General features: G+C 40.2%; 2 protein-coding genes across 3 annotated transcripts in view; one reads left to right on the forward strand and one right to left on the reverse strand.

Annotated features, from left to right (window-relative positions):
• Positions 1-14,595: 14,595 nt before the first annotated feature.
• Positions 14,596-29,150, forward strand: Naa30 (N-alpha-acetyltransferase 30, NatC catalytic subunit). 2 transcript variants are annotated; one of them, XM_036200082.1, is made up of 5 exons: positions 14,596-14,646; positions 14,894-15,734; positions 20,508-20,631; positions 22,090-22,145; positions 28,348-29,150. In XM_036200082.1, exons 2-5 carry the CDS (start codon positions 14,895-14,897, stop codon positions 28,483-28,485), a joined length of 1,158 nt encoding a protein of 385 aa, XP_036055975.1. In that variant the 5' UTR covers positions 14,596-14,646; position 14,894; the 3' UTR covers positions 28,486-29,150. The 2 variants fall into 2 exon arrangements, with proteins under 2 accessions (XP_036055975.1, XP_036055974.1); XM_036200081.1 differs by lacking the exon at positions 14,596-14,646 and having other exon boundaries at positions 14,717-15,734.
• A 37,132-nt stretch (positions 29,151-66,282) lies between these two features.
• Positions 66,283-72,089, reverse strand: part of Ccdc198 (coiled-coil domain containing 198) — a 22,811-nt gene continuing 17,004 nt past the window's right edge. The window contains exon 7 of the mRNA XM_036199957.1: positions 66,283-66,674. Within this exon, the coding sequence (XP_036055850.1) occupies positions 66,439-66,674 (236 nt within the window). The 3' untranslated portion in view covers positions 66,283-66,438. The remainder of the gene's footprint in view (positions 66,675-72,089) is intronic.

Raw genomic sequence — 72,089 nt, forward strand, 5'->3', positions numbered from 1 at the left:
CCACATAACGGATATTTATGAAGTGAAAAAATCTAAGTTATAAACGTAAAAAAATCTTCCGGACCAGGTGTTGGTGGCACACGCCTGTCATCCCAGCACTTGGGAGGCAGAGGCAGGTGGATCTTTGTGAGTTCAAGGCCAGCCTGGTCTACAGAGTGAGATCCAGGAAAGGCGCAAAGCTGCACAGAGAAACCCTGTCTTGGCAAACCAAACCAACCAACCAACCAACCAAACAAACAAACAAACAAAAACCCTTCCATCCAGGTTTGGTGGCACATGTCAGTAATCTCAGCATTCAGAGACTGAGAGAGGAGGACAGGGAATTCCAGGCCAGCTTGAGCTACAGAGTGAGACCCTGTCCTTCCACTCCATAAAAACAGGTCTTTCTCCATAACCTTCATGGCCACCCACATATGTTCTGTAGACCCCAGAGCTTTCTTACTCACAGTTCATCTAAATAATTAGTTGTTCAGATGTTTGTAGAATAAATGTTTCTCTCTTTGAAACATAGTAGGACAAGGTTTGTGTTTCCTTTAGTGTACACACACACACACACACACACACACACACACACACACACACAAATTTGCTTTGTCTCGTCCTCTCAGAACTGGAGATTAAATGTCAGAACATGAAAAGATGAAGCTGCCAACTTTAAGTAACTGATCAAGACAAAATTGCCTTATCATCTAGTTAAACAGGCAGTCTTCCCTAGCAAAAATCACATATTTGTCTGCTCTCCTTGCCCAATGGAATTCAAGTTTGCTCAAGTGCCACATAGATATGATAGAAAAATTTTCAGATGTTGGAAAAGAATCTGTGTAGAAATGTGAACAAGCACGTAAATGATAAAACCCAAAACCTAGGTGGAATAATGCAATGCTAATAGTTTTTCTCTTCTTTTCTCAGTGCCGAGGATAGAGCCTAGGGCCTCATTCAGGCAAAGCAGTTGCTCTACCATTGAGTTACATTCCCAACTTAGTGTATGGCTAATAATAATATTCTTAACAACACATTTACTTCCCACTCAAACACTCTAAGAAGCCGTGAAAATGTGAGGAGTCTCCCTGAAAGAACAGAAGACTTCAGCAAGTGCCTTGTCTGTTCTCCGAAAGTAGCAAGGGACAGATCTGCAAACTGAACTGTGTGTCTTTTTCTTTCTTTCTAATTTCAGTTTTCTTTCTTCCCCAAACAGAGACTATTTTGTGAGTATGGAGGTGAGCTGACAGAATCGTCTTTCCCTGAAAGTCATGTTGTCCATGGTGGACATAAACCTTGTTCAAGCAACTTCCCCTGAAGTGCTGCTTAGTTCATGTGCCCTCTGGGAACACTCATCCCTTATTGAAACAGTGCTACTTGAGATCCTGTCAGCAGATGTTCTAGATGCTGAGGCTCCTTAGTGAAGGCTCTTACGGACAGAGCAAGGGTCTCTCAAACTGGAGGAATGAGTAGGTGTGTTTTTCTACATAGGTCACATAAACCACTCTTGCACACTCATTAAATTGCTACAGTTATGGGCTGGGGATATAGTTCAGATGGTAATGTGCTTGCCTAGCATGCATAAAGCCCTGGTTTCAATCCCCATTATGGCATAAATGGGGAATAGTGGCACACACCAGTAATGTTTGCAGGACAGAAGCAGGAGGGTCAAATACTCAAGGTTATTCTTAGCAACAATCCACATGCAAGTCCAGCCTGGGATAAATATAGACACCCCCCCTCTCCCTCCGCCCTTCCCTCCCTCTTGCTCTCTGTATATGTATATGTATATGTATATGTATATGTATATGTATATATATAATGTATGTTATATTATATATTATATATACACGCATATATATTGTGTGTGTGTGGGGGGGTGTATCTGCTGCTAATTTCCCATTCCTTCTCTCTAGGAACTTGAGAAAGGCCAAATGTATCTTGAAAAATGGCAGCTGGGTGTGGTGTCACATGCTTTTAATCACAGCACTTAGGAGGCAGAGACAGGCAGATCTCTGTGAGTTGGAGGCCAGCCTGGTTTACAGAGTGAGTTCCAGGACAGCCAGAGCTACATAGAGAAACCCTGTCTGGAAAAACCAAACCAACCCTCCCCACAAAAAAAAACAGGGGGTGAAGTGGGGAATAGCTCCAATGTGAATTTATTGTCTCATGGCCCATGCTAATTTCTCCTTCTTCTTCCAGCTGAATTCTTACCTGTATCCTATATTCTGATGGCTGGACCTTAATTTCCTTTAGGAATTTCCAAGGTTGTCTTGTAGAAGAGAAAATGCCTACCCAAAGCTTACCTTGAACCAGACACTGCTACAAGCATTTTCTGACTTAAGTTTCTAAGCTTTCTGTGATGGAATGATGGGTTTTCACCATAGAACTGCATTATTCCAGGGAGGAACATAAGGCACAGAGCAGAGGAAGAAACAGGCTCTACCCCCACAGTAAGTTAGGGTAGAATCTGAGGACCCAAACCCACAATTAGCTACGGTGCTACACTGCTCTTTAGTACCAGGTACTTGGTCATTGAATCTTACGACGTTCTTCTATCAGTATTATCAGAATGACGCCTGCATCTACTCCCCCATCTCCCCGTGCTACTGCCATAGAAACACAAATCTGTTTAGATAGGGTGCATGGAAGCTGGTACTGCAAGTCCACATCCACAAGGGGCTTTTCACGCTCAGGAGTCATCGCCCGGAACTTGCCATTTTCTCATGACCATCTTTTCCAGACCATCTTACTTAAGTGTCAGGAGACTCTCCGGAGGTGACTAAAAGATTGTACACTTTTTCCTCACCAAATCAATGGGATATTTTCTTTCTTTGGTTATTTATTAATTTATTTATTAAAAATTAGCCTTGGGCCGGAGAGATGGCTTCGGGGTTAAGAGCCTGTACTGTTCTTTCACGGGATCTGAGTTCAGTTCCCAGCACCCGCATGGCAGGACTCAACCACCTGTAACTCTAGTTCCAGGAGATAGGACTCTCTTCTGCTGTCTGTCTGCACCTGTACTCACGTGCACACACACCTCCCCCACCCCCATAATTAGAAAAACAAAATGAAGAAAAGAATGAAAGTCTTACTGGGTATGGTAGCACAGGTCTGTAATCCCTGGATTAAGAGATTGAGGCAGGAGAGAAGCCTAGGCAACATAGTGAAACCCATCACAGAACAAATCAGACTAGAACACACACACACACACACACACACACACACACCCCGAGTTCCATTTTTATATGTGTGTGATATTTTTTACCAAATCCTATAGAAAAAAATAATTGCTCTATATGCCTTATATATCATATCTATCTCCTTGCTTTTCTAAAAATTGAAGCCAACAAATACAGTAGTCAAATAAAAAATAGATTCAGGTTTTTTTTTTTTCAGGATTTATAAACAAGATCAGCACAATTCCAATCCAGAATTCGTTATATGGATATCAATGCTAAATTTCCTTGCAAATTTACCCTTCTATACATTTACAGCACGACAATACATATTGAGAAGACTGTAAGCATCTCCTATGGAAAAACTCACAGCCGATGGAAAATGTTGACTTACGTCTCATCTCACGCAAACATTTTACTGCTGCGCAGGACTGCCCTCTTGTGTTTTCTCTAGCTAAATCATCATCACTTTTTATTGATTTAATGTTCTAACTTTCCTATCTAAAAATAATTTACTCCTAAATAAATTAAATTTAAAACTAAATCGTGAAAAACTGACACAGATCAGTGAAATGAGGTTAACCTCCAACATCATTTATAAAATACGATGGCCTAATATTAAGGAGAGCCAGAATCAAGGAGAAATAGTTATATACCTTATTCCCCCCCAATAATGTCAAAGAATTTCAAGAGCCAGATACTAAGTCCCAATACTACCCAAGTGACAGAAGATGCAGCCAGTTAGCCTACTGGAGAGACTGCCTTAATATCTCCAGTCAGGTTCTCTCTTTGCTCTCTCAGTTACTATGGATATAAAACATTCACATTTTTATTAATTAAAAATTTTTCCTTGTGTATTCAGTGAGCCAAATTTTCTTTTCAATGTTGTCTAATTATTAAAGCAGGTAATCATACATTCCAGTAGAGATGTAAATTTGGTGCACATGCATGCATCCACACATGCATACACGCACATACACACATGGTCACTTGGGTTAAAACAGATGCGCCTTTTCTCTGGTTTGATTCTTGCCTACCCTTTAAGTCTCTGATACAATGTTGCTTTTCTTTGGAAGTCTCAATGGTCCCTGCTGCTCGCATCCTTCCTGGCACAGCTCTCACTAGTGTAATTTTTCTCTGGGTGCTGTTGAAGTCTCTGTGGTGCTGGGGACAGAATCCAGGTACTTGTGCATTCAAGGAGAGTAGTTTACCGCTAAGCTGAATGCTGCACACCCCGGCCTCCCACCCTTAACTCTCCTCTCCTCTTCTTCGTCCACATTTTGAGCTTTGTGAGGGCAGAGCTAAGTTTTCCCTTTTCTCTTGGGCACCCGATAGTGCTCTGCAGGGAAGCAACAGCTGTTCATTCAGTGTAATGGAGCGAGTGAATAAATGAGATATCCTGATCATATCTGACCTCTGCACAACTCCAGCAAAGCATTCCAATAAACAATCATGAAATAAATATTTTTTATAAATAAAATATTTATTTCAATATGAAATAAATATGAGAATCTTGTGATGATGGTGGTCCAGGGGATGCTAGGAATATTGCATCTGGTGTCAATTCCTCAAATTTGTCCTATGTGCCTGTGTATGTCTCTCTCACTACCCCACTCCTCTGTACTTTAAAATTGTTTTTTAAAATGTTTTATGGGGGGGGTCAATTTTGATATATTGACTGATCTCTAATACTTTAGAGACATCTCTAATAATCAATGAATAAAATAGGATTTATTAATGATTACAAATAATCTTTAAAGACACAAGAAAATATTCACTTATTTTAATTAATATTAGCTACTTACTAATTGATGTCCAATATATATTTAATTCTCTAATTAATGAGTGAAAAGTATGCTCAGTGTCTGAACTTTGGACTATTTTTTTTTAATGTACACAATTTTGTTGTTGTTGTTTGAAACAGGGTTTCTCTGTGTACTCCTGGCTGTCCTGGACTTGCTCCCTAGGTCAGGCTGGTTTGAACTCAGATATCTACCTGCCTCTGCCTCCTGAGTGCTGAGATTAAAAGTGTGTGCCATCACCACCCAGCTATATACACAATTATATTCACTGTGAATAAAGCCTGTTTCAGGTTCTCCTTTCCAAAAATATTTTTTAAGTATACAAACTGCATGATTTGAAATAAATTGATATAAAATATATTATGTATTTATTTAAATTAAGATATAGGAAGTAGATAGCTGTGGTGGTGCACTCAGGAGGCAAAGCAGGTGGGTCTCTATGAGTTTGAGGCCAGCCTGGTCTAATATAATTAAGACCTATAATATAATTGTCTTTGAGGGCTAGTCTGTATAAAATGCTTTTTTTTTCTTTAGAGTTTTTCATGTTTTTTCTGAATGAGCATGTATTATGTTTGTTAAAGGGCCAAGAATTGAAAATCTTTATACCAGCATGAATGTCATGACAATTAACCAATTTGCAAATGCATTTGTAAATGAGTTAGAGACTGGGCCAAAGGGATGTGTCAGGCTCTAGGCAGCAGCTCCCACAGCTGGCCAGGAAAAGCCCTTCACCTGCTCGGGTTACCTCGACAAATCTAGGAAGTTGCTTTTCTTTTGCTTAACAATAGGAGCCAGTGATAAGCAAAACCGCTCTCCTCCAAAGCTCCTTGAAGTGCAAGAAGTCAGTGAGGATCAAAGGACCCATTAGCCACTCCCGGAACTTCAAAGGTTTCTCCAGTGGGAACCCTGAGAAGCAGCTGCCCGTCTGCTTCGAGACTTCCATTACTGTGGAGAAACATAACATTACCTAGAAAGGTCACTGCACCAGTCTCTTTCCTCAGGACAGTTGCATTGGCGGTTTTGAACACGTACTAAAATTGAGGTGCAAATCAAAGTATATATTAGGAGTAGAGACCCATCCACTCCAATGAGCACTGTAGTATTTTTTTTTTAGATGATTTGTGTTTTAATGCAACATTCAAGTCTACAAAGTCTACTTAAGTTTTTCAGAGCCTTAGTCCCAGCCTTGAAAAATGTCCTTTTACTAAAACATTTCATGCAGGCTGTAGTGACCTGAAGCCAAAATAATGCAGTCAACCATATAAACTGTTGTTTTATTATAAACATTTCCTCCAAATGTTCATTTTAATGATAAAATCTTATCTGTAAGTTATGGTTTTAAGAAATGTTATCTTTTTTTAAAAGATTTATTTATTTATTTAGAAGAGTTCATCAGATCTCATTACAGATGGTTGTGAGCCACCCTATGGGTGCTGGGAATTGAACTCAGGACCCCCGAAAGAGCAGCCGGTGTTCTTAACCTCTGAGCCATCTCTCTAGCCCCAAGAAATGTTATCTTAAGCCCCAAGTATATCATCTATGTCATAAAAGAAAGTCCTATATAGTTAAACTTAGTTAAATATGTTTATACTAATAGAAAGCTACATTTTTTTCTTTCTTTTTTTTTTTTTTTTTTTTTTTTGTTTTTGGTTTTTGAAGACAGGTTCTTTCTATGTAGCCCTGACTGTCCTGGCACTTACTAGGTAGACTAGGCTGGCCTCCGACTCAGAGACCTACCTGCTTCTGCCTCCCAAGTGCTGGGATTAAAAGCCCACACCACTACCGCCCAGCTGAGAGCTACATTCTTAAAGGATGTAACACAACTCAATCTTGGACCCATAACCTTAGAATAAATGCATTGCACAAAGCATTCCTACCCTTAAGAAATCTTTCATAGGGGCTAGAAACATGGCTTTGTGAGAGAGCACTTGCTGTTCTCATAGAGGACATGTGGTGGCTTACACAGGTCTCTAAACTCCGGTTTCAGGAGTTTTGGCACCCTCTTACAGCCTCCAAAGGCACTCCATGCTCATGATGCACAGACACCCATAAAAATAGACCCATGTCTGATAAAAACTCTTTTCTAGAAGTCACAGACAGACAAGCAAAGGGATGTTCCAAAGAAGTGCGAGCATCGACATCTGAAGCATGGAGGCTGGTTGTTCACGGGGAAGTGTGAATGCCGTGTACACCCAGAAGGAGCGGACTAGAGGTTAGAATGATGCTTCCAGGCACAGGTTACCTTATCTTGAGCACAGCCGCGGGGGGCTAGAAATCACGAGGCACATTTGGGGAACTTCCAACAATTTGTCTCTAAATTTACTCATTCATTAAAAACAATCACCATTAATTGAATATTTTGAGTTGAATTTGTTACTAGAAGAAGAAAATAATGGAAAATGGACTAACATACCAAGAGGGGGAAAAAAGTCCTGAAGGGCATGGCAGGAAGAAATGCCACAGAGGAACAAGGAGCACTGAGGAGGCGAAAGGTCCAGCTTTGGGAACACAGCAGGTGACTATTGCCGAGGGCAGAGGAGAGACACCATCACAACAGTTGAAGGAGGAGCCTGCACTCAAGGGGGACAGGAGCTGTGGTGTGGATTCTTTTGTGATGAAAGGCCATGGGGACAGCACAGAGGAGGGAGACTTTGCAATGGAGCGTGTTTTTCAACTCCGAGGCTCCATTCCCAGCCGAGGCACATGGAACATCCAGGGGGCAACCATGACCGGGAAGGTCCAGAGCCCCTGAAAGAGGCTGCGTGAGTCTCTTGGGTGCCTTCCACCCTCTGGACTGGGGGCAATAGGTGAGGGTGAGTTCAGATACTGTTTGTTGGATAGGGTGGTGTGGGGGACCGGCCCCCACATTTATTTACCCCAGGGACTCTTGAGGAATGAGGGATCCTTATCCACCCGCCAGAGCTTTACTCCAAAGGTCTATTTATAACAATGCCAAGGGGGTGGAGCAAAAGACCTCCCACTTGCTAGTTAGTCAAGTGTAGATCCTTACAAACACCTGGTACCCAGGCCCGTGGTTCAATCATCCTCTTATGCAGTACTGCTGGGTAGTGCCACTAGGAAACCTAGTGGGCTCCAACAGAGTGGCAAGCACAGCTAAGAAATAGTCCACTTTCTTAGTGAAATGGCAGCAGTTGCCTGCGGCTGCATGATAAGCCAGCAGTGATTCAGCTGTGGTCGGAGGAGACTGGCCCCAGAGACTGGCGAACAGTCTCTGAAGTATCTATCAACAGCTAAGGGCACAGCTAACTTGGGGACCAATAATTTTCAACAGCTTTCAAATGAAAGGAAGGTAGTTCTCCCCAAGGCCGCTCACCAGCCCTACCTTCAGGTCTGTAGGCTGGTTATGAAATTAGAACAGGGTAGAAAGTAATGGGAAGAGTGCTGTTTGGCCATAACCCTGTCTGCTTCGGAGGCCTCTGGTCTGTGCCTGCAGCTGAGACTGCCAATTACTGCTCTCACAAGAAGGCAAAAGGTTAAAGGACAGACCACCACCCCAAGCCCTCAGTTCAAAGGAAGAATCGATGTTAATTAAAGCATTTTAAACTGGGAATCTGAGTGTACCAGGTTAGGGAGTAAAATTACGGTTTTACTAATATTCATCCTTCGGCTAAATTGTAACAGCCTTCAGATTTGAGATATGTCCGTTCTTTCCACTAGAATGAAAAAAGTTAAGGACACACACATCCAGCACTTTATGTATAATAGATAAGATTAGTAGGATTAAGAACCACATGACATGTAAAATAAAACTACACAAATACTTAAATTATTCAGCGTTTGTGCCTATGGCACATCGTGTCATCCTGCTGAGTTAAGGGAACTGAAAGCATCTTTTCATTATTAATGTCTTCATTCCCACGGTTGCCATGCAGGTCTGTACGCAGATCAGTTTCTCCTCTAAACCTAGACAAAAATAGAAAAATGTCTTGCTGATAGCGAGACTTGGAAAAGAACTTTTCTTCTTCGGGGGAAATTCCACGAAGTTGCTTTAAGACGTAGTTTTGAAATTGCATTGGTCTTTTTAACTGGTTTAATGAGAAGAGTGTTTTTCTTCTAAAAGTTAAGATGTGCCCTTTTGTTATTCATAAGAGAACAACAAACAGTTGTGTGTGTGTGTGTGTGTGTGTTTTAAGTGGCTATTGCATCATGGAATACTACAAAGCAACAAAAATACCAATTACCCAGGTAGAGGAGAGCTGTATCACTCCCCTGCTCTGAGGCCATTTCTTTTCCTGTGAAGTCTTTGCTCACGGAGGTAGCTTTCTTTGTAGAATTTCACAGCAGGCAGATATGCCTGCAGCATTGTAGTGGATTAGTTCTATTCCTGTGCTACAACAACATTATCGCCATGTCAAGTAAAAAGTAAAAAAGGAAAACTATTTCCTAAGTAGAAAAGTGACTTCCAAGAGATGTCATCTGACCCAGGAGGTCATTACTGAGATTTTAATACTGGATTACAAAGAGAACTCATTGGTGCTCAGATGTCAGAAACAGATTGTCAGATGGCCGATTGTAAAGGAAGCCAGAATTTACTTTGTTACTGTAATAATTCAAGACGGCTGAAGGACTGTGTCAAAAAAGCTTAAGACTCCTTTATGTGTCAGCTGGGAAATACAAAATAACAGCCCCCTGGCTTTAAGGAGGCCTTCACATTCTTAAAAAAATGAAATCAAAAGCAAAACAAAACAAAAAATGAAACCTCACCTTTTTGTAGCATTTTAGTGTGTGTGTGTGTGTGTGTGTGTGTGTGTGTGTGTGCGCGCGCGAGATGAGAGGAGAAGATATGCCTGTCACAGCTCCTGTTTGGAGGTCAGAGGGCAACTATGGGAGTTGTTTCTCTCCCCCCCTCTACGCAGGGCCCTGAGATCGAGTCAGGTCACCAGCTTGGTGGTGACCTCCTAGACCCTATGGACCTTCTCCCCGACCACGATTCTCATTTATTTATTTATTTTTGAAAATAACTTTTGAGAGACAATATCCAATCAGCTCTTCAGCGTGACCAAATTCATTGTCAACTAACAATACAGAAAAACCTTTACGACAAGTTGTCCCTCTTTATTACACTGGGGTCATGTGTGTTTTAAGAGACATCTGTATTCCAAAGAGAAAGGATAAGCCACATTATTCTGAGAGTTTCCCTTAAACATTTCTCCGAAGATTGTGTGACACCATTTGGGTACTGTTCCTTCATGATTTGAACAGATCATGTTCCTTTGGCCAAACTCCCAGATAATGCTTAAGACCTATGTATTTTGAAACATATGTATATATATATACACTGAACTTTTAAGATTTATGTGTATGGGTGTTTTGCTTGCATGTATGTATATATGTGTACCATGTGTATGCCTGGTACCTATGCAGGTCAGAAGAAGGCATCAGATTCCCTAGAATGAGTTATGGATTGTTGGGGGCCACCATGTGAGTGCTGGGAAACCAAATTAGTCCTCTGTAAGACCAACAAGTGCTCTTAACCACTGAGCCATCTCTTCAGGCCCCTATATATGTTTGTTTGTGTGATAGACTCTCACTGTGTAGCCCAGGCTGACTCAAGCTCATGATTCTCTTCCCCAGCCTTCAGAACACAGGCATTATGGGTGGTCAACACTATATCTGGGCCTGAAAAATGTATACCTTTTAACAATGTATTCATATATTTGGAAATATGATTGTTATGATGATTGTATTCTTTTTTCCAAGGCAGGATCTCACCATGTGGCCCAGGCTTAACTTGAACTTGCTATGTAGCAAAGGCTGGCTTTGAACCTGCAACATTCCTACCTCAGCCTCTCAAATGATAGGATTATATGTGTATGCCACTAGGCCCGGGTTTGGAAATTAATTTTATTTTTGTGTTTTTTGAAGAGGAGAGACAGGATTATGTCACACTCATGTATCTCACTTCCCTTTCCTATAAGGTATCAGGAGGGGATGTGCCTTTGTGTTTGAGACAGAGTCTCATGAGGTAGTCCTCTCCAGCCTGGAACTCCATGTATAGACTAAGTTGGCCTTGAACTTGTGGCAATTCCCCTGCTTCTATCTTTTGAGTGCAAAGGTTACCAGTGTGACTCACCAGCTTGGCTTTAGGAAACCTTTCCATGTAAAGGCCTATGGCAACTCAAATAGCCTGTCTTAGTGAGGGTTTCTATTGCTGCAATGAAACACTATGGCCAAAAGCAAGTTCAGGAGGAAAGGAATTATTCAGCTTACATGTCCACACTGTAGTCCATCATTGAAGGAAGTCAGGACAGGTACTCAAGCAAGGCAGGAATCCGGAGGCAGGTGCTGATGCAGAGGCCACGGAGGGGTACTGCTTACTGGCCTCCTCAGTCTGCTTTCCAATAGAACCCAGGACCACCAGCCTAGGGATGGTGCCATCCACAGTGGGCTGGGCCCTCCCACATCAGTCACTAATTAAGAAAATGCCTAACAGCCTCATTTTCTTTCTTTCTTTTTTTTTTTTTTTCAAGACATGGTTTCTCTCTGTAGCCCTCACTCTGTAGACCAGGCTGGCCTCAAACTCACAGAGATCTTCTTGCCTCTGCCTTCCTACTGTCTGGCTGTTGGAGCCCATTTTCAGGTTTCCTAGAGGCTTCTTTACCCAGCAGGTCTGCATAAGAGGATGATTGGGTCATGGGCCTGGGTACCAGGTGTTTGGAAGGGTCTACAATTGGTTATATCTATTAGGGGGAGGTCTTTGTGGCCCGCCCCTTGGCATTGTTGCCTTTTTGAATAAAGTTCTGGGCTGGTGGGTTTTTGACCTAGGCCCTCTCAAGGCTATCCTGTGTTTCTGTGTTTCCTCTCATCATCTAGGTATGGTATCTCTTTTTATCTAAATGTTTCCCACATCTCCCTGATCAAGAGTACCCTGGTCCTAAAAATGGGGGATGGTCCCCCACATCGGGCACAACTGACCCCTTCTCAACTTGACATACAAAATACATCATTATTAAGCCACACCTTTGCTTACTTATTCATCCCCAAGATCTCACATAAAAATATAAATAACTTTACAAGTCCCACAGTTTTTACAAATTCAAACACATTAAAATTTCAGTCCCTTAAAAAAATACCCAATCTATTTTAAAATCCAAATTTTCTGTAAAACTCAAAAAAAGAAAAAGATACTGTATAGGAATAATAATATAAATACATAATATATAATGATAGGAAAGGCCAACTGGTCGACCATAAATAAATAAATAAATGAATAAATAAATAATAAAAAGAAAGATATTTTGAAGTTTAAAGTCTCTCAACTGTGGGCTCCTGTAAAATAAAAAATAAGCTAAGTACTTTATTGCTTCAAGAGGGACGAAGTAGGGCACAATCACAGTCTGAACTGTGCAAAAACCAAATTCCCAACAGTGTAAACAACACAATGTCCAATGTCTGGGGCCCTCATTATCTGGGCTCCTCCAAAGGACTTGGATCATTTTCCCGGCTCTGTTCTCTGCAACACACACAGCTTGTCTTCTAGGGTCCAAATGGCTTCGTTCCATAGCTACTGTGTTCTTGGTGGTTATCTCCAAAATGCTGGGGTTTTCTTCTGTAGCTAGGCTGCATTTTCACCAATAGTTTCTCCCTAGGCTCTCCCGTGGTGCCAAGCTGCAGAGTCTCTGCAGGACCCTCCAATCCTGGGTCTTCAACTGCTACCGTGGCTATACCTTCACCAATGACTTCTCACAGTGCCGAGCCTCAGCTGCTCTCCATGACCCCTTCATACCTTCAAAACTATTCAGTTATCATTACAACCTTGGCCCCCACTGCTTCTGTGTGCTCTCAAGGAAACACTCCCCAGAAGGTTTTACCTCAATAATACTGGTCTCTTAATCACTGATAAATTCTCAGCTCTAAGTGACCAGAATGGCGTATTTTATACAAGCAAAGGTTTTCACTGTAGTCGTTCTGGTATCTTGTTAACCACAGCTGATTCTTCAGTCCCAGCTAACGAGAACCACAAATTCTTAATTCCAATGGTCTGGTAAACTTCCTTCTGAAACTTTGCAAGCCAGGCCTTCATCATCTACACTGCTCTCAGCATCCTTATCTCTCAAGCATCTACAGAAGAGTTCACTGAGCTCTCAAGACTCAAGGCCGTTTCTAGTCTAAGGTTTCAAAGTCCTCCCACAATCCTCCCCAAGACAACAAGCAAGGGGCTGTCACAGCAATGCCCTACCATCCCGACACAAACTTGCCTTAGGGTTTCTATTGCTGTGCTCAAACACCATGACTACGGCGGTTTGAAAGAAAATGCACCCCAAAAGGGAGTGGCACTAAATGGAAGATGTGGCCTTGTTGGAGAATATGTCACTGTGGAGGTAGGCTTTGAGGTCTCATGTATGCCAACATCTTCTGTCATGGAAGCCTACCCCTGAAAACATTAATCACGGGCACACCCGACTAGCTCTATAAACCAGTTTAAATAAATAAAAACTATTTTAATACATTTTATTTTTTAAAAACATACATGGATGTTTTGCCTGTATGTATGCTTGTCTGTGCACCATGTGCATTCCTGAAGTCCTTGAAGGCCGGAAGATCTTGTAGCATCCCTTGGACCTGTAATTACAGACTGTTGTGAACTGCCATATGGGTGCTGGGAATCTAACTCTAGCAGCAAGTGTTCCTACTAGCTAATTCATCTCTCCAGCCCCTACAAACAAAACAAATAACTTGATTAGTATGCATGCGAGTTATGTACATGACCTTTGTGCCTCTGAGCTCAGCTAAGCAGCAAACTACCAGCTGTGGACAGCAGACAGAGGTAAGCCACATGCTCAGATGCATGCTGAGGCTCTAGTCCTCTACACCTGCTTAGCATGCATGTCACAGGAGAGGATCCCGTGAACTCTTTCTCGGTGCTTCTCAACCTAACACAATTACAGTCACAAATTAGTAATGTGCTTCTTAGCCGCCACCATCTCTGTCACTTTTCCCCAGGTGTGCCCGTAGCAGCCCAGCACCTGTTAGTCATTTATGCCTCCAATTTTCGGGATGGAGGAATAGGGCAAAAGGGACTTTGGCAGTCCCAACGGGATAATGAAGTTCTTTCCTATTGCAAAATGCTAGCTTCACAGCTCAATGCTTTAAACTCCCTCTTTTTTCGCCGTCCAGTCGGGGACTTGCTGCCTTTGCAGCGGCTGCTCCCCTGCCCCACGCGCCAGCTCAGAGCAAAAGTTGTAATCGTGCAGCTGCGAAAAGGCTCTGGAAATGGGCTGTCCATAGCCTCGGTCCACAAGCCGCCGCAGCACTCCCAGAGGCGAGGACAGCCCAGGCCAGCCCTGCCTTGCCCTACCCTTCCCTGGAGGCTGCCTGGCGACTTCCGGGGCCAAGAACCCTAGGCTAGAGCCACACCCCCCGGCGCACGGCCTCCCGGAAGCCCTCCGGAGACACCTCGGGCCCCGCCCCTGCACAGGTCACCTCCCTCCACGCCCCTTTTTCTGGCCCGGCAGCCGGCAGGCAGGGAAGTGTCGTAAAGCCTGGCCCAGGAAACTTTACCCGGGGTAACAGGCGAGGCGCTTTACGGCGGCGGCGGCCGGGTGAGAGGCTCGGCGGCGGCGGCAGCGGCGGCGGCGGCGGCGGAGCGGCCGCAGCGGCAAAGGCGGCTGCGGCGGTGGCTGAGGGAGAGGAGCGGCGGCAGCGGCGGCGGGGAGCGGCGCGGGGTGAGCCGCGAGGAGGGGCGGGTGGGAGGCGGTGACACGGCCGGCGGCGGGGCTCGGGCGGCCGGGGACGGTGGCCGGCACGGCGGCGCGGCGGCGTGGGGGCGGCGCGGCGTTGGGGACACTCGGTGAGGGACGGTTTCTGCCTTTGTTCCCCCCCGCCTCGGCCGCCCCCGGCCCGCCGGTCCGCGCTGCCTGGCGCCGCTCGGCCGCCTCTCATGGCCTCCTCTCTCGGCTGTGTCGCTTCTAGGATGGCGGAGGTACCGCCTGGGCCTAGCAGCCTCCTCCCACCACCAGCGCCTGCGGCCCCAGCGGCGGCCGAGCCCCGCTGCCCGTTCCCGGCGGGGGCTGCACTCGCTTGCTGCAGCGAGGACGAGGAGGACGACGAGGAGCACGAAGGCGGCTGCGGGAGCCCAGCGGGCGGCGAGGCGGCGACCCCGGCCAAGGCGCGTTCTTGCCTTCGCTGCCCGCCGCTGCTGCCCCAGGAGCAGCAGCAGCAGCAGCAGCAGCAGCAGCAGCAGCAGCAGCAGCAGCAGCTCAACGGCTTGATCGGCCCAGAACTGCGACACCTCCGGGCCGCGGCGACCCTCAAGAGCCAGGTTCTGAGCGCAGCGGAGGCGGCCGCCCCCGACGGGGCCCCCCAAGTGACTGCCACAAAAGGAGCCGGAGAACACCGGGACGAGAGACCAACCCACTCGGTCCCCAACAATGCAAGAACTGCGCTCTCCGGCCGGCCAGAGGCGGCGGCGGCGGCGGCGGCGGCGAGCGACCCCGCGGCGGCGAGCGACCCCGCGGCGGCGAGCGACCCCGCGGCGGCTCGCAACGGACTGGTGGAGGGCAACGAGCCGGAGGAGGAGGAGGACGAGCCGGTGCGGCTGCTGTCTTCGTCTCTGACGGCCGGCTGCAGTATAAGGAGCTCCCTGGGCCGGGAGGCCGAGCCCGGGGAGGATCGGACGATACGATACGTCCGATATGAATCCGAGCTCCAAATGCCTGATATCATGAGACTGATCACCAAAGATCTGTCTGAACCCTACTCCATTTATACGTATAGATATTTTATCCACAACTGGCCACAGCTGTGTTTCTTGGTAAGTGGATGGCATGAGAACAGGGTTGAGCCCGGCCTTGATCTTGGCGGCTCAGGGCAGGGAGCGTGAGGGCCCAGTGTGTGGCAGTGGTTGTATCTTTGGTTTTCGTAGTAACCTTACCGATGTGACTGGCTAAAGTGCGCACGGGCACATTCCTAGTTGCTAAGTGGAACTGTGTGGAAGGTAAGAGCTCATGATCTGGGTTAACTTGCTACTCTTGTAACAGCAGCAAGCCTGCGCAGTGTTTCACCTGGGGTGGGGGGGGGGGGGGGAGGAGGTGTCTCACGTCCTGTTTACATTAGCTTCTAATCATGGTTAGTCTTCGTTATTACCCTCCCTCACCCTCAGAGCATTTTGTAGTGATTTAATTGGAACATGGTGCTGTTCACATACAGGCCTTTGTAATAACTCAGCTACAGCCATGGTCAGGGAAGGATATGTGCAGTAACCATGTTACGGTGAACATGGTTGTCAGTAAACTTGCTGTGGCCACTTGGAGAATGAAATCTCAGAGCCATGTTCACTGATTATGGACATTGTTCCCTTCGGTAGGACAATAGTTGTAGCCGGCCCGCTTTCAGGTGTGCCGTTGCAGAATGTGTCCCCAACACCTTTGGTGGCCGAAAGGCCCCTGAAACTTGGACAGACTGCCCTTTCCTGGGACGCAGGAAATTAAGTGTGAAACTACTTAAAAACTGGTACCATTGGTTTGTATCCGGTATAGTGGACAGAAGTTGGTTTTTTTTTTCCTACCTATATGTAAGCCAAACAGATTTGTCTGTAGGATAAGATGAATAACCATTTCAAGTTTACATTCCCAGCACCAGTAATCTCTCAACAGTAACATTGATCCACTTTCTATGTGAAATCCTTAACTGATATTGTTCGACTTGAGGTGTAAGCTGTGTGGTGTGAGCACGTTGCATACTTTGAAGAGAGTAAAGCTCCTCCTGTTATTGTGTTAACCCCGACTTAGTTGCACTCAGTATTCCTTGCAGTATGTTTTGACAAGACATCAAAAGTCTTGTGGTTGCTTCCACAGCTTGGTGGTAATCCAGAAATACTATTAGATATTGTAGATGTTGATACTTTCGCTAGCTTTCATGTTAATTATGCTTGAACTTTATTTTAGAACATTTGTTTAAACTTTAGGAACTATTTTGTGTTCCAGAAAACATGTTTTTTCTTTGCTTTTTTTTGTTTTTCTTAAGGATTCTTAGCATTGTATTATAAAGTTCTGCTGGACATGGTGGCTCATGCCTTTAATCCCACCAATTGGGAGGCAGAGGCAGGAGGATCTCTGAGTTCAAGGCCAGCCTGGTCTACACAGCAAGTTCCAGGACAGCCAGGACTGTGTAGAGAGACCATGTCTCAAAAAACAAAGATAAAAGTTCTAAGACATGTTAGTGGCAGTGAATATGGGACAGTACTTACAACACTATTATAAATGTCATTAAATGCAATTCCTTAGAATTGTGCATTGATTTAATTGTAAGTTAATCCTCACAGTGTATAATGGAGTCCCATTGGAAACTGAAATGGAGCTGGGACGTGGGTCAGTGGTAGTAGGCTTGAGTCGTGTTTTCTCAGGACCTCAGTTTTTCTGGCATTTTATACTGTGGTAAAACTTCAGTCTTTTATGTACACCCCTCTTAATTGACCAGTTAATTTGTACTTTAGCCTTTACTAGCCAAAGTTTAACGTTAAGTTATGAATATCTAGAAGTTGAAATGTATACAAGTGGCTGGCTTCTAAGGTTTCTCATGGAATATGAATCTGGAGATAGAGAACAATAAAACTAGTTACACAACAGAGGCAGTTTACAACTAGATCTTTTATATGCTTTTCAAATTGAATTTCCCGTAAGAACTAATTTTTATAAACAGTGTCTTTCAAGTTATGTCAGAAGGGACAACCCTAGAGATAATCTAGACCCACCTCCTTTTCTTTTTTTAAAGGGAATAAAAAACCATGGTGATGGATAATGTTTAAATCGTCAGCTGTTTAGGAGCAGAAAGGTCTTTACCTCTCTGGTCTCCTGGCCTCTCATGATGGCAAGTAAGATAAGGAACCATATCATCATGGCACATAATTTTCACCAAGGGACAATTGTCATTTTAAGACTCAGTCTTGGGATTAGAACTTCCAAAGTGCCCCTAAGTTCCAGGGAGAACATGTGGTAGACCAAATGGGATATGTAAGGTTGAATCTTAAAATTGCCTATATTTGGTTGACTTATAAATACAAGTTTTTAAAGATTCTGCCTAATATTTATAATACTTTGGAAAGTAGAAGCTAGTACAAATGAGTCACTGTCAATTACTATAAATTTTACCCCTTTATAATTCAAAGTATTTTCAGTAGTTCTTAAATTTATGACTAGCTGTGCAATGTAGTATTTCCATTTATTTGTTCTAAATTTAACTTTCTTGTGTCCTCCAGTGTTCTCTTCGTAATGTTCTGGAATTTGGGAATCTGTAGTTGGCACATACACATTTTTCATAGTTCTGTAGACTTGACAGGCTTTTAAAAAGCCTTGAGAAGTTAGAGATTTACCACTTCTTATACTTCAGAAACACATTGAATAATGTGCTTCAAAAGTGTGTGCAGCAGCTTTTGTTTGGAAAAAAATTAAACAAGTCATTTAGTGATTGTTATAAATGTTGATAAGCAATTTATTAGGATTGCGGTATTGATTTTTATAATGAGCAAGTCACATATCCATATATCAAATTTTTGCTTTTAGATGATGTGTACAACTTGATTTATGCTTCTCTATATTTTTTAATTAGTGAAACAATGTAGTGGTCTCAAAAATAAATTAACATAATATTTTGTTTGCTTTTTACTTACATGGACAGAAAACAAATATTTGTTTGAAATCCCAGTGCAATTTGAAAGTATTGTCTAGTTATATTTAGTGGCTTTAATTTTTCTTATTGAATGGCTTTATTAACTGTCCTATGGCCTTATGTAAGATTTACATGTATTTCCATTTCACATGAGCCTAGCTTACTAGGTCAGGGCAAATTTTTTTTCTAGCTGTTACAAGTATATGATTTGTTCTGTGATAATTATGTATATGTGTACACATGTACATATATATACACATATATTAAAACACATACATATGCATGTATGTATATTACTATACATATATGTATACTGACAGTCTGAATCAGAAAATGCTATTAGTTGGGCCAGGCATGTAGCTCAGTGATACAATACGTGCATGTTACTGGGTTCAGTCCTCAGCACTAAAAAGGTTGTAAAAGTTGTTCATTTAGATAACTTTTATTTCTGTTTCAGGTCTTAATACAAAAAGAAATTAAATTGATTTGTTGTGCATTAAATTGAATGAGGAAACAAAATGGAAATAATAATTGCAAGGTTTTTTTGACCCAGAAGAATTATGGAATGTGTGATACAATGGGAATAAACTATTATTAGTTATTGACTTTAATATTCCCTTCAAGGATTTTCTAAATGGATTAAAATTATCTGGTTACAGAGATTTCTCCACAGTTTATTTAAAAAGGAATTTCAGGAAAATTATTAAATAATTGACCACAAAATGTTTGTAACAAATTCAAGTTAAAATAGATATTAAGTGTATGTTAGATTTTGCTTACTAATCTTTTGACCAGTTCCTGCTGTTGTTGAAATAGTTGTTTCTGGAGAACTAGTTTGCAAAACAGAAATATTGCTTGCTGAGATACTGTTCTATTTATATTTCTCAGTAATATACTATTAGAACTTTTTAGCAATTTTGAAATACTTGGTAAATATTTGCATTGATAACACTGGAATAGCAAAATGAATCATCAGCATTACTTAGCATTTAGCATTTAACACTGATAACCTGATGATTTTATTAAAATATAAACAAGTCATAGTATTCTAATTACATTAATATAAAGTGGAATTTAAGATATTTATATGTATATATCTTAAAATATCACATATACATGATATATATATTTTAGAGACAGGATTTTGCTGTATAGACCAAGCTGGCCTTGAACTTAGATCTTTCTGACTCAGATCCTTCCGTCTTAGCCTACTTCGTGCAGGCTATTGAATTTCTGGGAGCTTTATGATAATGACTCATTCTGTCCGGTATATCCTGAAAATGAGACCATCAGGTATTAGTCTTTGTAGTGCTAAAGTGCCTTTTGAGTGTGATCTAAGTAATACCTTTTAAACAGTGCCTTTTCTGGAAAAAAAAAAATACAGGTACTTTTTTCATGATCAAAGTTAACTACCAGGTGTAATTTTCAGTTATGTTTTATATTTGTCCTTCACTAAATCTTTATTATAAAAACTTGTAATACTCTGCTGATGGGAAAATTGTACAATATTTTATGTATTCTAATAAGCAGATGTTTCTTTAAAATAATTTGCTTACTCCCTCTTCCCAAATGTAAACAGGTCTTTATTGCAAACTATATTAATTGTAAGCACTTGATATGTAGTCTGTAAAAGTCATTAAGTGTTTATCTTGTAGAAATCTTGTCTTCCTCTCCCTTAGGGCTTTAATAAGCATTTTAAAAAATTCATGATCTGAAGAAAGTTTGAGTTTTAGAAACAAGAATATTTGAAGAGTTTTGAGATTCAGATTTCTGAAACTTTCTGTGATTGCTGTTTTGCTCTGGAAGTCTACTGATTTCTTCTCTCAAAAATGCTGACCAAGGGTCAGTTGCTGTTTTCCCTTGGTAATTTTGCAGTACCTGATAGCATTGTATCCTTCATAACTGTTTGTTTATTTTCAAGGCCATGGTAGGGGAGGAGTGTGTAGGTGCCATCGTTTGCAAGTTGGATATGCACAAAAAGATGTTCCGCAGAGGTTATATAGCCATGTTAGCCGTGGATTCCAAATACAGGAGAAATGGCATTGGTAAGGAAAACGTTATTTCACAAAGGATGAATACATTATTTTCATTTTTTTGTTGTGAAACAAAAGATTTAAATGTCAATATGTAGGAATAAACTTCAAGGTAAGGGAAGACAGTTTTATTTCTTTATGCATTTATTTTGTGTCTGTGTATACACCTGGTTACAGATGTCTGAGCACTGCTTTGGGGAGTCAGTTCTCCTTTCATATGGGTTCTGGGGATTGAATCAGATTATTAGGCTAAGCGCTTTTACCTGCTTGGCCATATCACTGTCCTTAAGATTTTTTTTTTCCCCAACATATTTTCAGAACATTCTTAAAATAGGTTTTATAATTAACGTTTTTGAGAGATTATCTTTTTAACAAGTAGATGATGATCAGTTTTTGTCTTGAGAGTTTTAAAAAAATTGATCCAGAATGCTTTGTATTATACTAAATACTGGAGAAAGTATTCTTGTTTTTTTATAGAGTTATGAGAGTATTTTATACCAGGTACTATTTTCAAGTTCAGTGGACATTAATCAAGCTAAAATTATGGAGTAATTGTTATCATTACATAATGCTAATTATCAAACCTGTTATAATTTGAGAGTCCAAAAGAAGGTAATTATTATTCTGAGGTGCATGTTCCTAGTCTTCTTTTAAAGTTGCATTCCTTAGTTTTTTAAAATTTGTGTTTGTGTGTCTGTGTGTGTGTGTGTGTGTGTGTGTGAGAGAGAGAGAGAGAGACAGAGAGAGACAGAGAGAGACAGAGAGAGACAGAGACACAGCATGTGTAGAGGTGAGAGAACAATTTTTGGGAGTCTCTTTTCTCCTGTCTTGTGCGTCCCAGGGATCTTATCTCCTGCTGAGCCATCTCTGGGTCAACATGTGTGGTTTTTAACTGTCACTAGAATCACCTGGATGGTTTAAAAGCAGATGGTTAGACCCTCCTTGAGACTCTCCTTCAGCTGGTTGGGCTCAAGCTTTCCCTGTTGACTGTTTGTGAGCCTAGTTAGAACTACTGTCCTAGTGTCCAATACCTGCTGGTTCTTTTTTCACAGTGGATGATCAGGTGGAGAAGTGCTTGTTAGGATGTGTAAAATCCTAGCATGTTTTTAAAGCTAAGTTAGTATTCATGAAATATTTGATATGCTTTTAGTACTGTTAGCAATTTTGTTATTTGTAGCTTTAAAGGAATATGAATATTACTGCCTAATACTCATATTTAATACTTTCAAAGTTAGGATCGTGTCATGAGAAATCCTTAAAATTTTTTAGGTGTTTATTTATTTGACAGTAGCTTTAAACCTGGGCTTCTCCCAGCTGACTTCTGGTTTATTTTTTGTTTAGAGATGATCACTGTATCTATGATATTCAACCTAATATTGACATTTCTGTGTATTTCTGATTATCATAATTTAGATTCTTTAAGAAACTAATTATACTTTCCCTTCATTAATACTCAGATCTATATTCTAGGTACTAACTTGGTAAAGAAAGCTATATATGCCATGGTTGAAGGAGACTGTGATGAGGTGAGTCTTTCAAGTGTTTAATCCTCTTGTCCTGGGCAGGGTTCTACTGGGTAGATTTTTACTGTATCCTGTAGTAATAGTATTGTAAGTGCATTGCAGATCTTCTACACAAATCCAGATTGTAGAGGAAATGTTATTTTGTTTAGAAACAACAATTGTAGAGTAAATTTTAAGGTAACGAAGTTGAATTTCTTCAGAATACAGATTGAAATCTAAACATATTCTGTAAATACTTAACATTCAAAAGCTTTGTTATCATCTGAGTCATTTAAGTTGTGTTCTTTTTTGCTTACTTTTGTCCTGTTGTTTAGCTTTCTTTAAAAAAAGAAGAACATGGCAAAACTCTCAACCTGTATGGAGGACATTTCACTCTAGGAAAATGTCTCTTAAGTAATGAATGACTGATTTGCATATTAACATAAGAGCACATCTTCTCTCTTCTGCTGGTCTGTAAGGCCTTTTGCCACCTGTACTTTCTTTTTTACTATAGCACTCTGCTTTACATACGCTTAGTAAATATTGGTGATAACTAGGGATGTTAACATTGTACAATAATATAGGTGGGAACAGTTTTAACTAGAGAATGGATGCCTTTTACAGCAGTGATGACTAAAAAATAAAGCTATTGTGCTTTATGAACAACACAAATAAATGACAGTTATCCTTGGAAAAAAGTCACTTGTTTGGTCTTTTGAGACAGAGTCTCACTATGTATCTCTGGCTGGCCTGGCACTCACTGGTGCTTGCCTCAACTTCTCAAATGCTGGGATTAGAGGTGTGCACCATTATGCTCAGCGCCTGTCTTTACTGTGAGAATGTAGATGAATCTTAGCATAGTAGTCAGGTACACGAGATTAGGTGATTCCTTTGTTTGGACCTTAATAAATGCTTTGACTTTTTAAAGTCCAGGGTTTTTGTTTTGTTTTGTTGTGAGACAGGGTCTCTATCTCAGGCTGGCCTAGAGTTTACTAGGTAGTCCAGGCTGTCCTTAAACTGGCTATTCTTCTGCTTTAGTCTCCAGAGTACAAGAATTACAGAAATGTGCCCTGCTAAATAAAGTTAAGTGTTTGGTATAAAATTTATAGTAATTTAAAATAAGAGTCTCTGTGTGTTTACAAAATTCCCCCTACTGTCTTGTTCCTCAACTATGTCCTTTCTATTGAAAGCTGATTATCTATCTTCATATTTTCTGAGCATATTTTCATGCAGATGTAATAACATTTTTGGCTCTACAAAAGTTGCTTAGCTGTTTGGAGAAATCTTTGAGTTGATAGACTGTATTTTGATTTTTCTGCTACTGAGAATTACTTCTTGTGAACAGGAATGCTTAGGGCCAGGAACTACTTGGTTTCTGGGGTTAAGTCTTTCATGAGTTATATTAGTCATTTGCCTATGAGGCAAGATGTGTACTTACTAAGTGTTGAACTAATTACTAGCCTTTCGTCAAAGCTTCTAAGATAGTACATGGAGATTTCGGAAAAAAAATGTGTTAGTATATGGCGAAATCTTAATTTTATTATGTAATTTAAAATTAAATACTGCTATTTATGTATGTATTTATTTTGTGTGTGTGTGTGTGTGTGTGTGTCAGTGTCAGTGTGTATATGCGGGCATGTAGAGGCCAGAGGTTGAAATTGTCTTCTTTAATTACTTTCCACCTTAATTTTTGAGATGGGGTTTCTTTGAACCTAGACCTCATCAGTTCAGCTGGGCTTGGTAGCACTTTATTACTCACTAAGCTGATCACTGGCCCTATACTGTAAGTATCTTGAGTGAATGGTTTGGCTTACTTAAAGAACTTGGTATGAGACACCTTGATTTCTTATCCATCTTCTGTGACTTAGCAGTTGTATAATTGAGGGCAAATCATTTTACTTTGCCTACTCTGACATTTTGAGTGAAGTTATGTTAATATGCTTTTAACTTTTGTTGTGAAGAACAGTAGTTACTTGTTCATTCATCAGCTATCTAGTCAAGGTCTGTAGGGAGCCAGATAACAGTGGGCACAGCCTGCTATCCATGAACTTCCAGCCTACAGTGTTAAAGAGTATTGTCTAAACGTTCCAGTCTGGCTTATCTTCATAATGGTTTATTGGTGGAGAATTGGTGGAGCATCATTGTAATTGTATTTCTCTTGTTAAAGAGAATCAAACACATTAAGCTTCTTTAAAAAAGTGTGTGTGTGTCTGTGTGTGTGTGTGTGTGTGTGTCTGTGTGTGTGTGTGTGTGTGTGTGTTTGTCTGTCTGTCTGTCTGTCTGCCAGCTAGTGTGTAGGTGTTCAAGAAGGTCAGAAGAGTGGGCCCCTTACAATAGCTCACAGCTGTGAGCTGTCTGATTCATAGGTGCTGGGAACTGAATTGGGTTCCTCTGCAAGAGCAGTACATGCACTTAACCACTTAGCCATCTCTCTTATTGCTTCTTTAGGACCAAAAAATTCCAGAATTATCTTGTTGGTTTTTTTTTGTTTGTTTTTTGTTTTTTGTTTTTTTACTCTTTGGGTTCTTTACTATTTTGGGGGGCCCGCCACCCAAATACCAAAGAAATCACATACACAGAGGCTTATTATTACTTGTAAATGCCCAGCCTTAGCTTGGCTTATGTCTAGCCAGCTTTCTTAAGTTAGTCTGTCTGCCTTTTGCCTCTCTCTCTATTTCTGTCAACTTTTCATTACTTCTTACTCTGTGGCTGGCCCCTTGGGTCTTCCTCTCCTCGCTTGCTCCTTCCCTCTCCTTTTCTTTCCTATTTATTTTCTTTCCCTGCCAGTCCCGCCTATCCTTTCTCCTGCCTTGCTATTGGCTGTTCAGTTCTTTATTAGACTATCAAGTGTTTTAGACAGGCAAAGTAACACAGCTTCACAGAGTTCAACAAATGCAACATGAAAGAATGCAACACGTCTTTGCATCATTAAACAGATGTTCCACAGCATAAACAAATGTAACGCATCTTAAAATATTATTGTACAACAATTATCTTTTGGCTTCTTTTGTCATACTTCTATGTAAAGTAAAAGAGCTTTGTAGTAAATTTCAATTATAAACCTTGATTTAAAAAAATAAGGTGCCAGGTGACTGTGGCGCACGCCTTTAATCCCAGCACTCGGGAGGCAGAGCCAGGCGGATCTCTGTGAGTTTGAGGCCAGCCTGGGCTACAGAGAGAGATCCAGGACAGGCACCAAAACGACACAGAGAAACCCTGTCTTGAAAACCAAAAAACAAAATTAAAAAAAAAAAAAGTTTATAAGAGTTGAAGTGATTAAAAATGTTGAAAAATAGTTAACTTTTTTTTGCTATTGTATGAATTATAATGTAAATATTTTTGGAGATAGAAGTTTGTCAAAGGGTCACGACCCACAGGTTGAGAACCAGTGATATAGCTAGCCATGTCAATTTCTTAAGGTTGCTGTCTAAATATAGCTATCCTTCTAAAAATTTTCACTTTTCATTACAGTGAAGTGAGTTAGTAATTTTGCATCATGGCAACATTAGTTTTTCTCACATTAAATTGCCTTTATTTAACACTTGTTGTAATTACTTGTTGACCTAATAACATAATTGCCAAGAATTTCCCAAGAGAATTATTCAGATCTGAAAACTTATACTCAGGTGTTCTAGAATAGCATTCAATATTAAACTTGAATTTTTGTTTGATCATGGCAGTATTTCATTATGTAGCTTTGGCTAGCTCAATGGTCATAGAGATCTCCTGCCTCTGCTAGGATTGAAGGTGTGCATCCAACTATTTAGAATAGCCGTGAATTTGGCCCAGCATGTTTCTAAGTGACATATACGTTGTTAAAAGCTTGGGCACCTATAGAAGGTGAATTAGATCATAGTTGGTGTTAAAGACTGACAGTTTGATGTTGATCATGAAGAGGATGAGGGAGACTTAGAGGGAAACGGGGATGTACATGGAAGTCATCATATATTGATAGGCCTTTGAGCTTCTTCAGAAAATTTTAGATCAGTAAGTTTATTTTAAAGACAAAGAGTCAGTAGGTTTATTTTAGTTAGGAAATTAATGAGGATTGCATGTAGAAAATGGGAGACTTCTTGGTCTGGTGGCAGTTTATGGTGCTGTCAGTGTGGGATAAAAATAAGAGGACCACTTTGAGAGAAAATTTCAGAGGGAGAGTTGACAGTACTCAGTGCTTAGATGGGCATAGGAGAGTGATGAGAAATGAGTTTAAGATTCCTGGGTTTTAGGCTGAGGAACTGGATGGTGAGATAGAGAGCCTCTTCACCATAATGCAGAATTGTGCAGGTCTTGAGTGGTTTTGGACATAGCAAATTGAGGTGCTATCTGTTGTGTCTCTTGAATTCTTGTCAAAGCTGGAACAGGAAGAGCCTCCTGTCTTCATCGATGCTTTGCTGCCTCTGGGTTTAGTTGTACTTTTGCCGTTTCCCCTCACTCTGAATGCCCAACCTTTGAACTGTGGCTCGCTGTGTTGCTAATTCCCAGTGACACAGGTGAGAATAAATACAAAAGGTAAATAGAGTAACATATATAAAAGCTGGGAAGGAAGAGAGTGTTTAGGTAGAGGGAAGTAGAAATAAGAAGAGCCCATAGTTTCAAAAATATCAGCCCTATGGTGTCAGGGCTACCAGTTCAGTGATAATTCTAAAAGACTCAAATGGAACCTAATAGTCTGTGATCCTCTGTTAAGTTTTGATCTGAGTAATATTTAGACCACTGATTCTCAGTGACATCAGTCTCACCTTGTCATTTGTTTAAAATGCAAATTCTTGGGCCCTCTTCTAAGTAAGTCTCTTTGTGTGTGAGTATATGTGTATGGCATATATATGTGCATGTGAGTTGGAGGTCTAAAATCCACAAGGGATCTTCTTCAGTTGTTTGCCTTATTTCTCCCAATCTTAGTTTTTTAAATTATTACTGTGTGTATCTAGTTGTGATGTGTGAGTGCATACGCCATGGCATATGTGGACATCAGATAACTCTGTAACAGTGTCGGTTCTGTTCTTACACCATTATGTGAGCTTCCCACTGTCAAGCTCAGGTTGCCAGGCTTGCTCTGCAAACACCTTCACCTGCTTAACCATGACCAGCCCTCCTTATTTTTGACACAGGGTCTCTCCATCTAACCTGTAGCTTGCTGATTTGTCCAGACTGGCCAGTGATTTAGAGATGTGCTTGTCTCTTTGTCTTACTTCCTCAGCCCTCAGCTATCTTATTCTAACCATCCCTCCAGGTGACTGATGGACCCTAATGTTTAAAGTCCTTGGTTTAGGTTCAGTAAACTTTTTCTGCAAAAGGCCAGATACTAAATATTTTAGGTTTTACAAACCATAAGTTTTCATGACAGCTGCTTAGCTCTGTTCTGGGTCAAGAAAGGAGCCATAGGTATGTGCACAAATAGATGTAGCCGTGTTCTCTCTTCTTTCCCTCTCTCCCTCTTTCTTTACCCCCTCTCTTTTCTTTTGGATGTTTTGCTGAAGATTGAATCCCAAACCTCATACATGCTAGACAAGTGCTCTGCCATTGAGCTTTATCCCCAGCCCACTGGGAGAATTTTATCTATGGAAACCGACAGCATTAGGATATTTGGCTCAATTCTTGTAGTTTGCAGACTGGTCTAGACTCTAGACCAGCGGTTCTCAACCAGTGGCTTGTGACCCTTTTGGGCGGGGGCGTGGCAAATCACTCTTTCACAGGGGTTGCCTAAGACTATGTGCTTATTATATACTTATGATTCATAACAGTAGCAAAATTATAGTTACGAAGTAGCAACAGGAATAGTTTTATGGTTGGGGGTCACCACAACATGAAGAACTGTATTAAGGGTGGCACTGCATTAGGAAGGTTGAGGAAACCACTGCTCTAGCCAGTATGGTAGTTGTTACTAGGATAAACAATGACAGGATAATACAAACAGGAGTTAGAGGTCAGACTAAATAATTTCAAGTACTGACTTTTAAAACTTATGATTGTTGATTTTTCTTCTTTTTCTTTATATATCACCTTAGTTTTCTCCACAGGAAAATAGTTCATCTTTGTTTTTTTATAAAAATGTAGTAAAGTCCTAAAAGTTGAAACATCACAAAAACCAGGAGAAAAGTTTTAGCATAATAATTATCATTTTTTAACAAATCAATGTAATTTTAAAAATATTTAATTATATATTCTTTGTCAATTTTTAATTATAAAATTATAACTTTAAGGTTTTTTTTTTTTTTCTTTTTTGAAGGTTGTTTTGGAAACCGAAATAACGAATAAGTCTGCTTTGAAACTTTATGAAAACCTTGGTTTTGTTCGAGATAAGAGGCTGTTCAGATACTATTTAAACGGAGTTGACGCACTGCGGCTTAAACTGTGGCTGCGCTGAGAGACTGCCACAAGGAATGGCTCCCCGTGGAAGCGACTGTGCATGCAATGCAATTTGTGCAGAATTGCTTTGCAGGTGGATTTCGTGATTCCCATGCAGCTGTTATCTGTCAGTGTCCATTGAGTGTCGCACAATATTTGTTGCACTTTGGCATGGCGCGTTTGTTCTGAATTAAATGAGATTGTTTTAAACTTCAAGGGTTCTTTTGGTACCAACAGGATGTGCCAGTTACTAGCCAAGACTTGTTCATTTGCAAAGTTTGCTGACAGTGCTATTTACATAGTGATCATTTTATCACAGAACAAGTAAGTGGGACATGATTTTGTTCCTTAAAGACGCCAATGTAGTAAAAGTCTCTTAAGTATACTAACAATTCACACAAAACCTGCCATAGTTTTCTGAAGAGATTGAGGGAAAAGCTTCAATTTAGGTTTTATTTTTTCAATATTAAATTTTCCATTCTTGAATATTATTGGTACCTCAGTAATTAGTGGATGAAAAGTGTGGGGTGGGGTTTGTCTTACAATGAGTAAAGATGACAATTCAGTTGCGTCTGCCAGTGCCTGTGTAGATAAGTATTCCTGTCTTCATCTCTAGTTTTTGAATGCATGCTATGCTGTCTTTTCTTTTTCTTTAATGCCTTTGCAAGCAAACTTATTTTTATTTAAATTCTAAATTTGATAATAAATTATTTCAGATTTTTATAATTTGGACAGTTTTTCCAGGTGAGTGATAGTGGTTTATTGTAGAAGTCTCTTTTTTCCCTTACAGTAAGAAGTTGAATCTACTTGGGAAATGGAAATGGCTTAAAGGGATGGAGCTGGAAATTGCTGGGTTTTGGATGCACTTTTTTTGTTTTTTTGTTTTTTTTTTTTTTGAGAACGGGGAATTTTTGGAAAGGAATAGAAAATTAATGTAAATTGGTATGATTTTATTTAATCAAAAATGATTGCTAAGCTGTGAAGAACAGCTTCTATAAAGTAGCTGGGTTTTTTTTTTGTTTTTTGTTTTTTTTTTGTTTTTGTTTTTTGTTTTTTTTTTTACTTGATTTGAATTCATATTGCTTCCATTTTTGAAAATACTTCACTTATGGTTCTTTGTCTTAGAAATAAATTTCAAAGAGCATTGTATCTGTTTTAAGCTGCATTTATTTTCTTTACACTCGAGCAGATTCTTGGGGGACCTTTGCTTTGTTCCTCCAGAAAAAGGGGAGGGATGAAAATTTTTTTAAATGAGTTCTTTGGGTTTTCTGAGAAGCCAAGGTGTTTATTAGTTACAGTGTATTTTGGCTAATCAGTGTAATGTTAATAAATTTTAGCTAATCGCTTTGAGTTGAGTCAGTAAACCTGTGATGGGTAATTTATTTAACTAGAAAACCTAAGCACTCATAAGGAAAAAGATTCATTCTCTGAAAAGTGTTTTATAGGAATCTGGCATTCATGTTGTTATTTTCATTTGACTATACTTTTCTTCTGCTCTAGTACTTGGTTTGAATTTTATTTTATGGCTGTAATTACTGTATTTTTTAAAACCCTACCTCCATTAACAGTTGGTAAAAGCCCCTTTTCAGGAAAGTTTGTTGCTTTTTTTTCCTTTTCTTTTCTTTTTTTTTTTTTTAAAGGAAAGCTGCTCTTTGCTCAGTATAATATTTTGAAAGTGAACATGGTAACAAGTACTTTTAAAATAAAGATGCACACTTTATATTTGAAAATAAAAATTCCTGCTGGTGGGATCATTTATAGTTCCTTATTTTTAAGAAAATGTGTCTTTCCATTTTATATTGCTCTTTAAAGTTCAATGCAGAATACTGGTAATATTAAAAATGTGATGGCCACATAGTGCTCAGCTTTTCTGCTGACCATTTTGAGTCTGTTTTGGTCGAGCTTCATTTGGGCTCCAACGTTTGGAAGAATGCCAGTCATCACGATGCTTCTGTTTCATTTCCAGGGTGAAGGAAGTAGCTAAACAGTGTACTTGACATCATCAGATTTTGTTTGGATTTGTTGGTACATAAGTAGTGAATTGTTGATGAACATACATTTTCTTGACTCACTCTAATGGGTATAGTTGTAAAGTAGATACATGCTAGATTTATCAATTCAAAAGTTTTGTTCTTCCTAGGTAGTCAGTGAGACTGTCACGACCCCCCCTTAACTTCAGAATTGCTGAATTAACTGAACTGATTGTCTGATGACTTGTAAACATGACCTGAACTATGTGACTAAAATATCAGATTATTACAATACTGCTCAATGGATGGATACATGATGAATATACTTTGATAGTTTTAATTAATTGACCAATTTTTTTAACCTAAAATTTTAACCTCCAACTTGATAACCTGGTACAAAATTAAAACTTTCCAAGTTGAAATAGCTTCAAACATTAATTTGATATTAGGCTTTCATTTTTCTTCTATCAGCTTAAAGTAATTCCATTTATAATTGACAATGGGTTCACTTGGCTAAAACTGAGCAAAATTGGTGCAACTTTCTTTTAGTGGGTGCTGCTTCTTTAAGACTGACTGTACTATCCACTGACAGTGGTTTGGCAGTTGATACTGCTGAACATTAAACACATGCTACCGTGAAGCTATATATGTTAGTATTGAAGAAAGCTAACGGTATACTACCAGTCTTGATGTGTGAGCTGATTATAATTTCCCTTACATTGGGATGAAACTACTTAACTCTGGAATAATCAAAGTCCACAAATCATAGCATTAGTACTTGATGTATAAGCCAGCACAATAAGAAAAACAATTAGTATTAAAAGTTGATTTTTAAAGGTTTTTTTGCCTCTCTTCTCCAAATTACCCTCTACACACGTGACAACTGTGTGAAGGAGTTTAACTCATATTTCAACTCTTCCCATGCCCTGTGTTGTGATATTGGCTGACATGTATAAGACTGGATGTGTATATTTATTATGGTGTCTAAAAATGATGAGGTTTATCACTTTCCAGGAACATCGAGGAAATCAGATTGGTAGTATACCAGTTACTTTTCAGTACACCTCGACATCACTAGGATGAGTGTTATAATGTCCTAGGGCTTTCAGGTTTGTAAAAACATAACCCTAAGTTATATTGACGTCACATATGAGTTGAGTATCTATGAAATATCACGTGTATCTCAAAAATATTGGACTGCTGTTTAATGACTGGGGTATTGCTGCATAGTTTTCTCCTATTGACCCCTATCCTTTTGGAGAGAGATTTAATGGGACTTGAAATGTGCAAGCTGTGTGAATAACATGCAGTCAAATAAAGTATGGTTAAGTTGTGTTTGCATTTTTCTTTAAGATACAGCTGTGTGCATTCTATACTTGGTTTCAGATAATCAAAAAGCAACCTGTTCTATTTCTCACTGCCCTCCATCAAGAGTTACTTGGAAGGAATGATACAGTTGTTATCTCCCTATGTTATGTTCTGACAATGTGAATTTGAAAATAAAATAAAATTGCAAACTTGATTGCTAAATGTACTTAGAGTTAGTCAAGTGAGATAGCCGTACAAGACAGCATTTTTAAACACTCGTTAACTGGAAGGGGTTACTGTCTTTGTTCCTAGCAGCTTACTCTTAAGACAGTTTTTATTTTTACTGTTTGTGCAGTGCCTCCTTGTGTAAGTAGTTGTTGTTTTCCTCTTGCTAACCAGTGAAGTAGAGCAGGAGCTAATGGGCTTTTTGGCCCGTTCTTGTGAGGACCTTCAATTGGTAGTTGTGTATGCTTTTATATTTGAAGTACTGAATATCAGTTGAAGGATGAGATGATATGTTTTAATTGTGACTGCTAAGTTTTATCACCCTTGCTGAATATTTTATTCTTTGTAACAGTGTGAAGTGTCTGATGAAGTTCATATTATACTTGGATCTGAATGCTTCATAAACTCAGTGTAAATGAGGACCAGAAATGTGAGACCGTTGGTGTCCAGTCCTTTTTTTTTTTTTTTTTTTTTTTTTTTTTATAAGCAACTTAAAGGGTTTAAAAAATCAATCTTAGCATATAGCACAGTTGCGCTTCCTTCAGATGAGCTGTCTGGTTGTCCTCACTACTGAGCTGAAGTATCGCAAGGACAGGGAACTTAATTTTTAATTTTATTTGAAATTAGTTATATGTGGCCTTTGGCTCCGTATGGATAGCAGAACTTTAGACAGCATATGCCTGAGGAAAGCTTATTGAAATGTGAACTTAATGGATGACATAAGATTGCCTGTGATCAAAAGCAAAAACACGAAGCTGCATGTGTGTTGACACTTAGTCGTGTTCCTGCCTCATGTATCTCCCCCCCCCCCCCCCCATCACCCTTTGAAAAGGCAATTCTTACATCTTACTGCTGTAGCAAGTGCTTGGAATTGCAGAGACTGTAGGCTCAAGTGCTAGAACCTGATTTCTGAGACTTCACACTTTTTAGCTTTAAAACCTGTAGCATTGGGCCCAACAGTTTATTTTAGGTTAATTTGAAATAATTACCCTCCTAAATCAAATCTCATTTTAACAGTGGTCAAACTGGAGTGTGGCAGTATGTCATATTTATACATTTTTAAAGCTGATGAGGCTAAAGACAAATGTTTTTAATTCTGATGAGTTACTTTGATCTGTTTTCCTGGAGTATCACTTTCATCTGGTCATTTGGTCAGCTGTACTTCCTTAAAAGACAGCAGTGGGGGATGCCACCACAGAAGAGTTCTGGGTTGGCACAGCCTTTGATGAGCGCTCAACCTGTTGTGTTGATAGCACACAGCTTGTGTAATTTCCATGTGACAAAAATAGAAGCACCAAGGGATTTCCTGCTATGTAAAAAATTTGATACAATATAGGGTTATGGTGAAATATTAAAGTTTGCTTTTTGATTGTGCTTTTGTTTTTTCATGACAGGGTTTCTCTGTGTAGTTCTGGCTGTCCGGGAACTCACTCTGTAGACTAGGCTGGCCTTGAAATCAGAGATCTGCCTGCCTCTGTCTCCCAAGTGCTGGGATTAAAGGTATGTGCCACTACTGCCCAGTTATTTAAAGTTTTTTTAATGATAAAAATAAGTTACTTTTTTATGATAGATTTTCATGAATAATTCTTTGCTGTATAAATGCACCTTAATTTCTTGATACCCCAGTCTCCTGAGAATCGACATTTTTGTAAATAGCTTGCCATATCCTAGGGGAAGGACGCTGTCTCTTGAAGTTGTCTAGAGAGTTACTGGATGTTACATAGTGAATCAGTTTCAAGTTTCTTAATGTTTTAGAGGAAAAAAAAAATGTTTTAGAGACTTGACAGGGTAGTAAATGAACTCTTTAGTAAAATTTGTATTCTATGAAATCTATATCTTTATTCACTTATAACTACTAAGTTTCTGTGTATTTGATACTTTTCTTTCATGTCATAGAAACAGCATTTTATAAAGTTAGCAGGTTATATGAACTAATATCCCTCCAAAGCCCCCACAAATCCCCAAATTTCCCAATCAAATAGGCAGTTATAAGTCTTATTTCTTGAGATTTAAATAATTTCACAGTTAAAGTGAGAGGTGGCATGCTTTTTTAACAGTTCATTAACCGCATTAAGGAAAAAATTGATACCTTAAGGGGAACTATTGCATGAAGTTCTACTGATGCATGAAACTTCCGAAGTTGATTTAAAATAATAATGTAATTGCTAAAGTTCGTTTGTACTTGCAATCCAGTGCCCTGATCACTGTCATCTTTAGGGCCGGGTTTCCTGTGATTGTTAATGTTTACTGGTCATTTTTAAGGGATCTGAACCCACTGCCTTAAATTTAAGCCTTAATATGCTGCTCTCCTCCAGACTGGCTGTAACCTGTGACTGCACAGTCTTCATGAATACCTGCTTCTACTGTGAATGCAATTAAAATAGTTAAGCCCATCAAGCATTGACTTAACTAGGTAAATGGACACTGATTTCAAGTTTGTCTTTAGTCACGTCTACTTGATAGCTTAAAGTTTAGAAATGAAGTACATTAATATGGATGTTAGCATTGTTTTGTGTTGTGTAACAATTATTTTTCTTCATATTAGGAACTAAAGATGAACATTGAAAGTGTTTCATCTTCATAATTCTGGGCAATCATGTTTTCTAACTTTTGGTGAAACCTGTGATAAAGTTATGCAGAATAAATGGCACAATGTTTATTGGTAACCTAATACGTAGTAACTAAGTAAGTAAGCTATTAGTAATATGGATCAGCTGTTATAGTGAATGTTAAGGCACCATTTAAAAAAAGGGTGTGTGTGTGCGCACGTGCATGTGCATGCACACTTATGTTAGACAATAGCTCGCACAAATAGCAAAACAAAGATGCTCTGTAAGAATTGAGTTCCTCTGCTGGAATGTGGGCTTTAATGCTGCCCAGAGCTGGGAGTGCTGTTGATACACTTTTTAGCAGTCAGCTTCTTTAGCCTCCACCAAGAAGAACTGGTTGGCACAGTGTTCCATCCTGTCCTGGGGCAGCCCAGGTCCAAGGCCTGGTTGGTATGGGTGTAAAGGCTCAACTGGCACTTCTGCCAATCTGGTAGGACCAGAAATCCTCACAGGTTGGTTGAACCTTCACTGGCACTACATTTTACTTCAGCTTCCCACTTCTTAGCCCATCTACCTAAGAATATTTCCTAGTCAGCTTCTAGAATGCTGATCTTGTTTCCCAAGGAATCGCTGGGAACACAGTATGCCTAGGATGTTCAGAGTTGGTCGGAGGCAAAGGTTTTAATAGGTAGCTTTAATAATAGACAGTTTGGTGTTTCTTCAATAAGGAATGATGGGATATAGGAGAACTGTGCCAAGAAATTCAGAGCCACTGCAGTTTAGGCTTAGAGGATGGTCAGTGAAAGGGCCCAGCCCTATGAAAGTTTTATTTTACAGTTAAAAGTGTTACTTGAATTAAAATCAAAGTTATTTAAATATTTTAAACTTCTGTTTTCTTATCTAGAAAACAGGAATAAGTCATTTCATATATTTGTGGTAATAGTTAAATAGCATTTGCTGTGATGTGGTCATCGTCATTGTTACTGCTTAGTTCTGGTTCATTTAATGCCCAACCACACAGAGGAACCAAAGACAGCTTGTAATGACACCAACCTGTTCATATCATTAGTTGTGAATAACACAAGGACAGACCCCAAGTAAGAAGAATACACAGTAGCTGTCATGTTAGTGAATGAGTGCTCTTTTATCTTTGACTTTCAGGTGCTCTGGATGATAATGTTCCACACCTGCTAAGAGATCTTAGACATGGGAATGAGGCTCTGGGAGGGAGGCCTGCTTCTAAGTTGAAGAGCTAGTTTTCTGTTGCTGTCTTGAGCAAGAGCAGGGCTTGGTAGAGTCTGAACAGTGTCTTGAAAGTGTAGTGAGTGATCAGAGATACACCTTGAATTCTGGGTTCAGCAAATCTAGTGGGTGGCCAGAGGGAATTATGATCTTTGTTCATATTAGAGACTGAGGAAACCATAAAAGCTTGAGCAAAAAAAAAAAAAAAAAAAAGAACTGAAGGTGAAGGGCTGGCTGACTTCCACAAAGCATTATCCTATGCTTTTTAGGCTTCTGTGAGGATGGGCTCATATCCACAGAGGACAGGACATGACACTCCATCAGACACCTGTAGCTGTGTAGTATACTAAACAGCCACAAGTAGGGAGTTTGGATTCTCTGTGTGGCGGAGTTGCTATTTAAGTAGTTTTAACTCTTCGTCTTGCTTTCAAGTGAGTAAAAGGTTCTAGGAAGTTTTTTCCCCCATGTATAGCTCATGGCTTTTCCCCAGCACATCAGCCTGAGTCACTGGAGGAATGAGTAGTCTTGCTTGAAGTGCACTCAGATTTGGGATACACTCATCACTCTAGGGTGAGTTCTGCTGGGCCTATGTCTGGGACAGTAAATGGGACTGAGGAGTCACAAAAGCTTTTGACATACTGCCCATTTCTTACACAGGACATAAGGGCCTTGTGGCCATTAGCCTTCATATGATGTGTGTGAAAGGTACTGTTCTATATCAGCTTGAATTCTAAACCACAGGAGGTGGGACATTTGGTAGCATAAGACACAGGGATTCTATCCTTGTTTCCAGTTCCAAAGAATTTCAGAACTAGAGTTTCTGTCATTCTGCATAGGAGGTGAGCCAGAGGTAATATAACTATCCCAATGACCTTGTACCTGTTCTCTCCCCCATGATCTGTAAACAAGTTACACCTCCAGGATACTTAATAGTTGCTATTTGTTTCAATGGGAACTTCAAGGGTATCTTTTTTACAGTTGCAAATCCAATTTACAATGAAAGTTTACTGATACAAGTCAAAATCAGTGCATACAGCAACTAAGCATGAGAGGTCAGTGAACAGATCTTTTTTGGGGGGTGCGGGGAGGCGGGCTCCTCTCTATGTGGCCCTGTAGCCCTTGCTGTCTGGACTCACTCAAGGTCTTTAAAACCGGCAACCTCAGCTTTGTGTTATTTCTTGAGTGGGAGTGATTGCTAACAGACTTCTTTGCCTTCACTACCTGTCTCAGAGTTTCTGTGGCATAGATCTAGGTAAAATACAAAAAGGTAAGACTAAGAAGCGGGGAGGGAGGAATGGCAATAACCCTAAAAGGAAGAACCAATTAGATTTAACTTGGGATGTATAAAAATGTATCTATAGCTACTTGTGGCATATTACTAGTAACAGTTGACTCAAAAAGTTACAAATTAATTCTTTTTCATAATTTGAAGTCAATAGCTTGCCTATAATAATGTCCCTGGATCTTACTGTGAACTGATAACATTTCCTTTGTGAAAGAGAGATGAATGCAGTTCCAGCAGATCCTTCAGGGAGTGTGTTGAGAGGGCATGTTCCATGATTGTCCACTGTGCACCGATGAAAGCCTGCAAGCTCCTGGGCCTGGACTTGGAGTTTGAAATCGTGATTTGATCTGGCTCTTGGACAATCCTGGTTTATTTTTGCAGATACTGTTCAGGAGGAGCTATTGGATAATTTTTAAAAAGATTTTCTTTGTGTTTTTTGCCTACATGTATGTATACCATGTACATGACTGTTGCCCTAGGAGATTCTGGGTGCCCGTGTGGGAAACGGGGAGCAGAGCCTGGGTCCTGTGCAAAAACAAGTGCTCTTGTACTAGGTATGGTGGTGCATGTTTTTAATCCCAGCACTGGGAGGGAAGAAAGGGAGTAGCAGAGACAGGTAGATCTCTCTGTGAATTCTAGGCCAGCCTCGTCTACATGATGAGTTCCATGACAGCCAGGGCTATGAGAAACCCTATCTCAAAAACAACAATGGAAAAAACAAGTGCTCTAAACTACTGGATCATCTGTTGAGCCCTATATTTGTCACCTTTAAAAGTTCAACTGAGGACAAAATAAGTTGAGTCTTTAAGAGCATAAAATAGTTTAAATGAATGGTTTTTTAGACTTTCTAAGCAATCCCTCCCACCTTCCCCCTAACCAAAATATCAAAGCATCAGTTTGCCCCAGCAGGGACGCATTTGAGGGCATTAACAGTATGATGTCAGAAGTAAAACCTGAGACATCTCATTTGCAGAGCAGTTTTTCTTTTCCTTTATTTTGTGATTAAATAGCTACTTTAAGTTGTTTTGCAATTGGGCATCTCCAGACATTTTTTTGAAGGCTAAGATAGGGTTTTGTTCATAAATTTTTACTATAACCAGAGAGTATAGTAGGAGCCACAAAAATAAATATTGAAGCATGACATGGAGTCTTATAATGGTTAATTCCATGGACTTTAGCACTAAAAAGCCTGGGATCAGCCACATGATCCTGGAGAGTATAATGCACAGAATAATAGTTGATCTGTGAAATTAATAATTGTCCCAACTTTATAGGAAAGTGGAGATAATTAAAAATAGTGCGTGTAATATATTCAGGAGAGCTTAGTGTGTGTGTGTGTGTGTGTGTGTGTGTGAGAGAGGAGATAGATGGGTTGAATCTAAGGCCTCAGAGTGTATAGGCAAACACTCAAATCACTCAGCCATATTTCTGGCCTCTGGTTGCTTTTATTATTGGAAAGTGTGTTATTTTGTAAAATAAAAGATCAACATTTGTTTTTTAAATTGAATGTTTGTAATAGCTTATACTTTAGTGTAGCTGGAGACCTTCTCTCCAGCCCCCGCCAAGCCCTATCAGTCCGATAGCCCACTAATAAAATAAACACACATGCTCATATTATTTAAACTGCTTGGCCATTAGTTCAGGCCTACCATTGTCTAGCTCTTACTCTTACATTTAGCCTATTTTTATAAATCTATACTTTGCCACGTGGCTTGTGGCTTACCAGTACCTTACTTCTCCCTTGTCATGGCGGCAGCTGGCAGGTCTCTTCCCCAGCCTTTACTTCCCCCAATTCTCTTCTCTGCTTGTCCCGCCTATACTTCCTGCCTGGCTACTGGCCAATCAGTGTTTTGTTTATTAACCAATCAGAGCATCACATTCACAGCATAGAGAGCATCCCATAGCACTTTAGTGTGCTGGCTAGTTTTGTGTCAATTTGACATAAGCTGAAGTTATCTGAGAGGAGGCAACCTCAAGAAAATGCCTTCATAAAATCAGGCTGTATGTGAACCTGTAGAGCACTTGAAATTAGTGATTGATGTGAGATGTGAGAGGGCCCAGCCCATTGAGGGATGGTGCCACCCCTGGGTTAATGGTCCTGGGTCTATAAGAAACAGGCTAAACGGCTTCTGTATCAACCCTTGCCTCCAGGTTCCTGCCCTGCTTGAGTTCCTGTCCTTCCTTCCTTCACTGATGAACAGTGATGTGGAAGTGTCAGCCAAATAAACCCTTTCCTCCCCAAGTTACTGTGCTCACATTGTTTTGTCACAGCAATATAAATCCTAAGACATTTAGCAAGCTGTCAGCAGACCATCAGTTGACATGGTCACCCACACATTCAGCCTGGGATCTGTTGTCTGACAGAAAGAACTGCCTTTTTTTTTAATTGAAGAGCTTCAGAGATTCTAGATAATATTATTGCTCGACCTAGATTGAGCTACAGATATTCTTTATGCAGCTCTCTTTTTCCCAAGTTGAATGCCTACTGCTTATTTATGAAAATTAAATCTTTCATTTTACATTTAATGTATACCCTTCTTTGTTATTCAAGAAGTTGGAACTTCTTCAGCACAGCAAATGAGTGGCGATATTTTCAATTTCCAATTTATGAGAACAGAATATATACCTTTCTAAACTGAATTTTGAAGTAATTTTTAATTGATGGAAAATGTGAAAAATAAAAGGTATTAATCATTTTATGTCATTTGAATAGGTTTTTTTTTTTTTTCCATCTTGACACCCATCATTCTTTGAGCAGTTACTTTCTAATACAAGAAGATGCTGTGGGGTCACCAGTCCCATCTTTGGTACAACCTGGGAATCAGCCAGTTCTTAACAGAGCTCTGCCTCCATTTGGTAGAGAATGTTATTTGCAGGCCATGATCTTTGTACTCATTGTTATTGGGTGTCGTTGATTTTTAGGCTTTCTTGGCAGACCACACACATACACACACACACACACACACACACACACACACACACACACACACACATCTATCTCTACCTCTAGACCAACCACAAGCCCAGCTAAAAACCACTAGTCTATGCTGATCCTTTCAATTAGTTACAAAACAGGTTTTATTCTCACTTCTACCTGTGTGTAACTGCCTTGACTGATAGTCAAAGACCACACTCCAATTTGCCTCAGTGTATTGACTTACATGGCTAATAATCCTGTCTGTAACTGCTGTTATGACTACTTTGCCCCCAGTTACAGCAACCCAATTTATGGCCTTAACTCTAGGAGTGGAAGTGGGAGAGACTGTGTGCATGTCTAGGCCTAAAGTAGAAGTTCTGCTCAATGTAATACATTATTTCCCTACTTAATTCCAATTCCAACTTCAAGACAGAAAGAGAGGTTCATGTTCAATTATTTTACCTAGTATTTGACTTGGCAAGTGATTATCTATTGTGCTTAATCTTATCAGGAACTGATGTGATACCCTACTGAAGCCAAGCATTTTATTGCACAGTACACAGACATGCCCATTTTAGTGAAGCCCATAGTCTTGATTAAAGTGGTAGAAATCTGAAGAGTGTATTTTAAATATCCTTTGCCACTCAGTTTACTCAATTTCTCATGATGCACTCATTTTTAAAAATAGAACCAGTACTTAGGAATCTATTCAAATGATCTGGCTGGAAGTGTTATCGATTACAGTCTTGAAAGGCTCAGCAAGATAATCTGCCTGATGAGTCCTCACAATCAAACCTTTCCTTGTTAGCATTACTGATCCTGGATCATCTCCAAATGGATGCTGATTCAGCAGCTCTGGGGAATGTCATCCATTTAATAAAATCCCGAGAAGTTCAGGAGTAGGTAACCCAAGTAGCTGCACAAGAAACTAGATCAGCATGTTCTTTCTTGAGCCTACAAGAGTCCTTAAGCTGTGGCCATTGCTGGTATTTGACACTTGGTGTGCAGTACTGAATTGGCTGTTAGACCTCTCAAGGCCTTCATCAGCAGGTTAGTGTCTTAATGCTTAAAGACTGCCAATGCCTTCAGTCATCTATATTATATGTCAGTTTGTCTTCCAACACTTGTGTCCTGGAAGAGGGGAGAACAAACCTAGGACCTTACAAGATCAGACAGCAGCAAACTGCTTTCCAGATGCCATGGACATGCCAGGCCTTCAGGCAGGAAAGTAATATTAAGCCTTGGCTGGCTATTTTTATTAAGCAAGACTGAGTGGTGACTAGGGACAGGCTGAGGGCAGGGATTCGATAGTTTATATCTGTTCCTTTCAATATTCCACGTGGAACAAAGTCAGATGATTGAATAAACAGAAAACAAATGATCAATAAGCTTATACTTAATCAGCTGCATGGAATGTTTTCACATTTACTACTACATTAAGTCTTAATAAGTCACTTGGTGGTAAATGACCTTGTTAACCACATTCCATAGATAAGGAAAGGGAGACGAGAGTGACACTTGTATGATGATCCAGATAGCAAGTGTTACAGAAGTTCTCAGACTTTACTTAAATTCAGGGTTTGTGCAATAAAACATTGTCTTGACCAACAGTTTCTATTATGACTTTCTTTTCCTTCCCAGGAGGATGTTATTGAAGGAAATAGACACTGCCATGTGTGAAAGTGTAAAGCCAGCACACCTCCTTACATTTTTTACCTAAGTAACAACAACAAGGTCATTTACTTAGGAGTGTTGTCTTTGCTTCTGGAATTGCATTATTTGCTCATACAGAAATGTATTGTTTTAACAGCATTTGTTCCAGTTGGTAGCCACACAACTGTGTGGCTTTAGATTAATGGATGCCTCCTCATCACTATAAAAGTCACAGCAAGAGAGAAGGCATTTGCTATTATTCATCTGCTCCTGCTCTTTGCACAGTGCCTGGTATGAAAGAATTTGTTGAAAGAGTAACTAGTGATAAGAGGACACTGGAAGAAAACTGGCCAAATTTTGTCTCAGAATAGGACTTTGAGAAAAACCCAAATCAAACAAATCTTGGGTTTTGGTTCTTTTGCTCACCAGTCCCCTTCCCTCTCATTTCCCTTCTCCTTTCATTAGAACTTACTCTCCCCTCCCGTCCTCCATTTCCCTTGCTTTCTTACCCCTCCTTCCTCACTTTTACTCCTGTGTGAACTCTTACTTAATGAACAAAGGTTATGAAGCATTACATTAACAAGGAAAATGCAGATCAGCTTTTTGAATGGGGCTTCAGAAATACTGAGATCCTTCACTACAGTTTGAATTAAAGTAGCTATTTTCTTAGGACTACTATTTTTGTAATGAATTTCTTTTTTCTTATCTTAAAATCATAGTTTTATTTAGTTATGAAACTAAATAGAAAGTTTCAAAATTATATAAAATAGTGTTCATATTTATGTAGTCTTTATCCAGTTTTAATAATTAATAGTACTTGTCAATCTGGTTTCATTTTTCTCCCTCAGTGTTTGTTGTTATTATTTAAAGCACATGCCAACCCATGTCATAAATAGTCAAGTAACTAACTCATGTAAGAATTTAAAAAAGTAATCTGGTGCTATCATAACTCAAAAATAATTAGTTGCTATTTCTGCCCATGCTTAAATACCTGTCATTTAAAATTATCCTAAAATTGTTTTGTTTAGGATCAAACATACTTTAGACTACATCATTTCCCCAAGTCTTTTTAGTCCATAACAATATTCTTTCTTATTCTACCTTTTTTTTTTTTTTTAAAGATTTATTTATTATGTATACAGTGTTCTGTCTGCATGTGTCCCTGAAGGCCAGAAGAGGGCACCAGATCTCACTACAGGTGGTTGTGAGCCACCATGTGGTTGCTGGGAATTGAACTCAGGACCTCTGGAAGAGCAGTCAGTGCTCTTAACCTCTGAGCCATCTCTCCAGCCCTCATTCTACCTTTTAAATGGGCATTTGTTGTATAAACTGCATCATTCATCTTATACATTATCCTGTCTTCTAGGTTTGGCTTATTTTCTCCTTGCCAAATTGTTCTTTTCATTTAAAAAAAAAAAAAAAAGACAGCAGTACATGCTTTAGAAGTTCAGAAGTTCAGTGTAACATTTCAACCCATGTGTGCAGTGCATGTAGATTAGATTAGGATAATTAATATACTCATCATCACAGTCTTCCATGAGGCCCTTGAGTTTATATGTTGCAAGCAAACCTGCACTCTGCTTGCCCTATCTTCTCAAAGATGGTTGTATAGTGAACAGTTTTGGAAGACAATGACAATGTCTCTTATCTGGGCAGAGGGCAGACAAGCTTACCCATATAACATCAGAATTACATAATTTTAGTGTTCTTTTCCTCAGATGCATCTCACTATGTGTGCCTCTTTATGTTGCTGTGCTGGAACCAGAGCATAATGACAGTTCTCTTGCTATTGCTGTTTCTATGGACAACAGCCTGCCTTTGTTCTCTGTATTAGTCGGGGTCTTCAGAAAACAAACCAGTAGAGTGCATCACTCTCACTTATCTGTCCATTCCTGTGTCTCAATGTATAATTGACTTTATAGTCAAAATTCTGTGTTTAGGAGTTACCAGAAGCACTGGAGAGATGGTTCAGCAGCCAGAGCTCATGCTACTTTTGTAGAGGACCTGAGGTTTGTTCCCAGCACCCACAGTGGATGGTTCACAATCTGTAATTCTAGCTCTATGGGATCTGATGCTATCTTCCATACTCCCATGTGTACCTGTGCTTAATATGCACATAGCCTCTCCACATATCCTCACATATATGCTTCCTTAAAATAATACAAATCTCCTTTTAAAAGACTTACTTTAAGCAAAGTGTGGTGGTACCTGTGATCTTAGCACATGGGAAGTGGAAGAGGAGGTGGAAGGTTTGAGATTTCAAGGCTTATCCCTGCTATATAATGCGTCCAAGGCCATCTTGTATTACATGGCTCCCTGCTTAAAGAAAAAAGTCCATAAATATTTTCTCTGGTTGTTTCCACTTGGATAATTGAGCACTTCATATGTAATAGCAACTGACTTATAAAAATAAAATTTACTTTCTTGAGTAATTTTGGGTTTCCCCTAAGAAAACAGTAGAAAATACAGAGTTCCTGGCAACAAGAGATGGCCAGTTGAGACAGATCCCTTATCCCCAATTATTAGGAGTTGTGATATTTTGTTTGTGATCTAACAAAAAAGCTTGCCTGGATATCAGAGTGCAGAGCTAGCCACTAGTTAACCATAGAGGCCAGGCGATGGTGGCAAACACCTTTAATCCCAGCATTTAGGATCTTATGCCTTAGGACCTCTTGCCTTTGATCTCAGGGCTTGGGAGGCACACGCCTTTAATCCCAGCATTAGGGAGGTGGTGACAAGAAGTGATATGACTTGGCAGAGAGAGAAATATAAGGCAGGAGGAGACAGGAGCTCAGCTCCCTTTTAGGCTGAGGAGTTGGCAAGGTAAGAGGTAGTTGTAGCTTGCTCATTTGTCACTCTGATCTTTCAGCATTTACCCTATATCTGACTCTGGGTTTTTATTAAGACCAAAAAGGAGTCCTCATTAGGATCACTTTCATAGATTCTAGGCATTTTACTCTCCACTAGGTTTTCATATTACCCCACCCCCCAAAGACCACTAATTCCAGCTGTGTCTACCTGCACTGTCTCCCTCCTCATCTCTCCTCTCCCCATTCTAATGCTCACCTACCCATTCCCAGTCGGCTTGTAAAGTCTTTTCTATTCCCCCTCCCAGGGAGATCTATGTGTCTCCCCTAAACCCCTCATCTTTACCTAACTTCTATAGGTCTATGGATGGTAGCTTGGTTATCATTTAGTTAATGGCTAATTTTTACTTGGGAGTGAATACATACATTCATGATGTCATTTTTTTTAACAGCTGAGTAATACTCCATTGTGTAAAAGTGCCACATTTTGTTTATCCATTCTTCTGTTGAGGAACATCTAGATTCTTTCCAGTTTCTGGCAGTTATGATAAAGCCACTATGAACATAGTTGAGCAAGTGTCTTTGTGGTAAGATGGAGTGTCCTTTGACTCTATGTCCAAGAGTGGTATAGCTGTGTCTTGAGGTAGAGCAATTCTTGATTTTCTGAGGCACTGTCATATTGATTTTCCTAGTGGCTGAGCAAGTTTGCACTCCCTCCAGCAATGGAGGAATGTTCCCCTTGTTTCACATCCTTGCCATCATGAGCTGTCACTGTGTAACTGATTAGCCATTCTGACAGGTATAAGATGAAATCTCAAAGTAATCTTGATTTTCATTTCTCTGATGGCCAGGGATGTTGAGCATTTCTTTAAATGATTCTCAGCCATTTCTTTATTGAGAATTCTCTGATTAGATCTGTACCACATTTAAAAAATTAAATTATTATTATTTTTTTTTTCTGAGACAGGTTTCTCTGTGTAGCTTTGCACCTTTCCTGGAACTCACTCTGTAGCCAGGTTGTCCTCGAACTCCCAGAGATCTATCTGTCTGGTTCTGCCTCCCAAGTGCTGGGATTAAAGGTGTGCGCCACACTGCCCAGCTTGATTATTTGGTTTTTTAATACCTAGTTTGAGTTTCTTTTTTTTTTTTTAATTTTTTTTTATTTTGGATATTCTGTATCAGATGTTGAGTTGGTAAAAATCTTTTCCTATCTTTTTCTGTAGGTTGCTGCTTTGTTTGAATGACTGTGTCCTTTGCCTTAGAGAAGCTTTTCAGTTTCATGAAGTCCCATTTATTGTTGATCTTAGTGCCTGTGCTATTGGTGTTCTGTTCAGAAATGTATCTTCTGTGCCAAGGCATTCAAGGCTATTCCCCATTTTCTCTTCTGTCAGGTTCAGTGTATCTGTTTTTATTTTGAAGTGTTTGATCCACTTGGACTTGAGTTTTGTGCAGGGTGATAGTTATGGATCTGTTTTGGATTCTTCTACACACAGCCATCCAGTTTGACCAGCACCATTTGTTGAAGATGCTATCTTTTTTCCAATATATGTTTCTGGCTTTATCAAAAATCAGGTATACATATGTGTGTGGATTTATGCCTGGGTCTTCAATTTGCCTCTATTGATCAACATGTCTGTTTTTATGCCAATACCATGTAGTTTTTATTACTGCAGCTCAGTATTACAACTTGAATCATCAGGCTTCCTCTGGCAACAGATTGGAACAGATGTAGAGACCTACAGCCAGACATTATGCAGAGATAGAATAAAAATGGCAGGTCTCTATCAAATCCCTCCTCTCAGAGCTCAGGGAACCCAGTGGAGATTGTAAGAGCCAGAGGAAATGGAGGACATCAGAACAAAGCCCTTTGAATCAGCTAAGCAAGGTGCATATGAGCTCACAGAGACTGAAGCAGCAAGCACAGGGCCAACATGGGTCCACATTAGGTCCTCTGTGTATATATTACAGCTTTTAGCTCAGTGTTTTGATGGGACTCCCAACTATGACAATGAGTGGGTTCCTTGACTCCTGGGCCTGCTCTTGGGACTTCCTCTAGTTGGGTTGCCATGTACAACTTTGATATGATAGTTTTTGCTTCATCTTCTAATGAAAGACAGAAAAGGAGTGGCTCCAGGGGGAAGGGGATGTGGGAAGGATCTGGGAGGAATAGAGAGGGGAAACGATAATAAGGCTATATTATATTAGAAAAGAATATTTTTAATAAAAGGAAAACAACCAAGAAAATATAGAGTTCCCATGTGCACACAGTACTATTAACATCTGTACCATAGTGGTATGTATTAAAACTATTGTCACCCAGATCTTAAATTGATATTAAGGTTCAATTTGAGTTGTATGAATTCTACAGGCTTGCCAAATGTCTAATAAATATGTATAAAGAATAATTTTATGGTCCTAAACAATCTTTGTGCTCCATCCCTTGGCAACCACCCTTTTTTCATTGTTTTTGAAGATTTACCTTTCCCAGGAGCTCATATAATTGCAACTGAATAGCATATAACCTTTTCAGATAGGCCTCTTTAACTTAATAATATGCATTGAACTGTGACTATGTATGGATTATTAATTCATTTCTTTTTTTGGAGGGCGGTGAGACAGGGTTTCTCTGTGTAGCTTTGCGCTTTTCTTGGACTCGACCTGTAGACCAGGCTGGCCTTGAACTCACAAAGATCTGCCTGCCTCTGCCTCCTGAGTGCTGGGATTAAAGGTTTGCGCCACCACCACCTGGCTAGTTCATTTCTTTTTAATTCTTAATACTATTTCCGTTGTCTAGATATACTAGTTTGTTTATCCATTCAGATGACTGAAGAACATTTTGTTTGCTTTCAAGTTTTAACTATTATTATTAAGACTTTTATAATAATCTGTATGAAGGCTTTTGTGTTTACATAGTTTTCACTTCATTTGGTTAAGCCCCAAGGAATATGATTATTTACACAGAGGACATGTAGTTTGAGAGAAACAAAAAGACAAAACTGTCATCCTGACTGTCCTATTTTTCCTTAACATCAACAGTGAGAGTATTCAACTGCTTCACATTCTTACAAAATTTGGTGTTTTCAATTTTAACCTTTGTAACAGGTATGACATGGTACCTAGTTGTGTCTGCAGGGATTTTCTCACAATAGTGAAGGAAGTAACTAATACATGCTTCTAGTTCCTTTTCAGGTTCCAAGGATCATTATACATCCATGAGTGACAAACAATAACTTTAAATTTCTGATACAACAGTGAATTTCTGCTCAGGTTTTGTTTTTCATGTTTTGCTTCACAACATATATTTAATTTTTTCTTCTTTTACTTTTATGATGGAGTGTTCAATTTTTTTGTTCTTTAAACATAAAGCTAAACAGCAAATAGGCATGACTAAGACATGTCATCTCATATTTACATCCTCCATCAGATCCTCTACTTCACTGGCCACCAGCTGGGCTAGCAAGGGCTAGCTTTTGGGGTGATCTAAGAAATCACAATTGAAAGGTCAAGAGTAGGAGAGTGCATCAAGGTTGAAGCAGGGCTATCCTGCCTGTCTCCATTCTTATTTACCTGGTCTTGAATCCTGGACCCTGGCTTGAAGATCAAAAGTGATTGAGGATCAGTCAACTTTTGGCCAAGTGGAAATGAAACCACATCATTCTGTTGCCTCACCACTGACCCTGCCTGCTTTCTCGCTACCAGGTACTTTTATTTGAGGAGGCCTACTCAAGGCCTTGTGTGAATATGTCACAGCAAGGGTTTCTCCTATCTTACCTGCTAGACTGAAACACTGGTAGAGACACTCACTTTAAATTCAAATATTTCTGATCTTTATTGACTGTATCTGCTGTGTGTTCCTATCCCCAAGCTTTGACATTTCATGTATTCCCACTGATGTAATTTTGTTTAGCAAAATCATACCCTTCCATGCATGATGTTTCTCATAGGCCAGTCTTTATTGACTTGTTTTCAGGTATTAAAAACCCCTTCAATTCATCTATCTCTGTTACTGTTTGCAATCAACTCTATTGTAGACTGACTTATCACCATAAAATTAGAGGAGGGTAAGGGGTTTCAGAAACACAGACATGTGGGCAGATACTTTATTCTCCAAGATTTACATAGAGGAGTGTTGCCTACAGGGACAGTGAAAGGTACAGAGTAGCCTAACAGATTCCACAGAGGAAATAGGAATACTAAAAAGATTGAAAGACCTGAGGTGGGGGGGAGTAAGTTGGGATGGATTGTTCCTTTAGAACTCTGTGGGCAATGCATCTTGTCCTGACACGTTCATAGCTTACTCAGTTGGGGAAGTACTTTGTAATAACTGGGCATGGCTCAATACGTCTACCTCTAATTACTTCCCTGGAAATTAAATCTTATTTTAAAGGCTTGGTATGTCTTTGATAGCCCACATTTAGGACTATCTCCAAAATATTAATCCAGGAAAGAAGTCATAATTTAGATAATAGAAACTTTGCAGATAATAATAAAATACATGGAAGCAACTGCCTGCCTGCTTTCCAAGAAACAGCAATGGAAGTATGCCTGTCAGCTGATTCGGACCCAGGGCAGCAAGCAGTCCAGAGAGAAACAGGTGAGGCAGCAGAGTTAAAGCAGGAAGTTACTGGAAAATCTTTGCTGTTTCCAATTTTTTTTTGTGTGTGTAACCAATTTTTTTTTTTAAATTAAGAAATATTTATCATGAAATAGCCAGCAGAGGGCTCTCAGAGGAACTTGAGTGCTCTTAAATATTTATGTGGCATATTTGAGTGTTTAGTTCTTACTAAACTTTTTAAAAAGAAAAAACACAAAACAAAAACAAGCACCATTCACCCGGTGAAATGATTGCAAAAAGCTAAAGCCTCAATATGTGTCACTACCATTGAATTTCACAGAGAACAAGATACTTTGTAGTAGTGGTCACACGTGATTTCCTGCACTCAGTTCTAGACAGTATTCAGGTTCCTGCTTCTTTTTGAAGTCAGGGGTGGATAGTGATGGTTTGTGTATGTAAATGTGTGACATGTTGGACATACACTTAGTACAAAAGGGAAGTTCTTTTCCAAATAATTTTTGTTATTACTATTTTAGATTTATGAATAAAATATGTGAATGTTTTGCCTGGATGTATATATGTGCACCATGTTCATGTAAGCATCTGCGGAAGCCAGAAGAGGATGTCAGAAGATGAGTTACAAGTGGTTTTGAACTCAATGTGGATTTGGGGAACTGTAGTATTAAGGCAACTCCACATAGTTAAAAGGGAGGTTTATTTGGTAGGTTAACTTACAAGTAAAGGGACAGGTTACAGGGTCCAGGAAAGGTGTAGCACAGTCTAGCAATGTTCTCTGGAGAACTCCGCTCAATCTACCTCCAGCGTCCAGGATCCAGGAACCAGGAGAGCCGGCACATCCGGATCTCCGGTCTTAACGGCTCCTGTCTCAGCCCTTCCTTGTAGGTGTAACAGTTACCGAAGCCTCAATGGGGGTAGTACTTCCAGGTCAAAGCTGGAGCAGCTACCCACTACAGGGAACCAAAGCCAGGGCCTGTGCAAGAGCAGCAAGTGCTTTCAAACTACTGAGCCATCTTTTCTGCCTCCTCCCTCTTCAAAGAGTTATGAACACATTTACCAATAAACTGAATCAGTATGAATAAAGATTGGTCACATATGAGGGCTGTGGGATCTCTGCCCCTCCCATGTGTGGAGACAGAGGGTAGACGACCAGGTTCTTAGATTCACTTTTGGCAATCTGTGTTTTGCTGTCCCATATTTATCTGAAGTCTGAGCAGCTTTGGGTTATATTTTGTAGGACTTTGTGGCTGGAGACTAATATTTTTGAGTGGTATGGGGATCAACTTGGGGCCTTGTGCATGCTAGGCAAGCACGTTATCGCTGAGCCGGACCTGCAGCCCTAGACCTGTTGAAGAGTAGACTTTTCAGTAAGGGATTGAAAGAACAGAACACTATTAAAGTAACCTTCCTTACTGTGAACTTGGATTGGATGCCAGCATCTTTTTCTTCATTTCTGGAACTCCCAAATTTGGAGTTTTTCTCTGATAAATTCTGGAGCAAAATGAAATGGTTTCTAGAAGCAGTGAGCTTCCAAACCCCTTTAACCTCTTGATTGTTGTCACATTGTGCTTGGATAGAGTCACACCAAGGGTATGTGTTACAGATGGGAGGCATGTCCCCTCTAGTTCCTTGCTGTGCACCTGCTCATGGACACTTGCTTTTATTAAATCTGTGAACCCCCCCCCCCCGCTTCTTTTTTTTGGAAACTGATTGTTGACTCCCATGTGATGTCACCAAAGTGCTCAATTCTGCCTTCTCAAAGGTGGGATGTCCACTGTCATGACAGATTCTTTGTGGGGTAGATTTCACACGAGTGAGGTGTGAAATACTTCTTCCCAAATTGAGAGATTGCATACTTGAGCTACTAATAGTGAGTGTGCCTGTTACAGGCCCTTCAGTCTATTTTGTCTACATTACTATGATTATGTGAGAGGGTTGTTTTGTCTATCTTGTTTTATCTCTAGCCATTTGTGTCTTTATTTGGAATGTGCTTCTTCCTTTTGTTTTTATTAAGAATTTTTAATTCATTTTTACATAACAACCAGAGATCCCCTCTCTTCCCTCCTCCTGCCCCCCAGCATCCTCCTCCAACCCAACCCCCATTCCCTCCTCTGACAAGGTAAGGCCTCCCATGGGGAGTCAGCGGAGCCTGGTACATTCAGCTGAGGCAGGTCCAAGCCCTCCCTCCCCCCATCAAGGCTGTGCAAGGTGTCCCACCAGGGGTAGTGGGCTCCAAAAAGCCAGCTTAGGCACCAGGGATGGATCCTGACCCTACTGCCAGGAGCCTCCTTAAGCAGATCAAGCCACACAACTGTCTCCTTATGCAGAGGGCCTAGTCCAGTCCTGTGGAGGCTCCACAGACGTTTGTCTAAAGGTCATGAGTTCCCACTAGTTTGGTTTGGTTGTCTCTGTACATTTCCTCATCATCATCTTGATGCTCCTTGCTCATAGAATCCCTCGTCTCTCTCTTTGATTGGACTCCTGGAGCTTGGCCTGGTGCTTGGCTGTGGATCTCTGCATCTGCTTTCATCAGTTACTGGATGAAGGCTCTATGATGACAGTTAGGGTATTCACCATTCTGATTACTGGGGTAAGTTAGTTCAGGCACCCTTTCCACCAATTGCTAGTCGTCTAAGCTAGGGTCATCCTTGTGGATTCTTAGCACCTGATTCTTCCCTATCCCTATGTTGTCTCCCTCTATCATAGTATCTCTTTCCTTGCTGTCCCACTCTGTCCCTGTTCCAGCTGGACCATTCCGTTCCCTTATGTTCTCACCCTCATTCCCCACCCTCTATTGCCCCCCACCCCTAGTTTACTCATGGAGATCTCATCTGTTTCCCTTTCCTAGGGTGATCCATGCATCCCTCTTAGGGTCCTCTTTGTTAGCTAGCCTCTCTGGAGCTTTGGGTTGTAATATGGTTATCCTTTGCTTTACATCTAGTATATACTTATGAGTGAGTACATACCATGTTTGTCCTTCTGAGTCTAGATGATCTCACTCAGGGTGATATTTTCTAGTTTTATTCATTTGCCTGCAAATTTCCTGATGCCATTGTTTTTTTTTTTTTTTGTTTTTTTTTTTTGCTGCTGAGTAGTACTCCATTGTGTATATTTCTTTATCCATTCTTCAGTGGAGGGGCATCTAGGTTGTTTCCAGGTTCTGGCTAATACAAATAATGCTGCTATGAATAAACATAGTTGAGCATGTTTCCTTGTGGGATAATTGAGCATCCCTTGGGTATATGCCCAAGAGTGATAGCTGAGTCTTGAGGTAGATTGATTCCCAATTATCTGAGAAACCACCATACTGATTTCCAAAGTGGCTGTACAAGTTTGCATCCCCACTAACAGTTCTCCTTGCTCCACATCCCCTCCAACATAAGCTGGTATTAGTATTTTTGATCTTATATATTTTGGAGACTAGTCCTCTGTCAGATGTGGGGTTGGTGAAGATCTTTTCCTATTCTATAGGCTATTGTTTTGTCTTACTGACTATGTCCTTTGTCCTACAAAAGCTTCTCAGTTTCAGGAGGTCCCATTTATTAATTGTTGCTCTCAGTGTCTGTGCTACTGGTGTTATATTTAGGAAGTGGTCTCCTGCGCCAATGTCTTCAAGACTACTTCCTACTTTCTCTTCTATCATGTTCAGTGTAACAGGATTTGTGTTGAGGTCTTTGATCCACTTGGACTTGATTTTGTGCATGTCAATAGATATGGATCTGTTTACAGTCTTTTACATGTTGACATCTAGTTATGCCAGCACCATTTGTTGAAGACACTTTCTTTTTTCCATTGTATAGTTTTGACTTCTTTGTCAAAAGGTATTCATAGGTGTGTGGATTATGTCAGTGTCTTCAACTTGATTTCATTTGTCCTCATGTTTGTTGTTATGCCAATACCAAACTCTGTAGTAGAGCTTGAGGTCAGGGATGGTGATGCCTCCAGTAGTTGCTTTATTGTATAGGATTGTGTAGTCAGAACATTTCTCTGGTCTTTCCCAGGCCCCATGGTCCCGCTTTCCTCTGGTCCTACTTGGCCCCTGAGGTCCCATGGCAGCTTACAAAATAATCATTCAGAGGCTTAACATTAATTACCAATTGTATGACCTAAGGCAGGCTTCTTGCTAGCTAGCTCTTATAACTTAACCCATTTTTTAAATTAATCTATAAGTTGCCGCATAGCCATTGGTTACTGGTACTTTCACATCTTGCTTCTCATAGCAGTGGCTGGCGTCTCCTCTCTGCCTGTCCTCTCTTTTCCCTGATTCTGTCTTTTTCTTGTAAGGGTAATGAGAAGAAACAGGTTTTTAAAATTGATAACTATAAGAGGCCATCCTTTAGTTAACAAAGTAGGCAAAGGAATTCCAGATTGTAGAGAGCCCATTGGCTGAATTACCATGTTAATTGCTCTTAGGTCTGTTACCATTCTCCATTTACCAGATTTCTTTTTAATAACAAATACAGGAGAATTACAAGGGCTTGTTGATTCTTCAATATGCTGAGCATTTAACTGCTCTTGTACCAACTTTTCCAAGGACTGCAGTTTCTCTGTTGTTAAAGGCCATTGCTGAACCCATATAGGCTTGTCTGTTAACCATTTTAAAGGTATGGCTGTTGGTGTCTTTGGAAGATCAGCAGCTGTTGTGCCATGTTTGTGTACAATCTGGATGGCAAGTGACCACTCATTAGAATAATAGTTTCTAGTATTTCTCTCAGAAACATGTCTTAGTTTATGGCTTGTTTCTGAGGTTGGAAGAATGTTGTTACATTGGCATAATAGATCATGGCCCAATAAATTCTTAGCTATATTAGCCACATATAACTTTAATTTTCTTCTCTGTCATCTGGCTCTATACATTCAACCCTTCTTGCATTCTGTTATACTTGAGATAATGTTCCAACCTCTAAAAGCTGAACATTTACCTCCTGAAGAGGCCAATTTGGAAGCCAAGATTCTGGTGCACTTGTGATGTCCACACCTATGTCTACAAGACCCCCCATGAGAACATCATTTATTTGTATTTTTAATTTTGGTCTTTGTTCATTTATAGAAGTTTGCCAAAAGATTTGCTTTACGGTTTCTCCTGAATTTCCTGTTCTCTCTGCTATAGTTGTTCTATCACCCTGAGCAGCCTGGTTTATTCCAACAGACATTTGGTTATTTAATTGCTCTGAGAAGGGGTTTTTCTACAATGGCAGGAAAGGACTGAACTGAATTTGCCATGGGGCCTGTGAGAGGCCCCTTGGGGAGTTTCCCAATGGCAAAGGCAAAGAATTACCTTGTCTGCCCCTTGTTGATCTACATTAGTTAGTCCAATGTTTGCCTTTACCACACCTGCGTAATCCAAAAGGGAGGGGCTTTCTGTTGCCATTGTTCCTTGAAGAAACATTGTTTCTGGGAATGCCCTGTTTACAGTCCCTTTTTAGGTGGCGTTGCTTTCCACAATTAAAGCATCTGACATTATTATTCTTCAACCCTCTTGAAATTACCTCTCCTGTCCATGTATCATCATGGACATAAGATTCAATATTAATTGTATCCCTGATTCTATCCTCCAACGGTGCTGATCTTGCCTTTAACAGCCTAATTACCCTCTTTCATGCTGTACTAGTGTTCCCAAAAGCCAAACATTCAATTATCTGACTAGCTTCTGAATTTCCCATCATTATATTTACTGCTGAAGACAGCCTTTGTAAGAAATCTGTGAAGGTTTCTTTTGCCCTGTGTAACTTTTGTAAATGACTCAACTTTCTTCTCTGTTTCTTCAATTCTGTCCTACACATTCATGGTAGCCATGTGGCATAGGGTTTAGTTATCACAAAAACATTGTGTTTGTATATCAGCATAATCACCTTCTCCAAAAAGTTGATCCTAGGAAATGTCCACACCTCTAGTCCTACATCATTGTTCTATAGTTTTAGCCTTCTCTTTAAACCAGGTTCTCCAATCTTTCCAGTACTAAGGGATAAGTCTATTACAAGTTGACCACGAGCTTTACAAATGGAGAATGCATACCATATGATACTATAGCTTCTTAAATAGCCTCAAATCTAACATTTCCACTCGAGTCCAGTTAGCTCATACATACCCTTGAACATTTCACATTTCCTGTAAGGTTACCGGGTAGATTAATGTTTGCTGTCTGGAAACCTTAGGCTGTTTCTCTGTAATCATATAATTCAATGTTGAGATAGGTTCACCTTTACATTTTTATGTCTGAGTCTAAATTTCTCTATAAAGCATTTTAACAGGTTTTTTTTAAACTTTTATCTTGTCACTCAAATTGACCAACCTTTTTAATGCTAAAATAAAAATGATCAAACAAATAAATTCATAATTGATGTTATGTAAATCACATCAACATTAACTATCCTTTTATTTAATTGTTCTATTTTCAGACTGCCTAATGTGTTATCAAACAGAGACCAAATTCTCTCAATTGTAAAAATGTTTTCCATTTTTTAATGTGGGAAAAACAAATTCTCTTGTAACTAATTCCTCCCTTCAAGATATCTTAATTGACTCAACAAGTCTGTCGACTGTGTAGAAGAGTAGATGTCTGAGGGAATTTCATAGCAGCTACCTAGTGTGGTAGCAGTCTGAGATGGGAATCCAGAGAGAGCCCACCACCCACCAGGAGAGAAAAGGCCAAAGAAACTCTAGCCATGTGTAGTTCAGGCGTGAGCCATGCAACTTGGGCCTGAGCTAGAGGCCTGTAAGACCACAAGCAGCTTTTTAGTGAATTCTTGGCACAAACATTGGGCCGCCATGTAGCTGGAGTTTTTCTGGTCTTGCCTGACCTGTGGCCAGGACAAATTTCTCTTACCTGCCAATCCCACAGCCACTCAGACCCAACCAAGTAAACACACAGAGACTTATATTGCTTACAAACAGTATGGTCATGGCAGGCTTCTTGTTATCTACTTCTTCTATCTTAAATTACCCCATTTCTATTAGTCTATACTTTGCCACATGGCTTGTGGCTTGCCGGTACCTTACATCTCGCTTGTCATGGCTGCGGCTGGCAGTGTCTCCCTGCTTCAGCCTTTCACTTCCCCCAATTCTCTTCTCTGCTTGTTCCGCCTGTACTTCTTGCCTGGCTACTGGCCAATCAGAATTTTATTTATTAACCAATCAGAGCAACACATTTGACATACAGAACATCCCACAGCACCACCAAATATAAGATGAATTGCTAAATGGTCTTATTAATAAAAAACCTGGAGCCAGATATTGGGGTAAAAATCTGAGAGATCAGAGGAATAGGAAAAGCCACAGACAAACTCACTTCACTGACACCTCAGTCTCCAAAGAGCCCTGTTTCCTGTATACCCATGCCTATGTGCCTTTCTGTTTTGCCATCTCATTCCTCTCTCTGCCCAGCTACATCACTTCCTGTCTGTCTGTACAGACTTCCAGACCTTTATGGTAAACTAATGTTGGAATTAAAGGCATGTGTTACCATGCCTGGCTCTGTTCCCAGTGTGGCCTTGAACTCACAGAGATCCAAATGGATCTCTACCTCCTGAGTGATAGGATTAAAGGCATGTGCTACCATTGCCTGACCTCTATGTTTATTATAGGGGTTGATTTTTTCCTCTGATCCTCAGATAAACTTCATTAGGGAGCATAAAAAAAATACCACCACAGGATTGTTTTTAGCTATCCTGGGTTTTTTGTTTTTCCATATGAAGTTGAGTATTTTTCTTTCCAGGTATGTGGAGAATTGTGTTGGGACTTTGATGGGGATTGCATTGAATCTATAGATTGCTTTTGGTAAGCTTGCCATTTTTACTATGTAAATCCTACCTATCCATGAGCATGGGAGATTTCCATTTTCTGATATCTTCTGTAATTTCCTTCTTCAGAGACTTGAAGTTCTTGTCATACAGGTCTTTTACTTGCTTAGGTAGAGTTATCCCAAGGTATTTTATATTATTTGTGGTTATTGTAAAGGGTAATGTTTCTCTGATTTCTTTCTCAGCCCATTTATCATTTGTATATGAGGGCTACTGATTTTTTTTTTTTTTTGTTATTCTTGTATCCTGCCATATTACTGAAGGTGGTTATCAGGTGTAGGAGTTCCCTGGTAGAATTTTTGGGGTCACTTATGTATACTATCACATTGTCTGCAAATAGCAAAAAATTGACTTCTTCCTTTCCAATTTGTATCCCCTTGATCTCCTTTAGTTGTCTTATTGCTCTAGCAAGAACTTCAAGTACTATATTGAAGAGATATGGTGAAAGTGGGCATCCTTGTCTTGTCCCTGAGTTTAGAGGAATCGCTTTGAGTTTCTCTCCATTTACTTTGATGTTGGCTGTTGGCTTGCTATAAATTGCCTTTACTGTGTTTAGGTATGTTCCTTATATTCCTGATCTCTCCAAGACCTTTATCATGAAGGGGTGTTGGATTTTGTTAAAGGCTTTTTCAGCATCTAATGAAATGATCGTGTGGTTTTTTTCTTTCAGTTTGTTTATATGGTTTTCATATGTTGAACATCTTTGCATCTTTGGGATGAAGCCTACTTGGCCATGGTGTATAATATTTTTATGTGTTCTTGGATTTGGTTTGTCAGTGTTTTATTGAATATTTTTGCATCAATGTTCATGAGAGAGATTGGTTTGTAATTCTTTGTTGCATCTCTGTGTGGTTTGGGTATCAGGGTAACTGTAGCCTCATAAAAAGATTGTTTTATTGAATATTTTTGCATCAGTGTTCATGAGAGAGATTGATCTGTAATTATTTGTTGCATCTCTGTGTGGTCTGAGTATCAGGGTAACTGTAGCCTCATAAAAAGAGTCTGGTAATGTTCCTTCTGTTTCTGTTGTGTGGAACAATTTGAAGAGTATTGGTATTATTAGTTCTTCTTTGAAATTCTACTAGATTTTCACTGAAACCATCTGGTCTTGGGCTTTTTTAGGGGGTGTTGGGAGACTTTTAATGACTGTTTCTTTTTCCTTAGGGGTTATAGGTCTATTTAAATTGTTTATCTGGTCTTGATTTAATTTTGATAGTTGGTTCCTATCCAGAAAATTGTCCATTTCTCTGGATTTCCTTATTGTCTATTTTTATGTCTCCCTTTTCATTTCTGATATTGTTAATTTGAATGTTCTCTCTTTGCCTTTTGGTTAGTTTGGATAAGGGCATGTCTATCTTGTTGATTTTTCTCAAAGAACCAACTCTGTTTCATTGATTCTTTGTATTCTCTTTGTTTCTATTTTATTGATTTCAGTCTTCAATTTGATTATTTCCTGGTGTCTACTCATTCTGGGTGAGTTTACTTCTTTTTGTTCTAGAGCTTTCATGTGTGCTGTTAAATCACTAGTATGAGATTTCTCTAACTTCTTTATGTGGGCATTTAGTGGTATGAATTTTCCTCTTAGCACTACTTTCATAATGTCCCCTAAGTTTGGATATGTTGTACTTTCATTTTCATTGAATTCTAGGAGGTCTTATTTCTTTATTTCTTCCTTGACTCATTGGTGATCCAGTTGAGCATTGTTCAGTTTCTATGAGCTTGTAAGCTTTCTGTAATTTTTGTTGTTGAAATCTAACTTTAAGCCATCGTGGTCTGATAAAATACAGGAAATTATTCCAATTTATTTTTTTTTGTATCTGATGAGATTTGCTTTGTGACCAAGTATGTGGTTGACTTTAGAGAAGGTTCCATTGGGTGCTGAGAAGAAGGTATATTCTTTGGTGTTAGGGTGGAATGTTCTGTAGCTATCTATTAAGTCCTTTTGAGTCATAACATCTTTTAGATTCCTTATTTCTCTGTTAAATTTCTTTCTGGCAGACCTGTGCATTGGTGAGAGTTGGGTGTTGAAGTAATTTTTTTTTTTTTTTTTTTTTTTTTTTTTTTTTTTTACATATGTGGGTACCCTTGTTCAGAGTTGAGATTTCATCTTGGTGGATTTTTCCTGTGATGAATATGTAATATTCTTCCTGATCACTTTTGATTAATTTTAGTTTGAAGTTTATTTTGTTAGGTATTTGGATAGCTACACCACCCTGCTTCTTAAGTCCATTTGATTGGAAAGTCTTTTCCCAGCCTTTACTCTGAGATAGTGTCTGTCTTTGAAGTTGAGGTGTGTTTCTTGTAAGCAGCAGCAGGATGGATCCTGTTTTCATATCCATTCTGTTAGCCTGTGTCTTTTTACAGGTGAATTGATTCTATTGATATTAAGGGATATTAATGACCAGTGATAGTTAATCCTGTTATCTTTTGGTGGTAGTGTGTGTGTATTTTCCTTCTTTGGGATTTTCTGCTGTGGGATTAACTGTTACCTGTGTTTTCATGGATGCATCTGATTTCCTTAGGTTGGATTTTTCCTAGTGCTTTCTGTAGGGGTAGATTTGTGGATAGGTATTGTTTAAATCTGGTTTTGTCTTCAAATGCCTTGTGCACTCTGTCTATGGTGATTGAAAGTTTTGTTGGGTATAGTAGTCTGGGCTGGCATCCATGATCTCTTAGTGTCTGCATTATGTCTGTCCAGGACTGGGTGTAATTCTGATAGGTCTTCCTTTATAAGTCACTTGACCTTTTTCCTTTGCTGCTCTTAATATTATTTCTTTACTCTGTATATTCAGTGGTTTAATTATTATGTGTCAAGGGTCATTTTTTGGGTGGTCTTATGGTGATATATCGTGTCCCCCAATATATTGTGCTTCCTACTAAACTTATCTAGGGTCAGAGAACAGAACAGTCACTAGATATAGAGGCCAGAAAATGGTGGCACACATGCCTTTAATCCTAGCATTCCAGAGGCAGAGATCTGTCTGGATCTCTGTGAATTCAAAGCCACACTGGAAACAGCCAGGCATGGTGACTCATGCTTTTAATCCCAGGAAGTGATGGCAGGAAACAGAAAGGTATATAAGGCATGAAAACCAGGAACTAGAGCTGGTTAAGCTTTTAGGCTTTTGAGCAGCAGTTGAGCTGAGATCCATTCTGGATGAGGACTCAGAGGCTTCCGGTCAGAAGAAACAGGATCAGCCGAGGAACTGGCAAGGTGAGGTAGCTGTGGCTTATTCTGTCTCTCTGATCTTTCAGAATTAACACCCCCCCCCACTCCCCGCAAAAGTCTTCAGGGAACCATGACCACACCTAACAGTGACTTTGAAATCTTCAAAAAGGTGACGGGATCCCACAATGATAATTCTACATGGAGTATGGTAAAGCCATTAACACCACGGAAAGATGCTTAGGACAATTTTGAGATGGCTAGCTGAGATGGTCCAAATTCATGACTACTTGAGCAAGTACTTGAGACAAGCCCTGCACTTTCCCATTATGCAGAGACTGGACAAATGATACAGCTAACTCTTTCAGGACTTGATAATTAATCCAAAAATTTTCTTTTCGGGATTCCCTATAGATGCCTTCACCCCCAGAAAGCAGGAAGTAATTTTAAGAAAACAATGCCCACATTCCCAAGAAGTGGGATGGGAGGATTTTGGTTGTTTAATAAGTTATGGATATTGTCATTGTTTACAATGGTTGGTTACAAGTTGTTAAATGTTTATGGTCAGGAAAAAAAGCTGAACAAGGAGATTAGATTCAGAGTTTTTGTTTGAAAAAAAAAAAAAGGAAGTTGGGGTGGTAACATCTATGGCAGCTGTTGTAAGCTAAAGTTACTGAAATAATTTATACTCTGGAGCAGTTTCTAGCTTACAGCAACATTGTGTGGAAGATATAGATTTCTTTTTCTTTATCTGTCCTTCGTGTCTTTCATATCATGCATCTCAATCCCATTCATTTCCACATCCTTTTATATGTGCCCCCTGCCCTTGCAACCTTCCCCTTCTCAAATAAAATGAAGTAAAATCTAAGAGAAAAAAAGGAAAAATCAATCTTAAGATGCACATTTCTATAATACCCAGATATGCACAGCCTTCTGCATGAGTGATGTCCTCTCATATTAATTATGCCTGAAGAAGCTTCATGGCACATCACTGTCCTCCAGTTTCCATGGTTCACATTAGGGGTTGTATTGTACATTCTGAGTTTTTGATTAGGTGTAAGTCAAGAACTGACACTCAGTGTCATCTTCGACATGCACACCATGGTATGTGTACCCACACTCACACACAGAGTAGTACATCCTGTACACACAAATACAAATTACACACAAGATTGAGCCTGCCTTCTGAATCTTTCTGACATGTCTTAGCATGTGATATACCATGATACCAGCTACCATCTACTAATGTAGCCAGGAAAACCCTCACTAGAAGCTGAGTTGATGGGGCTGTCCAAACCTGGACCAAATAGATTTCTTTTTAAAGTAAAGTGTGTATGTGGTTGGAGAGATGGCTCAATGCTTAGGAGTGGTGGCTGCTCTTCCAGAAGACCTGGGTTCAGTTTGCAGCACCCACCCACTTAGACACAGGGAACCATGACCACACCTAGCAGCTTACAACTATTTATAACTTCAGTCCCAGAGGATCTTACAACCTCTTCTGGCTTTCACAGCATCACATACACATGATGAACAAACATACATTCCAGTAAAACACCCATATATACATAAGATAAAAAGAAAAAGCACGTGACCTCATTTTGTTATAGTAATAGAAAAATGGATGGATGCACTCCTCTTTGGTTGCTTTGCTGTTCTAGTCTTGTTGCCCCTTAAATACTGCATGCTGTGTTTCATCTCATGGCCTTTGCACACTGCCTTCTGGAAAGCCTGCTTCATGGATTTTCCCATGGCTTACACCTTTTTTCTTTTGATTCAGGACTCATCCTGAACCCTGAGTCTCTTGTCAGCATCCTGTCTCAGTCTTTTTTCCTTGCTTTGTTCTTAATGATGCACAAATTCTGTGAAACTTTACCATATACTTGGCTGTCTGCTCACAGTCTCCCACTGCGTTGTAGTGTATCTACAGCTGTAATCTCAACCATGCAATAGCACTTGCTTGGCCTAGAGTAGATGCTTACAACCCATTCTCTAATGCAGGATTAAATGAATAGTATATAGGATGGACCGACGGTTCAGCAGTTAAGAGCATTTGCTGTTTTTGTGGGGGACCCAGGTTCAGTTCCCTGCACCCAGACAGCTCACAAACATCTGGAATTCTGGTTTCAGGGGATTTGGCACCTTCTGGCCTCTACAGGTGCCAGACACACACAGTGCTTTACGTACTGGCAAAACTCATACACAAAAATAAATCTTTAAAAAAATTTTAAAAACAGAATGCATGTATTACAGACTTACTGTGAAAATATATTTTAAATGTGCCTTCACTACTGCCTTGGGTTTCTATTGTTCATTATGTGCCTGAATGAAATAGTATTTCTTTAGAAATAAGATGTAATTTAGATTTTTTTTGAGACAGGGTTTCTCTGTGTAGTGGCTGTCCTGGAACTTGCTCTGTAGACCAGGCTGGCCTTGAACACACAGAGATCTGCCTGCTTCTTCCTCCTGAGTGCTGGGATTACAGGCATGTGCCACTACTGCCCAGTGTAATTTAGATTTTTAATGGTCTTTTCTCACCTTGATAGTGTACTTTCTTTTGAATTCTCTGACATTGTGCTAAATCAGTGAGGCTTGAGGGCAACAAATGGAAACAAGTTTCTGTTGTTAAGACAGAAGCGCTGCCACATCACAGTTTGAACAGTGTGCTCCATGGTGAAGGGAGGATGTTGCATGGAGTCTGTGCATTCTGGCCTTGCCTAGTGCTGTGGATGGTACTCTGGAAGTCAGGGACCCAGATGTAGTGAGCAGCTGCTCTCTCAGTGAGCTGCCCTCTCACTGCAGCTTTCTGTTTCCTAGTCCAAAGACTGTGTGCTCGAAGTAGACAATGTCCATTCATTTACAAGACTGCCTTTAGTAACCCTGGCCTGGAGGTGAGGCATCATTAACACAGGATGAGAAGAAATAAAATTGAGAGAAGCACGTTCCCAAAACTATGCAAAAGAGACAGCAATCTCATGAAAACTTCAGAACAAGAAGGAATATCTAAATATTCCATATATATATATATATATGTATATTATAGACCAAGCCTTTTTCTTTCAAAATATCAATTTTTTTTCAATTGTAGGGAACTGACAGCTTTGCCTCCAGCTGGATGTTACAATTTTCAGCAGCAGCAACAGCAGCTATGTCTATGAAGGATGTAGCTTGGCCAGAACAAATTCAGGATGTATTATAGGACTGATGTTCTCAGGCTGTCAGTAGCAAATGCTCATTTCTCCCATTTTTTGTAGAGCTTTGGCCTCCTATCTGTGGCTTCAAAAAAAAATCAATCAAAGAAATTATTGCTTTAGATAGATAGATGTTAAACATTTATACAGTTATAGTTGCAATTTTATTTTCAATCCTAGTCATTCTTTATTTTAAACATTAGATTCACCTGTATATAATCTAGAGGCCCAGTGAGACCAACTGCTTATAGGCTCAGTGCCTTTTCTAACAATCTGAGCTCAGTCCTCAGAACACACATAGATAGAGAGAGCTAAATTCTGAAAGTTGTCTTGGATCATCCACATGTGTGTCATGGCCTGCACACCACTCCCCACAAACAAATGAATGAATGTTATGATTGGATATATTTAAGAATTAAAATACTTAATAACAATAAATAACCCATTAGGATACAGTATCTGAATGCCACCTCTAAAACAAAAGGAGAGCTCCCAAATCTTGATGGCTGTTAGCGTTTTGACCATGCAACGGGTGTTTCTAACCTGGGGCCAGCACCCAGCACTGCTGTTCCCAATTATGGCCATTATGTCTGGGATGGGGCTGAGGGGGTGGGGTGGACAATGCTTACGCAGGCCCAGTGACACAGTAGAATTTGTATTTGTCTCCAGTCTCTGCAGGTACTTTGAGCCTTCCCTATGATCACAGTCTATAAGACCATTCTTCCTTCCTCTAAAAAAAACTCCCACAGAGCACTTTTCTTTTCCAATGTGCTCCTATACTTTCAAAACAAAACCAGGGAATAGAAAAAAGTATGGGATGCTGGTCACCATTTGAGCTCTTAGAAGTAAATTTGGTAAAGAAGGGAAGGGCCTATCAGTGGACTGTCAGTAAACAATGATCAAGCCTGAAGGGAAGTTCTGCTGGATGACTCTGGCACTTCACTGAACCCCTTTGTGCCCCGTGTTCTTGGTAGATGGAGGTGTAATGCTGGCTCACAAAACTTCGGTAAGGATCAATCATGTTAAGGACTGAAGAGTGCCTGGCGCACACACTAATAGTCTAGGCACATTACAGCTGTTATCCTTTTCAGATCCTGGATAGAAACTGACCAAGGGAGAGTTCTCGGGCAAGCAAATCAGCTCTCACACAGAAGGCAGTGTGATCGGTTCTCCTTGCAGTGAACACATTCTGAGGTGGTTTTGAAAAATACTTGGAGCTATGGGTCTTCATCAGCATATGGTATATCATCTTCTGGACCTCACAGTGGTGTCTGATTGAGGTTATCCACTTAGATGCACACATTCAAAGAACTTCTGAGAAGCCTCTTTACATATAATGAACCTTATGGATATAAGTCTTCTTGAGAAATGAAGGGACTGTGAGAAAATGCAGAAAGGGGAGATACAAGTGCCTCCCAATTGACAAGGTGACTCAACATGTAAATTGAGTAATTCACAAACATCGGACAATGAAATCTGTGTCAGATGTCAAGTTGGACAGTGCAGGTATTAATAATGCAGGAAGAGGCTGTGGTCCATGCTCTAGTGGAAGAAAGAAGTTTTGTCTGATTTTGTTTGACAGAGGAGAGTCTAGACAACACGTTGGTGCCACTTATTTATTTATTTTTTTACTTATTTATTCATTCATTCATTCATTCATTCATTCATTCATTCATTGTGTATGAATGTTTTGCCTGAAAGTATGTCCATGTACCACATGCATGCACTGCCTGCAGAGGTCAGAAGAGGGCATCAGATCCTCTGGGACTGGCGTTACAGATAGTTGTGAACTGCCCTGTGGGTGTTGGGAACACAACCTGGGTCCTTTGTAAGAGTAACAAGAGATCTTGGCTACTAAACCATCTCTCTGGACCCTGGTGCTACTACCTTGAACACTTGGAGTTTCCCTTCCACTTTTGAGGGTTTCAGGTACCCTATAAACGTGAAGACATCAGAGGTATTTTGAATTTGCATATGCTCTGATGGGTCTTACCATTTGGAGAAGGCTAGTGGCCAGACAACCTAGTGTTGATAATTATCTTTTGGTACAGATTAGCTTCTTGTCAAAAGAACAAAAAAGGAAGTACAGAAAGGACTTACAATAAAGGCAGACCCATAGCGCTCCATTCTTGGAGGACATGAGGTTATCCTGACAGGTTTTGGTCTTCTTAGCAACCTGTTGGAAGAGACTGAACACCACATTCAGGTGGTGCTCTCCTCTAGTTTTTTCTTTTGGGAAATTTACAAAGTAGCCCTAAGTGTTCTTAGTGTCTCCTATAGCAGCACAGTGATGTTTCTTTAAAAACTCATTTTTAAAATATACAATATACTCTCATCTGTTTTTATAGAATTTAATTTATTAATGATCAATTGATTGAGACAGGATTCTGTCAGTAGCCCAGGCTGGTCTTGAATTCATGATTCTTAGCCTCTCCAGTGCTGGGATTACAGGTATGTTGCCACCATGCCTCTTAAACTCTCCGCTTCCCCGCCAAGTCTGGGTTTCTCTGTGTAGCCCTGGCCATCCTGGAACTCACACTGTAGGCCAGGCTGGCCTTGAACTCAGAGATCCACTTGCCTCTGCCTCTCAGGTGCTGGGATTGAAGGCTACCACCTTGCTTCTAAAGACAAAACCAGTTCTAAGCTTTAAAATGTGTGGTGTTGTTGACGATCTCCAGGATGCACAGGTACCTGTCCCCTTGTGTAGACTTTTCTTTTGCTACCAATTGTTCTATAACTTGCATTAACTGATAGGATATGGTGGAAGTAATTTAGGGTGGGTTCAATGACTAGACACTTGTCAATTCTGTGTCTTCTAGCTTCCTCCAGCTGAAATATTTAATGTTAGAAGCATTGGACTGGTTTAAAGGAAAAATGTACTACCTTGCTGCACAGACTGTCAAGAGACTCAGACTGGAAGGAACATGATCAAATTTCAGTTGTCTTGAGTTCTAGCTCAGCCTCTATGTGACTCTAGTCTCAGCTGCCATCTGATGTCACATTACATAAGCTATGTGAAGAGATCAACAGAACATCCTCACTGAGCCCATCTACCCATGGAAAAGTAAGACAATCAAATGACCTTTGTTTGAGCCCCTTAGTTTTAAGACCTAGACTTATAGCATACACGACAAACCCATTAGCCACAAGGCTCCAGATGACATCCTTTCATTGTACCAACGTAAGTTACTTTCCTCAGTACTTCATGCGCGGACAGGAATGACTGATGAAAACAGACAAACAAACATACCACTCGGAGTCCTCACTATCTGGAGTAGTGTGTAGTTTGCTCACTCTCGGTCATAAAACTCATCATGAAGTGGGACTCTCTCCGTCCTGGTCCTCACTAGTGCCTGTGGTCTCTTCTGACCTTTCTCAGGCTCGTCTGAGTCAGAGCTGGAGCTGTCACAGAAAAGCTGTCCTCGGGCCGCTTGTTCACGCAGCCATGCTTCCATTTTGCCAATTTTCCGGACACAATAGTCATTTTCTGTGTGATATTCCACGAATTTTTCATTCCGTGGATTTCCTGTAAAAGAGCAAAAGTTCTTTTACTGTCTCCTTAAGATTGATTATTTAAAGTGCTCTTATTATCATAGAATAATATACTTGAGGTTAATACTGGAAGAAAAGTATTAGCCTTTTCTGTAAACACTGTAAAAGTGTTGTTTGCCATAAGGAATTAAAATCTTTTTTTTTCTCCCCTATCCCTATTATGCAAATGTTTTAATCTTCCTACCCCCCACCCCTCATACTGTTAAAACTTGTTTACACAAAGGCTGTTTTGTATTCTTGGATTTAAGTGACTTAAGCACCCCATCCCTTCCCACTTCCCTTCATTTCCTTTCTACAATTCTTTCGAAACTAGCCAATTTCAAAAGACTGGGAGGTTGGCCCCCAACCAATGGGGAAAAGACACAGTCACTACCTGTGTTGGAATAAAACCCTGAGCACTTCCTGTCCCAGTGTGCCTGCTAGCACAGGTTGGATTGGCACACCCTTTTTGCAAAGAGAATTCTCTTGCTCCTTTTGCTTTGTTCTGGTTTTCCTTTGTGCGACATTGAGATTATTCATTTTTTTAAAGATTTATTTATTTATTATGTATATAGTATTCTGCTTGCATGTATGCTTGCAAACCAGAAGAGGGTCCAGATCTCATTACAGATGGTTGTGAATCACCATGTGGGTGCTGGGAATTGAACTCAGGACCTCTAGAAGAACAGCCAGTATTCTTAACCTCTGAGCCATCTCTCCAGCCCTATTCATTGTTTTTGACAACAACAAACACACATACATTGACTGTTATCTCTGTAAATACTAATTTTTAGCTGTCATTTAAATTTTCTTTAATCATCTGAAAGTAACAAGACTAGTAAAACAAACCTAGATCCACAGCTTCTCCTCCACAACATTTTGCTACAATATTGCTTTCAGCTGAACCATCTGAAAATCAGGGCAAGGGGTAGAGCTCAGTTGGCAGAGCGCTTGATCAGCACGCACAATCAGCAAGCACCATACAGACTGCACGAAACATGTGGTGGTGGCAGATGCCTGTGTTCCTAGAAGTCAAGAGGTGGAGGAGGCAAGAGGACCAGAAGTTCAGGTCATCCATTCATGCACACTCAGATACATGAGGTCTGTCTCAAAACAAACAAACAAAGCCAGAAAAAAACAAAAACAAAAAACCACATCTCTAGACTTTTGTCATTAGTGGAATGAATAAATGAGCGAGCCAATGAGTAATCAGAGAATTTTAGGATGTGGGAAGTAATGGCGACCTGGGAAATACTTCATTATTGGAGCTTAAACTTGTCAGTCATCTCTGTTCTGAAAATGAGCTGAGCACTGCAAAAGGCATCACTGAGAAGAGAAATTTCTACAGTGTCTAACTAGAAGCAGAACTTTGAAATGGGAAGAAAATATCTACTAGCAGTGGGGTCTAATATACTGTGAATGGTAGCTTAAGTCCCACAGCATTCTTGGTGCCATGATCATCCCAGTCTAAAGTTGTATGTGATGCAAACACACACCTTCAGTTTCATCTTTGCAAATCAGCCCTTCTTACCAATAGGAGACCATGCACACAGTTCTGGGTACATAGCACTGAAGCTTGAGGGCATCTGAGCTAGCTATAACAACATTGTTATTGATGTTCCATGGTCTATGGCTTATAGACTCAAAAACAATAAAAATAAAAACAATCATGACCTTTAGAAATCTAAATGGATTTTGGGTGGGCCCAACAGAAGTCAGTATATAAAGCTCCAGGATTAACCTTTTTAAAGTTTTCTTTTTTTTTTTTTTTTCCAGGGGGAAGCCAATATATGCTGATGTGTGTGGAGGAAATGAGTGATTTAAGTGGTACAGCAATCAGCATGAAGAATCTTTGACAGTTGTATACTTTATAATATGTGTTTTAGAAAAATCTATCATGAGCAGGTCGGCAGTGGCACATGCTTTTGATCTCAGCACTAGGAGGCAGAGCCAGGTGGATCTCTGTGAGTTCAAGGCCAGCCTGGTCTACAGAGTGAGTTCCAGGACAGGCACCAAAAACTACACAGAAAAACCCTGTCTTGAAAAACAAAAAAAACCCAACCAACCAAACAACCAACCAACCAAACAAACAAAAAAAGAAAGCTCTATTACCACTGTATAACACTATAACATCACAGTAGTTTAAAGACAAAGCTATATATTTTCAAAAGTTTTATTGATTTAGTAGTTAAATAGTATGGGTGGATAGAGAAGATTAGAGCATGCCCAGGAGGGATTGTCAACTAGGTTAATTGAGGTGGGAAGACCCACCCTGAACGTGGTGCTCTCCCATAGACTGGGGTCCTGAACCAAATAAAAAAGAGACAGTGAGATGAGTCTACTGAGCCCTCTCCTTCCCAGCTGGATGAAGTGTAGCCAGCTGCCTCCTCCTCCTGATACCACACTTTCCCTGCTGGACTTCACTACCTGAAACCATGAGCCAGAATAAACCCCTGCTCTCTTAAGTTGCTTTTCTCAGGTATTTTGTTGCTTCAGTGAGACAACAGTTCCATTTTTCTTCCTTTGGTTTTACACACATTCCTACCTATTGTCTGAATCTCACAGCTTATGTTATGTGCCCTGGAGGTGGGGATGACTCTATGTGCAGAGGTGCATGTGGAAGCCAGAGGTTTAGGACAAGTGTCACATCAGTTGCTCTCCATCTTATGTGTTGAGCCAGGGCCTCTCACTGAACCAAGAGCTCACTGAGTTGGCTAGCTTGGTTTGGTTAGCAAGCCTCAAGGTTTCCCCCATCTCTGCCTCTCTAAAATTGGGATTGTAGATGCATGCTGCCATGACTTGGCTTTTTACGTGTGTACTAAAGATCCAAACTCAGGTCCTCAAGTTCATGGGACAAACTTTCTCAGTGTGGCAATCTTCCTAGCCCTTATATGGGCTTCTATACAAATGAGATTGTAGTTGGAATTTTCTCCAGTCCTGTCCAGGCCGGCAGCCACTCAGACCCAAATAAACACATAGAGGCTTATATTAATTAAAACTATATGGCCTAATGGCTCAGGCTAACTATTGACTAGTTCTTACATTTAAATTAACCCATAATTCTTATTTATGTTTAGCCTCGTGGCTTGGTACCTTTTCTCAGTTCTGCCTGCACATCTTGCTTCCTCTGTGTCTGGCTGGCAACTCCTGACTCAGCCTTCTTGTTCCCAGAATTCTCCTCTCTGCTTGTCCTGCCTATACTTCCTGCCTGCCTACTGGTCAATCAGCACTTTATTTATTAACCCATCAGAGCAACATATTTATAGCATACAGAGCGATATCCACAGCATGAGATTAACTTTACATGAATCCTACTTTGACTGATACTATTTATCCCCACTTTATGAACCTAGAAAGACAGGGTCACAGAAGTGAAGCAATAAATATACTTACATTTTCTCTTTAAAAAAATGAAACAATGCAGAAAAATCTATGGTTTGTCAGACCCTGCTCTAGGAACAGGAGGATGTGCCTTCTGTCAGGAGAGAGTGCACTGTTGGGGCTCAGGGACAGACTTTGATCCCAATTTCTATGACTTTCTCCAACTGTATCTAAGTCATGCCTCTGGAAAGGGCAGGGGCCACATGAACATAGTAAAACTCATAGAACTGTACACCGAAAAGAGTGATGCTCACTGTATGTATGTTGTGCTTAACTATTTTATATGTGTGATTTATTATGTGAATATATAAACCAAAAATTTAAAGGTAGTTTTGTTCTAAAGAGGCGGCAGAAAATAGAGCTTGTCTTCTGTCTCACAAGAGGCTAAAATTCTCATCCTGTCTTCCAGAGGGGAACAAAAAATGGTGGATACACCATTAAATCAGCAAAGGCTGGAACAGAGGTGTCGGCATTGACAGACACTGACGACTAGGATGCTCAGGTCTGTGTCTGAGCTTGGCTGCGTCCCACTCACAGGAGAAAGCCAAGTGAAATGCTTTTGGGAGGCAGGGGAAGTAGTCCAAGAGGTTCTCTGTGATGAGCAAGAAGGAGCCTTGGCTAGAACCTGTGGCAAGAATAGTCAAGTGTGAAGCCTCTGGGGTAAGGAATCCTGAGAACACTGTCTGGCTGTGACCTTGTGCATGAACCCATCCTTTCTGGATCTGGTCTCCTTATATATGAAACAGGCGAATAATCCTGACCTCTTACAATTCATATAGGAAGAACTCAATACTATGTTATATATTATATTATATTATATTATATTATATTATATTACCCCTGTAAGTTTCTGCCTATGGGGCTGTACAGCAAGAATGGAAGCAATGGGAGAATGGCCAACTTTATGTGCCTCATAATCTCTCCATCATCAGAGAAATGTGTGGTGATACTTCACTTCTTGTGACAATTCCCATTGTCAACTTGACTGGATTTGGAATCACCTAGGAGACACACCTCTGGGTGCACCTGCAAGTGTGATTTCAGAGGGAAGACATACCCCAAACGTGGGTGGGACCATCCCATTGGCTGGGGTTCCAGACTGCGTAGAAAGGACAGAGAAGGAAGCAAGCTGTTGGGTCAGTTTCCATGTCTACCTGCTTCCTGGCTGCAGACACAATGTGACCAACCTCTCCTGCCCCCATTCCTTTCCTACCATAATGAACTATATCCTGGAACTGTGCACCAAAACAAGCTCTTTCTTCTACAGAGCTCTTGTTGGCAATTTTGTTAGAGCAACCAGAAAAGTAAGCAGTATAGATTTCCATTTCTACCAATTTCAGCAGCTGGCGAGGCTAATTGCCTGCAGGCACCTCCCTCTATGAGATCCTAATTAATAATGATTTCCTTTAAAAAATTCCTTCAACTTTATATTTTTTAAAAAACTTTTTATTGATTCTTTGTGGATTTCACATCATGCACCCCAATCCCATGCTTCTTCTCTTGCAGCTCTCCCTCCCCAATAAAATAAAGACAAAAAAAAATCTTGTCATGGAAGCTGTAGTGTGTCACAGTGAGTTAGTTACACAGTAGACCCTTTAGTCCATACGTCTTTACTTGCAAATGTTCATTGCAATGAGCCATTGGTCTGGTTTGAGGCCTCTGGCTACAGTGAGGATTAATACTGGATCCTCACTGGGACTCCTCTTGGATATCCTGTTGTGAGAGTGAAATGAGAGGCCATGCTTCAAGGACAGATCACATGACCGGCTGCTTGGTCTGTTTTTGAGACAGGGTCTCTGTGTGGAGTCCAGGTTGGCCTGGAAGTCACTATGCCATCCAAGGAACTCTTAGTGATCAAGAACTGGGATTACAGGTTTAGGGGGGAGAGAGAGACAGAGAGAGATCAGCAAACCACAGCTGGAATAGAGTGAAGCCTCTTTAGAAGGCTTCAGGAAAGCAACGGAAAACCCTGGTCTTCAGTCCCCCCTGGGTCCCTCCCAGCCGCTGCCCGTGTAATTGTATCAGGCTC

The sequence above is a fragment of the Onychomys torridus genome, chromosome 9 (assembly GCF_903995425.1).
Source record: "Onychomys torridus chromosome 9, mOncTor1.1, whole genome shotgun sequence".
Lineage (NCBI taxonomy): Eukaryota > Metazoa > Chordata > Mammalia > Rodentia > Cricetidae > Onychomys > Onychomys torridus.

Coding starts and splice junctions, on each gene's coding strand:
- Naa30 (XM_036200081.1), top strand. CDS start 14,862: ATGGCCTCCTCTCTCGGCTGTGTCGCTTCTAGGATGGCGGAGGTACCG. Junction 15,735..20,507: donor GGCCACAGCTGTGTTTCTTG/GTAAGTGGATGG, acceptor TTTATTTTCAAG/GCCATGGTAGGGGAGGAGTG. Junction 22,146..28,347: donor TTGAAGGAGACTGTGATGAG/GTGAGTCTTTCA, acceptor TCTTTTTTGAAG/GTTGTTTTGGAAACCGAAAT.